The following is a 72,089-nucleotide window of genomic DNA, read 5'->3' as shown; positions in this document are numbered from 1 at the left end:
GACAAAAGAGCCTCTGTAAAATCACGGAAATGGTCTTGTTAGTACGGTGAACTGTTGATAAAGAGGACAAAGAACTATTGACGGAGAACCGCATGTGACATCCACATGCTCACCACGTGCTTATCGTGTGGAAAGGAAGGGGGGACTTTTGAACGTAAAAATGTTTGTCTTTCTTATAAAGCCTAAAAGGGCTTAGTTTTAATGAAATATGTTGTAATCCCTGTGTGCTATGTATTTTGGTGTAGATCAAAATTAGTAGAATTGTTTAGTAGTGTAGGAGAACTCATTATATTTAATAAGAGGCTTTATATTTAATAGCCTGAGTGTAAGAATGTTAAACCCACTTTTAAAGGTACCAAATATACCTTTCTTGGTATCAAATTAAACCTTACGATTTGTCCGAGCTGAATTCGAATATAAGATCTCTGTAGAATGATATTATGCGATGTTTTACTATCGTTTGAGTCATTCAGCCCAAAATCTCTTACTGTCATAAACATGCAAATGAGCTTTGACAAAGGAAGCATTCTCCTACCCAAAGGAATGTTAGAGAGTGCAGACTCTCACCACTAAATTCGTACTGGGAAGGAGAAATGAACACTTTTAATCCTATATATTCGATATATATATATATATATATATATATATATATATATATATATGTAATCCACGTGATAAAAATATTGACATGTATCTAATGTGCCATCTCACAATTTCCTTAAATGTTGCTTGATCTATGTTTCTTGCAAACTCTAATGGGTTAATGTTTCAGACGTTGCATACTATGGTTAACCGAAATCATATGTGTGGCATATTTGGTCTCTATAACTTGGTATTTTGAAGATTGAAATGACTGTGTACATGATATGTCGATAACAACAACATATTAGTATTACAAGAAGATTTTCTAGTTTCTTCATCAGCTACCACCCCTCTCAGAACAAAGGGCCATAAACCAAATTCCCGCCTGAAACTTCCACTCTTCTTATTGGTCGAGCCAATGAGAGGTGGGACACATTTGCTAAGGGCATAAATTGCACCAACAACGGACCTTCGACCTCTTCTCCTTTTTGCTCTTCTCTCTTCTTGCTCATCTCTTCTTCGAACTCTCTTGCCGCGCTCTTCAACCCAACTCCCAACTTCACTTCTTCTCCCGATCTTCTGCAACTCCTTGGAACACTCGTCAACTATTCAACTCCACGCTCTGGAAACACCGCACCGAAGTCCTCTGTCTCAAGAACGCCACGAGGACACGCAGTCTCGCTCAAGCAACACAAAAAGGTCTAGTGTGCAAGTATGATTTCACCTGAAATTCCAACGCGTTAAAGTGTGTAATTCCAGTTGCTGGCTCTTAAAGGGTTAATTGTTGTAATAAGTTTGCCATACCTCCAATAATTCTTCACTTTCCCTTACTGCATTTATTTCGTTTATTTTATGCTTATTCTGTGTTATATGTATGTTTGTCAATTGCACTGATATATCATAGTGCCTTGTATTAAACTCAATTATACGCGTAATTGTCTGTGTGTGTTGGTTACAAAACAAAGCCTCTTTAATGTGCGATTTTAAGCTACTGAGCTGATATTATCAAAGTAAGTTAACGTGCTTTTGATGAGTAGGCTTATAACTAGGAATAACCCCTCTGGAGAATTGATCAAAGTACCTAATAAAGTGGTTTGGCGGATCGAACTGACTGGTTACGTGTAGCCTACGGGTCAATTCCATTACGGGGTTATTAAAATTAATATAGCCTGTCTGCATAGAATATATATTCCTAATTAAATATAATTCGTTGTGTTTAATTATCTATATATTTTTGAAGCAGACTCTTGGACTATATAAGCCTTCCTTTTAAGGTTTAAGGCGTTTTAATATGTAGTGGTGTCCGGGTCACCCGTACGATTAATCATTGATTTCGATCAGTAATATTAATTGTACATTCCCCAAACCTGACCTGTGCACACGCTACATTATTATGGTGGAGATTAATGCGGGCACATTTTAAGCTTTGTTTTGTGAACGAATGCATTGTCAATTTTGTGTATTTTTGTTGTTAATTTTGTACTGTGGCCTTGAACTGAAAGGCACAAAGCCAATTCTCAGTTCAGCATTTAACAGCGGCTAAATATATGTCTTACATGTATTTTTGCCACTGTTGATTGCCACAGTAAACTGCAGTTCATAATATTAAAATTGCTTCTGTAAAGACGCGCTATATTTTAATGCGCAAGTACGCCATCGTGTGGACATTAGCAGACAGGTCATATATATTTAGTTAATTTAGTTCTCAAATTACTCCCACCCCATGACGTCATTGTGCGCGAGCACAAGTACGCCATCGTGTGGACATTCATGGTAGGTCATCTCTTTTCTCAAAACCCTTTCACCCTGTGAAGATTTACAGGGCAGTTTAACTGTCAATACATATTGCCATTTTCAAGCTTTGCATGTGCTAATATTATTGGATGTTAAACAATTCCTCTACCTCCGACTGTTACATTTAATTGGTTTCAAACAAAACTTGAATTAAAATTTAAAGTTAAGTCTCAGTCCAATTGGTTTATTTCAGATCCCATCACTGATATCTTACAGCAATCTGATTATCGTCGGACACAATTCTGATCTCTAACTTTTCTTACACTTATTCAAATTTGGTTTGAAACAAACACATTTCGAATGTAAATCTGAATTAAGTCTCTCATGTCAATAATTAATAATTAATATGATTAATTATTATTAATTATTATTGATATAAACAAAAAAAAAAAAATTCAAACATTTTTTTTTTTCTTTTCCCCTCCCTCTGATACTTTATTACGACTGTATCCTTACTATCTTAGATGCTACTTCACATCCTTTTACACGCTTATTTAAATTGAGTTTAACAAGTTAAACTTAATTTAAATCAAGGCTGTCTGTCCATCCTGTCTTGTTTACTTCTGTCTTGTGGTCAAATTGTTTGATAAATAACATCATTATCACCTTCTCGATTTATCATCAATTGGTAAAGCCTTGCCTGTTATTTCTACACACATAATTACTCAATTTGGTTTAAGCAAGAAGGCCTTGATTCACTTTAAGACTTCCACTTGCTGAATCCTGTTCTGTATTTGTATGTAGAATTCCCTAGTGTGCTGTGGTGATTCGACCGTCATCTCTGGTTGGTTCCCAGCAAGCTGGTTTGTCCGACCACCAGTATAGGCCACATAATAGTAGACATTCCCCCGGTCATTTAAGCATTTGACCCATTTCGCTTCTTTCTCTCCCCTAAGCCACTCCATCTTCCTAGGGTTTATACCTCGATAGCGCCCCACCCTGTTGGTCCTATCATAAACCCTAGCAGTGGTGGTAGACTTAGGCCCTTTTTCTCCTGCCTATCTATTCCTAAAATTAATTGTGTTCTATTTTATTCTGCTGTTCGGCTCTGTCGTAGTGTGTACTTCCAGTTCACAGTAAGACAGAGCCTACAAGAGCCATCAAGGAAAACTGAATAAAGAGACAAACAAGCAGCCCGCATCCTCAGATAACCCTTGTGGGCTGCCGCCTTGTCAAAGTCTTTATTTAGACCTGCACTGACCCGCGAATTCGGCCCACTAACTGTCTAACTGTCAACCCCAGTTAGTCAAAATTACGACTTATAATAGCCACCTCATTGTAGCTCGCTAACCCTACGGCGTACTTGCATTGGCCTCTTTGTGTGTGCTGTTCTGTTCTCTCGCCTACAGTAAGCCAGTATGTCCCGTTCGTCCAGTCCCGCAGCCCACTGGGATCACCTTGAGGCCTGGTTGAGCGCAATGACGGACACCGTCCTACCCAAGGACGCCAGGGACCTACAGCCCCTAGGTCGAGAGCAACTGGATGCTGAATTGGACAGCCTAATGGCCCACGACCCAACACAGAGCTACAACCACAAAGAATGGACCAAGATCATCGGAAGTCTTGCCCACAATCTCGTCGCCCAGGCACGGATAAATGAGAAAAGCAACCTCGACCTGGAGCAGGAGGCCGCAGCACTAAAACTCCAAGCTGAGGAGGCCCGTAGGAACCAAGCAAAAACTCAGAGTCATCTAGATCAGCTACGCCTCGAAACCAATGAACAGGAAAAGGAAGTAGAAAGACTTCAAAATGCCCTGGAAAAACTTCTCCGAGACACAGACCAAAGAGAACAATCGCAGAGAAAAGCCAGAGAGGAACTCGACGAAAAGTTGCAACAAGCCGAGTCTCTCCTTGCAAGAGCAGAGACTGCACTAAAGGACAGAGATGCTAAAGCCAAAGCCTGTGAAAAGCACCTGAACATGGCCCGAGCTGAAATCCATGAACTTATTCAGTACAGAGACCATCTCCGATATGAACTTGACACTGTTCATAGAGAACTAAAACATTCTTATAGACTGCAAAGTGAACAGAAAAGGGAAACGCACATCACGGAGGTTCCCCTGACCAGTGGGCCCAATGTTTTCAGCCAAGAACTCAGAGCTGACAAGGGGGGTGAAAGCCCACCGTTCAACATGTCACCAGCCAGCCTCCAAGAACCCCGTCAGCAACAAAACGGTGGGAGCCCGCACACCAAAGCCTGGTCACTGACCAGGGCATGGCTCCCAAAGAACTTGACAAGCTGGCCAGAAACATCCCCACTTTCACCCCAAATCCTGCAGGAGGCCACGACGTGCACGCCTACCTGCAAGACATAGACTTTCACTTGCACACTGTTCCCAACGTAACCATGCGGGACAGAGTGTACCTGCTAAGAATTACGTCTAGTCGCGGCGTCGCGCAGTTTCCTGGATCGACAACCAGAGACTGTTAAATCAGACTACCTACAGCTACGGCAGGCCTTCATCAGAGAATTCTCTGATCCAGAGTCAGAACAAGGACTCATCACCGCTATGGACCTCAAACAGGCCCGACTGGAAACTCCACAGGCCTACTACAGCCGCATCTGACGAGCCTACTTGAGCACGCTAAACGAACCTGGCATGGAAGAAGATTTCAACTTCAAAACTCTTTTCCTCCGAAACCTGCATCCCACAGTGAGCCATCACTTAGGGGTCCTGGCCTGCCCTCGTAGCATGACTACCCAACAGCTGCGAGACTTAGCCCATAAAGCTTTCACCAAGCAGAAGATTGCTTCTGAAAAGACTGTAAAAATCCAACCATTTGCCCTGTCACTGATCAGCTCAGAGCTGGCACTAGAGGGCGCTCAACAGCACCACAGTAACAGACCTTTTTACCACGAGTCAAGACCGTTACATGACAGAAGAGGGCAGCACAACCGTGATGGTGCCCGTCCTAAGCACCAAAGCGAGCTCTGAAAGATTCTCTGACGCCCACGGCCACCCCACAACCAAAAGGGTGGAGCCACGTGGGAAGCCAACCGACGGCCCAGACAGAACCGAACCCCGTCGACGAGAACATCAAGCCCAGACAGCCCATGGCGGAACACCTCGCGGCATGCCTCAGGCAAGTCCAAGTCCGAGCCTACCCCAAAGAAAAACAGTGAGGCCACGTCAGAGGCCGCAGAGCTCTTGAAAATCCTGAAAGAGCTTCTCCATAAGAAACCTCACAAGGAAGACAAAGTGGACAGGTCGGACTCCTCATGACTAAGTGTAATGCCTGAAACCAACACCCTTCCTGACTTCCCTCCTACTGAACCAAGCACCCAGAGCACCGTTCTTCAGACACAGACTACCGAACCAGCTATCACATCACCAAGTGACAGCGACACCCACTCACTGCAGTTGACAACCACACATCCTGCAGCGGACAACACAATTCTTCACACCAGTGACCAAGCCCCGAAGATACCAGAAAGTGCAGTTTTGGTTGTGTGTCTCTGCACCGAGTCACCCGAGACCGACCCTAACTGCTTATCGATCACCACACAAGCCCCAACACCAAAACTCCTGGGGAATCTGATCGAAAAGGGGGTAGCACGAAAACTCTATCTCAGCCATCACTGCGGAACATGAGGTGAGACTCGAAGCCCTGGTAGACACTGGAGCAGACCTCACTTTGATATCAGCTGAACTTTTTGAAAGACTCAAATTTGAAGCTAAGAGGCAAAATCGAACTCTAAAATCTCAAAATTGTGTGCTAAATGTACAGTCATACAGCCAAAATGACGTCCGGCTTGAACAGATAGCTCCCATTCACTTGACCATTGGCCCTATGAGTGTGGTACACCCTGTGTACATCTCACCAATGAACACATATCCCTCCTTATCGGAAAAGATCTACTAGACCGCCTGAGCCCCTGCTGGACTTCAGACAGCTGAAGATGTGGGCTCAAGTGCGAGAACCTCTCCCCCTTCAGCCACCCCGATCACCTGAACCAGACTGTCAGGTCACAAAGGTCACGGGAACTCTCACGGCCAGCCACAGTCACACAGCATCAGCACCCGAGCGACATTCAAGTTCGCTACTCTGCACATTTCAACTCACCCAGGACTTTGCCTCCTTCTGCCCCAAGGTTACAGCTGACCTGCACTTGAATGGTGTAACTGCCACTGACATCATACTAGCACTATGGGCAGACAACTCAGCCATCAGCCTCTCCCTATACAATGCTCTCATTGAAGACACACCGGACCTTCCATCTGCCAGCAAGCGCACCCGTTTTCCTTTGAACTCATGCCCATCAACAATGGTGACTGCCAAAAGGATCTGTGCCTTGAACTTGAAGTGGAACTACCGGTGTCTGACTCACAACTTCTTGGTCCTTCCAGACCTGCCCCATGATGTCTACATTGGAGCAGACATTCTGATTCGCCTCAACGCTCATGTAGACATTATTAATGAGGTCTTATGGGCCCCACTGACTTTACAGCCTCCTGTGACTCCAACCAACACTGCTAACCTCCGGTCAGGCCAGACCATTCCAGAGGTCTGCACCTTGGTCAACGAACAGGAAACTGTAGTACCAGCATACACCAAAGGGGTCACTGTTCGGCTCAACATGCGCTGTGGTCAAACCCTAAACCACACGCTGGGTTTCTTTCAACCTTCACCCGAATGCGTTGAACTTGGACTCATGCTGGAAGCCACGCCCCTCACTGAAGTGTCATCCCGTGCTGTTTACATCCTCTTCAACAACTGCATGGCAATGGACATCACAATTCCAAAAGCCTACCGGGCAGGATGGCTAGTGAACCACGACTTTCATGACTTTGAACTAACATTACCAATCATTGGACCCATCCCAGCTTCAATGATACCCGAAGGGCACACAGACAACACCGTCTTCACAACCACCTTCAAAATCATCTCCATAACTTCAGTCATGCCAGTGGACAAAGACCAGGTATGCAGAACAGAACTGACAGAGGACCAACACCTTGCAGTGTACACAGTCTCCAAACAGCCTACCTGCGACATTGACGACACTGCCGCACCTCTGCCTACCAACACGACAGATGGCACACCGACAGAGGAGCCATACCCAGGATTTGAGTCTCAAGTTCAGCAAATTCTAAAAGACGCTGACGCAATTAACAACGATGCAGATCGGCAAGAACTCAGACGAGTCCTTTACAAGTTCAAAGCATCATTTGCCAAAGACTCTTTAGATTGTGGTCTCACCGAGCTCCACACCGTGCGCATCCCAGCGCACCCTAATGCTCCTCCCACGTTTGTCAGGCAGTACAAGATCCCCATCGGCGTCACACGAACCGGTGCAAGAGATCATCGACTCCATGCTTGAAAAAGGTGTCATCCGTCCATGCAACAGCACCTATTCTGCCCCCATCTGGCCCGTCCTCAAACCAAACGGCAAGTGGCGACCCACCATTGACTACAGGAAACTGAATCAACAAGTGCCACTGTCACGATGGCCCATGACTCAGCTGGAGCAGGAAATACCCAGAATCAGAGGAGCCACCATCTTCTCTACACTCGATGTGGCCTCTGGATTCTGGACCATACCAGTGCATCCAGAAGATCAGCACAAGCTAGCTTTCACTTTCGGAAACAGACAATTCACTTTCACAAGGTGTCCGTTTGGCTATGCCAACTCACCTGCTGAGTTCAACATCTTCCTGAACAAAGCATGCCCAGATGCCAGAACAAGAGGCAATCTTATCTACGTAGATGATGTTCTCATGAAGAGCACAACAGTGGCTGACCACATGAAAGAAATAGACTATGTTTTGAACCAATTGTCCACTGCTGGCGCCAAGATCGCCCTCCACAAAGGACAGTGGTGCCAAACCAAGGTCAACTACGTGGGCCTACTCAGGATCACAGGGCATCGAACCACAGTCCAGCCGTATTCAAGCCATTCAAAACATCAAGCCACCCACCAACATCTCAGAGCTGCGAAGTTTCCTAGGGGTGTGCAATTACTGCATGGCAGTTCATCGAGAGCTACTCAGACATTGCAAAACCTCTAACTGCCCTTCTGAAAAAAGACTGCCCATTTGTATGGACAGAGGTCCAAAAACAGGCCATGGACGAGCTAAAACGACACCTCTGCACCGCTCCGTGCCTGGCTTACCCGGACCCACAAAAAGAGTTCTACTTAGAAGCTGGATTCTCCAGCCACTGTCTCAGTGCTGGCCTGTACCAACGGCATGACCAAGACAAGAGGGTAATCGCATATGCCAGCAAGACACTTCTCCCACCCGAGAGTAAATTCTCGGACTGTGAAAAAGCTCTGCTCTGCACTGTATGGGCCATCCAGAGATTCTCCAACTACATTGGAGCCCAAAAGGTTATCATAGAGACTTGCCACCAGCCTGTGATGTTGCTCAACAGCCAGCGTATCCGAGATGGCGTGGTCACCAATTCACGCATAGCCACGTGGTTAATGGCCCTCCAAGGGCGCAATGTTGAGGCACGATATGCTCAGAATCACAAGTCGGTGCTAGGCAATGGCCTGGCTGCCTGCCAGAACTGCTCTGATAACACACCAGCTGCAACGATGGATGTGAAAGAACCCCAACAACAACAACTAACCTGTCACAGGTTCTTCGAAGAAAATGCGTGCCAAGGTATGCCCACATCCTACGTCAATGGATGTTCCTACAACCAAGAGGGCATTCGTCAAGCAGGAGCAGGTGTATTATGGGTAAATGACCTGCCGTGCCCACCACAACACTTCAAGCTGGGCCCGCAGTCATCACAGTATGCGGAGGTCGCAGCCATTCTCATAACTCTGCAAATCGCATCGACCCATAACATCAAAGAACTCCTGATCTGCACAGACTCAAACTACGCCAGACTCAGTTTCACATGCCACCTTCCAAACTGGAAACAAAATGGCTTTAAAACTTTGAACAACAAGCCTATCAAACACCAACACCTGTTCCAAGAATGTGATGACATCACAAGAAATCACAACATGATTGTCTACTGGAAGAAGGTGAAAGGACACTCAAGGCAACCAGGCCTTGACAAAGACTTGAATGACCAAACCGATGCACTTGCCAAGACTGGCGCACTGCACGGTACTCTATGGTCACCTCCAACCCTCCCACCCACCGTGAACGTTGCAGTGATAACCCGAAGCAAACAAACTTTTCCTGCAACAGTGCCAACCTCACAGCCTCTAACGCTGACTCCGCAGATGTCAAACAACGACATAGCGGACATGCAAGCCTCTGACACAGCCATAAAGACTTTCCTGAACCACCTCTCTGACCCCACCAACCACCCTCTAGCGCCGTCTGACCTCACTGATGACATAAAGCACATGCTGCGTGTGATCAACAACATTTTGTGGTATGCACCTGATGACATCACAGCGCCAAGGCTCGTGGTGCCACAGTGCCTAAGGGGGGTCATGCTAAGTTATGCCCACAACGCACCATGTACCGGGCACCACGGCGCCAGAGCCACTTATGAGACACTGAAACAAGTGGCATACTGGCCCCGCATGCAGGAACATGTGACAGAATATGTCAGAGAATGCCTGGTTTGCTGCCAGTTTCAACCGGCAAACCCAAACCACAGAGCTCCACTGCAACGCAGGAGAGTCACATTCCCATGGTCAGACCTCCAAATCGACTGGGTAGGACCTCTACCCAGGTCGACGAGGGGCAACAAATACTTCCTCACAGTCGTGTGCCAGTTCACAAAGTGGGTAGAGTGTCTTCCAGCACCCAACGACACTGCCCAGACCACGGCATACCTCCTGATGAACCACATCTTCTCCAGGTTCAGACTGCCCCTGAGAGTCAACTCAGACAGAGGCACTCACTTTACGGCTGAGATTATGCAACAGATCTGGAGACTCCTGGGAGTCCAAGCTCAACTACACGTCAGTCATCATCCAATGTCATCTGGCCAAGTGGAACGATCGAACCGAACCGTGGTCAGTATGTTGAAGAAGTATGTGTCTGCCAATCAGAAGGACTGGGATGTAAAACTCCCGCTGGTGCTAATGGCTCTCAGAGCCACCCCACAGAACTCGACTCACGTGTCTCCCTTCGAACTAATGACTGGGCGGCAGATGACACTGCCACTGCATCTGCTGTATCAGCCAGGAGACTCCAGCCTCGTCACGGCCTGCACCACTCATCAGTACCTCGACGAGCTACACCGGCACCTGAAAGCAACATTTGCTTTTGCACAACAACAGCTTCAAAAGAGTGCCGAAGGACAGAAAGCATACTATGATCAGAAAGCGTCGCACCAAGAACTGGGCGTGGGCGACAGGGTCTGGTATTATAGCTTCATTCAGCCATCCCGCACAGCCTCCCATCGGCTGTCAAAGAAATTACTGCCCCACTGGACGGGACCCCATGAGATCATTGACAAACTCTCCCCAGTGGCGTGCCGAATCCAACTAAACCGGAGACAGAAAGAGCCGGTTCTCAAATGGGTCCACCGTAATCAAATAAAAGCGACATATGGCTGACAGGGAAAAGAGGGAGGGGCCAATGCAAACTAACCTGATACCCTTAAGCCTTGTACAAACCGTGCTGGCTTCCGCCATCACCACAACGACTGACCCGTTACAACTACACCTTGCCTACTCTCTGGGTAGCGCCATCCCACTCTACGTCGACCTCGAGCAGAGGGAAGTGGGTTTTCTCCTGAACCTACCCATCATAGAGTCAAGCCAAATCTACCGACTCAAGGACATTGTCAACATCGGGTTTTGGAAAAGTAACACACACATAAAGATCCACACCCCAGACGTGGTGGCCTACCACGACAGCGACCCACGGCTGTACCTGGCCCCAAATCTGCACATGTGCACGTTGACCAAAGACATTCACTACCTCTGCCCCAGCAAACCCTTCCTCAGAGACAACACTGACGGAATCTGCGGGCTGCAACACCTGGGCAGCGATACCCGCTGCCCGCCCGATGCCAAGCCTCGCACTCAAGTCAGCGAGACACAAGCCGAGATCGTAGGCGACAGGTGGCTCGTTAACACTCCTGTCTTGGCAGCTACACTCACCTACAACCAGCATGACACCGCCACCCGTCTCACCTTGCCCAACCAGAGCATGTGGATTCAAGTCCCGAAAGGTGCCATCCTCCACCTCGATGACCTGGCACTATACCATCTCCCAGGTGAAGAGTACGAAACAGAACTGGAAATCCCATCTTTCTTCCAGAATCAAAACCTCACCCTAGATCCAGAACTGGAACTATGGATCGAAAGAGAGGGCTACCAGTTAATTGACATTGCTCCTATCGACACAGCCCTCCAAGCCTTGTCTCGAATGCCCATCTTGACCACCTCACCTGTTGTCCGAGCCTGGACCGCAGCGGACACTGCTCTGTGTATCTCTATGGGAATCAGCCACCTCCTGACACTAGGCCTGGCCTTCATCCTGTACAGGAGGCTCAACGAGATGCAAACATCCACAGCCAAGCTCACGAAAGCCATGTCCGTAGGTTTCCGACGGAACCCCCGGAAAGAGGGGACCACAACAGAGACCACTCTGAACCTCATCGAATTGAGTCCTCCGTCCGAATAACCACCTACTACAACACCCTCATGATTCACCTGCCATCCGCCATTGTGATGATTGTCGTCCGATGATGTCTCCAACAGGGACGTCACCTGACGAAAAAGGTGGACTGTAGCGTCTGGAGGAATCAATGAATGGAGAATCATGGACTCGGCTATTTTGGAGACAAAAGAGCCTCTGTAAAATCACGGAAATGGTCTTGTTAGTACGGTGAACTGTTGATAAAGAGGACAAAGAACTATTGACGGAGAACCGCATGTGACATCCACATGCTCACCACGTGCTTATCGTGTGGAAAGGAAGGGGGGACTTTTGAACGTAAAAATGTGTGTCTTTCTTATAAAGCCTAAAAGGGCTTAGTTTTAATGAAATATGTTGTAATCCCTGTGTGCTATGTATTTTGGTGTAGATCAAAATTAGTAGAATTGTTTAGTAGTGTAGGAGAACTCATTATATCTAATAAGAGGCTTTATATTTAATAGCCTGAGTGTAAGAATGTTAAACCCACTTTTAAAGGTACCAAATATACCTTTCTTGGTATCAAATTAAACCTTACGATTTGTCCGAGCTGAATTCGAATATAAGATCTCTGTAGAATGATATTACGCGATGTTTTACTATCGTTTGAGTCATTCAGCCCAAAATCTCTTACTGTCATAAACATGCAAATGAGCTTTGACAAAGGAAGCATTCTCCTACCCAAAGGAATGTTAGAGAGTGCAGACTCTCACCACTAAATTCGTACTGGGAAGGAGAAATGAACACTTTTAATCCTATATATTCGATATATATATATATATATATATATATATATATATATATATATATATATATGTAATCCACGTGATAAAAATATTGACATGTATCTAATGTGCCATCTCACAATTTCCCTTAAATGTTGCTTGATCTATGTTTCTTGCAAACTCTAATGGGTTAATGTTTCAGACGTTGCATACTATGGTTAACCGAAATCATATGTGTGGCATATTTGGTCTCTATAACTTGGTATTTTGAAGATTGAAATGACTGTGTACATGATATGTCGATAACAACAACATATTAGTATTACAAGAAGATTTTCTAGTTTCTTCATCAGCTACCACCCCTCTCAGAACAAAGGGCCATAAACCAAATTCCCGCCTGAAACTTCCACTCTTCTTATTGGTCGAGCCAATGAGAGGTGGGACACATTTGCTAAGGGAATAAATTGCACCAACAACGGACCTTCGACCTCTTCTCCTTTTTGCTCTTCTCTCTTCTTGCTCATCTCTTCTTGAACTCTCTTGCAGCTCTTCAACCCAACTCCCAACTTCACTTCTTCTCCCGATCTTCTGCAACTCCTTGGAACACTCGTCAACTATTCAACTCCACGCTCTGGAAACACCGCACCGAAGTCCTCTGTCTCAAGAACGCCACGAGGACACGCAGTCTCGCTCAAGCAACACAAAAAGGTCTAGTGTGCAAGTATGATTTCACCTGAAATTCCAACGCGTTAAAGTGTGTAATTCCAGTTGCTGGCTCTTAAAGGGTTAATTGTTGTAATAAGTTTGCCATACCTCCAATAATTCTTCACTTTCCCTTACTGCATTTATTTCGTTTATTTTATGCTTATTCTGTGTTATATGTATGTTTGTCAATTGCACTGATATATCATAGTGCCTTGTATTAAACTCAATTATACGGCGTAATTGTCTGTGTGTGTTGGTTACAAAACAAAGCCTCTTTAATGTGCGATTTTAAGCTACGAGCTGATATTATCAAAGTAAGTTAACGTGCTTTTGATGAGTAGGCTTATAACTAGGAATAACCCCTCTGGAGAATTGATCAAAGTACCGAATAAAGTGGTTCGGTGGACGAACTGACTGGTTGCTTGGTAGCCTCACGGGTCAATTCCATTACGGGGTTATTAAAATTAATATAGCCTGTCTGCATAGAATATATATTCCTAATTAAATATAATTCGTTGTGTTTAATTATCTATATATTTTTGAAGCAGACTCTTGGACTATATAAGCCTTCCTTTTAAGGTTTAAGGCGTTTTAATATGTAGTGGTGTCCGGGTCACCCGTACGATTAATCATTGATTTCGATCAGTAATATTAATTGTACATTCCCCAAACCTGACCTGTGCACACGCTACATTGGTGATGCTGTAGTTACAGAGTAAAAGAAAATGAAGACCACCAACCTGTGAAAAAATAAAATGAGAAATGTAAATTTTCAGAAATTGCTTAATCCAGTTAATTTTTAAAAGTATGGTTAAGAGTGGTAAAATCCAGAAAGTTCAGACCTCCATTTTCAATTGTGTTCATCACCACAGACTTCCTTATGTAATGGGTCTTATTTTTCCATTTGTAATTGAAAAGCATTTTATCAATAGTTTTACAGATATTATTACTGACCGCCAGGGAGACCGTGCGTTCACACCAGAGCCATATAAAGAGAGAGTTGCGACAACTCCATTGACTCCACTGGAACATTTTTTTTACAGCAATGGCGGCTCGTGGAGCCTCTCAATAGTTCCCGGAAGTAGCAGCAAACACCATAGAGATGCATCAGAACAAACCGTTTGCGACGCACTTTTAAAAGGTGAGAGGTTTAAAGAATAATATTATCTTGTTCTGTATATTATCAGTACATCTAAATAAAAATAACTTGTAAATTAAAACCTTACAGTTGAGTATTACTCATTAAATTAGGAGATAAGGGATGTTATCGGATAACTAACAGATTAGGCAAGGATTGGAGCTGGATAAAGTTAGTAACGAACACCCTATTAATTGTAAAATCTTTGCAAATACCTCACACATTTTTTTGTTGTTGTAATTTTTATTTATATTTAGATGGCTCCTGCTGACTTGAGCCAACCATTTTTTTCTCCTCTCCATGTCATTGGGGAAGCCATACATTCAGCACACCTTTCTCTGAGCGATTGGAGCATCCCCATGCAGCACAACAAACCATGGTGAAGACTATGCAACGACAACATGAAAGAAAGGACACATACAAAATGCTTGGCATGCTATTTAATTTATTAGAAATGTATTCATGAATTGCTGTAAATAGTTATTGCATTTATTTGAATAAAAATACAAAAAAAGTAATATCAGTAATATATTATTACAATTAAAATAACTGTTTTCTATTTTAATGTATTTTAAAATGTAATTTACTCCTGTGATGCCAAGCTGAATTTTCAGCCTCATTACTTTTGAACGGCAGTTTATATCACGAGTATGCTTAAGTTGTTTTAAAGCTGAATATATTGTGTATATGAATAAGTATTGTAAGAATTATACATTAGATATGTAATATTTATAATACATAAATAATGATATTACTATATATAGAATTGTAAGAATTGTAAACAATAAGCTTCATTTCACTAAATTTTACATTTACGTAACTGCTGCTAATAGTTCATTGACCCATTGTGCGGTCGCGAGCTGGAAATCACCTGTCACCAGCCTGTCTCTGTACTATCTGAAAAGTCATAAATATGACATTAGTTACCATGAGATTAGTGAAAACAATGAACATGAGGTAACATAAAAAGGCAACAGAAACCCTAGCCTGAAATAAGTTGAGGCAAATAACGGTAGCTGAACACTAATCCTCAAATATTAGCTGATTTGATCTTTAAAAAACAACATCGCTGTAACAACATACTCATGCTACATACATATGTAGGTGTGTTACATAAATATATAAAATAAATGCATTTATTGACTACTAATTACCAGATATCGCAGTTCTGTCACTCTACTCTAACAGTTTGGAATGACCGCAAAAGCACTTCCTGGAACTATCTGAAGTCTACGTGAATCACGTGACGATCAAGCATTTAGAACTTCCGTTGTCGCAACTCTCTCTTTATATGGCTCTGGTTCACACCAGAGGCGGCGAGAGCATCAAATCGACCGGAAGTCATTCATTTTCAAAGACAGCCAGCGTCTCTCGGCGGCAAGAAGCAGCGCAGCAAGTCTTGGGCAGTGTGGGCGTCAGATGAGAGTTCAAGTGCAGTCAACATTATGGAATGAGCTGTGACGCGGTTCGGCGGCAACCTATTGGAATATAGAAGTGCTCCGCTCTAGCGAAATCTAGAGAACACAACAGTGTAAACTTTGGTTCCCACCAAACATTAGTTCTGAAGATAAACTGGCTACTTGTGATAGGTCTGCAAAAAGTAAATGGTCGACATGTCTGGATGTTTAAATTGCAGCCCCTTTAAATATAGTTCACAAAACAAAGTATTCTGAACAAACGTTGCAGCCTATTTCAACTACGTCAGAGCGTCCACGAGCGTCCTCAAGCGTTGAAGGCAGGGCAGCCAGAGCGAATTTGGACGCTCTCGCCGCTTCTGGTGTGAACGTACGAGAGAGTTGCATATAAGTCTTGAGATACCTTCTGCCTTTGTAATCAATACTCTCCCCTTCAGAAATATGTCTCTCATTAACCATTGATTCAGCCTTTTCTTTGTTTTATCAATAATTGGGGAAAAGTTTAGCTCATTTTTATCAAAAATTGGGGAAAAGTTGAGATCATTTTTCACAATCGTTATGCCTAAATAAGTGATTAAATTAATATTCAGGAAAAGTCCTGAAGCTTTGGAAAATGCATGGATAATTTTAAGAGCTATAGATATTTGTTTTTAAAGAGAGCGGTATCGTCTGCTAATTGGCTAATGATAATTTCACTAACTGCAACTGCAATACCCTTCAATGGACTTTGTTTAATAGAATCTGCAAGTTGTTGTGAACAAATTAAAAATAGATATGGAGAAATGGGACATCCCTGTCTAATACCACGATTAAGATTAAATCTGGGTGAGGTGCCGGAATACAACTTGATCAAACAATTGCCATTAGAATATAGAGTTTTAATAGTATTAACAAAAAAATTACCAAAGCCAAATTTTTTAAGGGCCAAATATATAAATTGATGTTCGATTGTTTCAAAGGCCTTATGAAAGTCTAGAAATAGGATGAAGCTCTCATCTGAATACAGGTGAGAGTAAACAATAAGATCTAGTACCAAATGAATATTATTTGAAATATGTCTATTACTTATAAAACTTGACTGTGTATCATCGATAATGGAGTCCAATGTTTTTTTAATTCTGGCAGAAAAAATAGAGGCTAAAATTTTATAATCATTGTTAAGCAGACAAATTGGGCACCAATTGTCTAAAAACAATGTGTCCTTTTTTGGTTTGGGTATTAAGGTAATTAAACCTTGTGAAAGGGAGGGTGGAAGTTTACCATATTCTATACTTTGAGAAAAAAGATTCAAAAGAAAAGGAGCAAGTTCTTCTGAAAAGCATTTCCCCAAGGGATTTGTTTAATTTAAGCTCCCCAACTGCACGTAGGACTTCCTCTAAATATAGGATTATCACAGTTCTTTTTTGTCTTCACTTACAACTTTGATATTAGTGAGACTATTCAAGAAATCTAATGTTTCAACAAATTTTGACTCATAGAGAAAGCTATAAAAAGACGAACAGTAATCTGCGACAGTCTTTGTGTCATGCGTTATTGTACCATTAATGTTTAAATGTGAGATTGTGTTCTACGCATGAAATCTTTCTAAATGAAAAAAATATGCAGTTTTGTTCGCCCTTCTCTAGCCACCTTTGTCTAGATCGGATGAAAGCCCCCTCTACTTTCCTTTTATAGATTTCATCTAGTTGGTTTTGAAGGGTAATAAGCTCCATTTTTTCATTGTCTGAAAAACTGGGGGATGATATCTGAGTGAGAGCTAAAATTTTAGAAACCAAGCTATTTTCTTCAAATTTTCTAGCATTAGACAATAAACGTCCATATTTTCTTAAGAATTTGCTAACTTAAAATGTAAGTAGTTATTAAAATAATCATTACTTATCTGAGTTATATTCCAATATTGTGTAATGAAACAACGAATCCTTGTTGAACCTTTACAGATTCATGTTCCAGAACTGAGCTATTAAGCTTCCAATAAGAGTTATATTGGTTGGTGGAAAAGGAAGATTGCAAAGCAATATTAACAGAGCTTTATGATTGGTTAATGGTGTGGGAAGAATACTGACAAAAACATTTTCCTTCTGTAAGCTACAAGAGGTTAACCAGTAATCAATATGAGACATGAGAGTACATGCCTTATTATTCCAAGTGAAGGCTTTCAAACCAGGGAATTCGTCTCTCCAAATGTCTAATAATCCAAATTTCTGCATAAAGGCCTTCAGTTTGTTATTGGAAGAAGATAAAGCACGAGGGGGCCATCTGTCAAGAGCATTATCTAAAGTGATATTAAAATCTCCTCCAATTAATAAGAGTGAATTTGGGAATTTGGATAAACAGTGTGTTAATCGACTCCCTAACCTCTGAAACAGAATATCATTTTCACTTTTAGAGTTGTACCCATAAAAGTTAATATATAAGTATAGTCAAAAAAGTCTAATTTTACAACCAAAAAAATACAGTGACCATTGGGGTCCCCCTCAGAATACAAAAAACCCCCCAGAAAATATATATTTTTTAAATTGCTACCCCGGCCTTACACTCAGAACCATGGGCAAACCAAATATCGTTACATTGTGTTTTCCAGAAGTTGACGTCATTGGGAGTTGAATGAACTTCTTGAAAAAAACAGAAGTCACATTTCTGCTGCATAGCAAACAAAAACAAAGCTTTACGTTTAACATTTAACCTTAAACCTCTGGCATTAAAAGAAAAACTAAAGAAAGCAACATAAATAGATTGTTTTTAGATAAAAAAAGAACAATTAGGAAAAAACAATCCCTTCACAATAAAGTAAATAATATACATATTGTCTCAGTCATAAAACTATAAAAATAATTTTAAACATTACACAGTTATTTCTACATCAGTCAAAAGGGCTACAAACTTACAGGAGCGGCACATTCGGTAGGTCAAAAACAAATGTTCATAGTTTGCAACCCCTCATCTTCACTGTGGTGAATGCACTGTCTGCCCATCGACAAATGCCCGCACACCGACAAAGAAAGCCCTATTATCTTCCTTTCTGGCAGCACAGTTTCATCCTCAGCTATTTATCCACTTGTGTCAGATCTTCAGAGAATCTCAGTTTATGACGTCTGAGGTATTCGGACTGTTTCGCCTGCTGCCATATCATGTCTCGCGTAGATCTATGTCGTCTTGGACTGCCACGTTGAAATCAGGGGTAACAGCAGCACAAACGCCTATGACTTTCTGCCTAATGTTTTCCTCTGAATGTTCGGGGATTCCGTACAGACGGAGATTCCATCTACACTGATAACGCTCTGCTTCATTCAGCCTTTGCTCAAATGAATTTTGGTGCTGTGTAGGTTCACTGTGGTTTTGCAACTTTTCATGTCTGTTTTCAATGCGTTAACCTCTTCACACACAAAATCAATAGATTTCTTAAGGCACTCAATGCTCACGTGTTACTGGTTATCAGTTTGCCGAGGTCATCTGCACTTTCCTTTATTTTAGATGTTAAAGACACGATGATATTATCTTGCAAGTCCATCAGTGAAATTTCTCCTCGCGGTTTCTTTGGTTGAGGTTTCACAGGCGTATCTACGTCTGGGTCACACATGGGCTCGAGGACTGGACTCTCACTCCGGGAGTGAACAGGGCTTTGTTGGCCATAGCAATGGGAACTCCACATTCCATCTCTTCCATAAGCACCTTCGGTGTAGACCTCTTAGTTTTACCTTTTCGTTTCATCTTGCTATCTGAAGCGTCCATGGGGGATGTCCAAAAGTTAAATCAACTAACCAAAACAACGAACTTTTTGCTGAGACAAAATAAAAAGTAGTCTAACGCATAAATACCTGTTATATGTCGACCGAGTTCAGGTTTAAAGAGAAATTAGGAAATGGAAAACATCAGTGCTTCAGCTACGTAGAATTGCGACCGTACCGGCTGCCATCTTGGAATATTTTATTACTAAATATTAAGCCTAATATTTTGATATATTAACAGTCCTGCCAACTCCATTGATAAAAGTGCCATTCATTTGTTTAGTCTACTTAATTCATTATAATGTAATGCTGGGCTAAATAGAAATTTTCTAATAGAAAAGTAAAAAAAAAAAAAAAAAAAATTACATTTATGAAAGGCAATTATAAAAGTTACAAAAAAGTTTACTTTCTTGTGCTTCAGTTCTTGCACCTTCCTTGGTGTTGTTTCTACCTTGTTTCTGGCTTTCCAATTATCTAAATATATCAATACACATTATTAAGCTTTCCTTATTCTCTGTGAAAAATGCGAGAAAGATACATTTAAGTTGCACTTAGGATTTACAAAGTTTTATGTTACTATTGCAATGCTTTTTGGGAAACAAGCCATAGAGATTAAGTACTACTTTGGTGATAATAATGTTTTATAGTGCCTCAGGAAACCCAGCCATGGACAAATAAATTAAATGAGACAAAAAAAACTTCCAATTTAGGGACTGGTCAACTTACTAAATTAGAATGCCTACCAACAATCACCGCTTTAAACATCTGATTTATGCATCCACTCCGCATGGTCCAGTGGATCGTGCTGTGTGCAGCTTCGCCACGCCTTTTGATCGAGATTTTTTATAGCTGAAAGCTGAATAAAACAGACTGTGTGTCTAAGAAGAAGGCCAAGTAATTTTGAGTGCAGATGCGAGGGACATCAAAAGGCTATTTCTAAAACAGACAACTAATATTTCTCTGGCACACGTAGGTTGCAGAACCCATGCATTCTAGAAGAATGTTGGCACGAATCCCTGTCTAAAGACAGGGCTTTGTGTCTATAGACCCTTCCCTGACTAGTACGGTTTGTCACAGGCTGTGACACCCCTGGTTGTTTGATGGTTGTTTGATGACACAGGTTGACCAATCAGTGGAGAGTTGTGTTTCATGCTCACCCACATGTGCAAATCAAATATTTATCTATTTTCTACCCACAAATAATTTTGAAAAACAAACTTTCAAAACGCACACAGCTGTTCTATGTACCTGTAGCTTTGGTCTTCAGCAGTCAACACCGAATGCATTTTACCACCTACTGGTGAGAATTAAAAGCACCAGGTTGAGATTGTGCATTTATAATCTGCTGCTTTTCCTGCTGTTCCTGGATGTGGAAGATTTAATTTCTAACCTAATTTGAACCTCTGAATTTAAGGAAGCAAATTTTCTTAAGCGAAATATAACGGCCTGAATTTTACCAGTTTAAAAATCTGGATGGTATTTTCAAATGAACTGAATATTTTGGAAATTAACTTTAGTAGGTGAATAATAATAAAGAATTTTAATAAAGAAATTAGTTGTGAAATGTTTCTAAATGAAATATTCAATGCTTAAAATACAACTTTGTTAAAATTCAGTCTCTCAAAATTCAAGCAATGTAAATACAATAGATTTAAATCCAAGCACTGTAAATTCAACACATTCAAATGCAAGTACCTGATAATACAATGCATTTAATATTTTGATTAGAGCAATTCAACATGCTTTTATGCTTCAAAGCCTTTAGATATGAATATCCTTCCATATGCAAATACCTGTAATATTTGAACCTTTAGTGCATGTTTTTGTCCTTTGTCAAATGTATTAAAATGTTATAAAAATTCTGCAGCTTGTACATTCACATTTCTCAGCAAAATTGTTTTTAAAGTTCAGCTATTTCCCAATGTAGATAAGGAAGGTTGTTGTCCGAGTATTTCCTATGAGCTCAGTCTATCCTCGCAGCCTCCTGTGTGGAGCAAGATATCCTGCGGTGAAGCTGCAAACTATCCTGCAACTCTGGCCTGGACAGACGGCGCTGGAACTCATCAGTGGTGAAGTAGTACATGACTGGATCTAGACAACAGTTCAAGCTTGCCAAACACAGTGTGATGGGATGTATATGAAGCACGGCACTCTTAAACGTACAACTAACATTAAATTTGGATTTGGCTATAAAGTCTAAAGGGAAAGTGATGTGATAGGGCACGAAACAGACCAGGAACACAGTGGCACAGCTCAAAACCATCTTCAGAGCCTTGTGTTTTTCCCCAGCATCTTGCAGAACACAGGTTTTCTCACGCAGACTTGCTGCGGTAAATAACGTGCAAATGACCACTACAGCCAATGGCAGAAGAAAACCCATGATTTCTGCAACCGTCACGAGGGACACTCCTAATACCTTGCTCAGTTGCATCATTGGTAGTTCAGAGAAGCAGTGTTCAGGAATGGATGGGTTTTTTCTCAGAAGAGGGAACGGTAAGCATCCTAAACACACAAAAAACCACCCTGCAATGCACAAGCTACGATCCTGACGTCTCTTTGTTGCACTGCAGTGCAACGGGTGGATAATGAGTCGACAGCGTCTCACGCTGATGCACACCAGGAAGAAGATGCTGGCATACATATTGACGTACTTAAAATAGAAACAGACCATACAAGCGACCTGACCGAAAGGCCATGACTCATTGAGATAGTAGTAAATGCGCAGAGGTAACGACAACACCTGCAGCAGGTCAGCGATGGCCAGATTGATCATGAATATTACAGCTTTCTTTGTTTCCTTCATGTAGGCATAGAAAATCCAGAGTGCAAGAACATTGCAGATCAACCCAGGTACGAGAATGACCGTGTAGAAGATTGAATAAATCTGATGCTGGTATGTTGATATTCTTTGGTGCTCGATGGTCTCATTGCAAAAGATGTCATTGGCACTCATTTTCTTATTTGATTGGAATTTGAGAATCCTAAAACTCTACAAATGTCCTATATAATTCCTCTTGTGTGTTGAGTTCATCTTGCATTGTGCTGTAGATCCGAGATAACTAATTTTCGTACAATTTCTCAGAGTCCAAAATCCGAAACATCCATGATCTACAGTGACTGTCAATCAACACTAGATTGTTTAAAATATCATATAGAAAATCCCCAAATTTGTCTTCTGACATAGTTGCATCCATGCACACAAGCATATGTTGTTTCTCAGCTGGAGGGTTGGAGTTTGTGTGTCCAGCTCTGGAAAACAGCATGAACAGTTCTAGTTAGATACAGCATTTGTACATTCTCAACACAGAATTTGCATTTCTGACATGCTTACAGTGCCTCTATAGAGGTTTATGTGTGTTTTCAATGAGGAGTGACATACTACTTCTGTTTTACATGTTGTTTTCATATTTATCTAACATCCACTCAAGATGTGCAGCTCACATTTCACCCAAAAATAAAAATATAGAAAACAAAACACTGTATATATATTATATTTTGTTTATAAAGGAAAGGAAGCATATTTTAGGGCATTTGCTGTATTTTTTAAATATTTTTAATGTTTTGCTTTGTGATATTATTTACATGACAAATACAGCACACCCCACTCCCAATTTTTTAATGTCTATAATGATATACAGTATATACAGCAGTGTTTCCCAACCTTTTTTCTGCCATGGCACACTTTTTACAACTAATAAATTCTAGGGCACACCAATATCCCATATAGTCTAAACATCATCAATATTTTTCCTTTTCAAGAACTTGTGCATGTTTTCTGTTCATCTTAGTAGCGTGTTTACTTGTAATGTTTGAAAAATGCACTGAAAAAAAAAAATTGCAATGCCCAAAAAAATTTAATAATAACAATATAAAAAAGTCAAATATAGTGCTTGCGTTAGACTTTCTCATCGTCCGTCATTTTGATGGACAGGGTCGTAATAATCTATTATTACCCGTCATTTTAATTTTCATATTTTAATGATAATAAGAAATTTAATACCTTTTATTTTCATTTACATTTTCCTTTTAATCATGAATTTATAGGACGAGCATATAGCAGATTATGCATTTCTTTATCTATGAAGAGAACAGATGAACAACAGAGACACCACATGAAGCGGATTATTGACCCCCCCCCCCCCGCAGTGACAGCAGAAGCCACTAAAACACAACATATGAACAACGCAATATTACAAAAAACAAATACGTTTAAAATATTAACAAAACACTTAAACAATTTACTGAACAGAACTCAATCGACAACTCAAATCTTCATCCTTCTTAAACTCGCCTGTGCGTAATCAAACGCATCAAGGGAGACTGATGCTGAGGTAACATGTATTTGGAAGAGAGAAAAAAGCTTGCAGTTGCTTTGATAGCAGAAAATAATAAAAGGACTCATTTATGTTTAGGTCTAAGCGATTTCTTGGTTAATTTAAATTAGTTCATTAACTGGGCAGGGGCGTGTCTAGAGCATTTTCAGTGGGGGGGCCATGCTGGGGCACTGCCTCCAAACGGGGTGGCCGCCAGTGACCAAAAAAAAAGCTACATTTTACAGTATATTACGTAAATCCTATTGATTTTATTATTTTTTTTAACTTGAATAAAGTTACTTGTAAACAAATGTAGTAATAAAGCACATTTTTGATTAATTTAGTTTTTTGTCATCCCTGTATATATCCATTAAGTTAAATTTGAGAGCCAGTGTTTATTATTTTTAGTGTTTTCATAAAACTAACAAGTTTATAAAATAAAAGCAATTTTAATAATGAGCAATTTTAAAAACCCAGAAGCAGAAACGATGTCAACTATTTTCTTTTCATTTGTTTGGCCATTACAATATACAGTAGTTTTATTCACAATCTCTTTCAAATAATAATAATTAAAAAAAAATAAAAAAAATTCCCCCCACTGTTATAATTCAAATGGTTTGGCCAAAACATCACAGTGTTTCATTCAACATTTCTTTCAGATTAATTTACACAAAAGCTGAGTAACACAGAGTTAAAGTTTTAGCACTGTAACAGTTCAAATGAAAACACCACAGTTTAAAAATAAAATATGGAACCTTTACATTGTGCTCTGCTAATATATTAAAAAACAGTGTAACCCTGGTTAAATAAAGGAAGTTAAGTTTCATTTATTCGCAATTTATTAACATCTAATTTCCCTAATAAAGGTAAAATAGTGATGTGTAAAAGCGATTTAAGAAAAATAGTGGGCGATTTAAGAAAAGCAGTTATTATTAGTTGAATTTTGATTGACCAATGAGAACGCTCCGACATCATGCGCTGTGCGTGTGTGTGTATGGACGCGCCTGCGTAACGAGAAAAAAAAGAGAGTTGAGCATAGAGGAGAGGAGACGTGAGTCGATCTTCGTGATAAAAGTTAAAAGTATATATTTGATAGAAAAGTAGAAAAAAACGTTAATCTAGTTCATTTCATCAGTGTATGGAGAAGCTGAGTGAGTGTTGCGTTGCATTTTACTCCGGTGAGTCAGCATAACTTTCTAAATGGGAAAAGTTAATGTATTAACTTCCTAACACGATGAAAGATGGTTAATTCGTTTGACTAAAACAGTGTTATTTCCAATTTCATGTCGTATTTCAGTGTTAGAGATTATAGTGAATCGTGTGGATATTCCTCGTTCACCGACGCCATTGCTGGCCATGCGGGCCTGTGAGACGCACCTGGGTGAAAGCAAAACACGATTACTATAGAGGTAAATGAGTAATATATAAGTTATTGTAGGAAACAATGCTATGTTCTACTGTTCAATTGTATTATCTCATTCTAAATGATTATACGTGTGGTCATAGTGAACCGCGTGTTTATTCCTCCATTTCAGTTAACTGGCGCCATTACTGGTCACATGCGCCTGTGTGATAAAGACAAATAGGATTGTTCTAGATGTACATAGTGTAATATCTTTTCTTGAAAAATGATATTTGTATGTTTAATTGTTATTTTGGTTGTTTTGATCTGTGATGTGAAATTATTTCTGAAATCACTAAATCAATGTTCTGGTCTGTGATCAGGCCAGGTTTTTTGTTTTCTTTTTCTTTTCCTTCTTTGTATTTCTATTTTGTCTTTGGTGCTGCGGATTGTGATGTTCCCTTATCGAGAGGTCTCTCCTATTGCGTAAGTAGCTTACGCTATGGGAAAACTCCGTTTCTCGAGAAATATTGAAGTCTTTATGTAAAACGCATTGCAGCTGCACAGCAGACAGTGATGAGCGAAGCAGCTCGGTCATTGGCTGTGCTGCGGCAACTGCTCGAACCAATGACGGGGCGATTTAGATTGGTGGCGCGCCCTGCTTTCGCGCGCTCATAGCCTGCTGAAATTAGCATATGAGGGCTATATAATGAGCATCCCGTCATTCCGGTTCTTTAGATTTAATCTCCTTCAGCGAAGACCTTCTCTTCGCTGGATCCTCCGGATTATTGGAGTCTTTCGCCGCCGTTGACACGCATACAGCGGGACTGCTGAGAGGACGCCGGCACCTTCAGCCGCCTTCAAAGCCTTCTGCTACGGCATCCGGCGCGCATCGCATATCCTTTTTCTTCTGCAAGCGTTAAGCCCCGCGGCGCTTTTAGAATTAAAGAGTGATTTTCCAAGGCGTTGTTGCAAATGCCTTCAGCCTGCGCCTCGTGCAGAGGCCCTCTTCACAGCGGAGATCGGCGCGTCCTCTGCACTCGCTGCCTGGGTCTGGACCATGCAGAAGCTGCACTCATTCAGGGCGGATGTCCTGAATGCGACTCCTTGGGCCTCGCAGGGCTGGCGCTTCGCTTTGCCGTTTTCACCGCAAGCGAGCCAGCTGCCCGATGCTGCCACCTCTGTTCGAGCAGCGCAAGAAAAGCGCCGCTCAGAGGCTGCCAGAGCACCCGACCCGGTGATGTCACGCCGGCTCAGTCCCGCGTGCATCGCCGCTACTAAATGTCTCCCCGCAGCCGGTCCATTTCACGAGGCGGGCCTGCACCCCTCCAACAGCGGTGGGTCTCGTCTCGTTCGGCGCATCGGGGGCGGCGATCGAAAGGATGACAGCCTCTCTTGGCGCTGCATCTGGCGACTGGCGGGCTTGTTCGACCCAGCGCCATCTACAACAGCGGACACGGCGCGGGCACCGTATGGACTTCGGAGATCGTCCGTATCCTGTCCAAGGCCGTGGAAGACCTCGGGCTCGACTGGTCTTCTCGGAAGAACCCACCCGCAGCCGGCTGGACGAGTGGTTCCTGCAGGAGCGCCGGCAGGCCACCCGACAGAGACCCTCTCCTTTCTTCCGAGGTGCACGACGAGCTCACAAAGTCGTGGAAAGCCCGCTCTTCGGCTCGCCTAAAGCCTTCTTTCTCTTCCTCGCTCTCCTCAGTGGGCCGGGCGAGAGAAAGAGGCTACGAGGCAACTCCGCCCCTAGAGGAGACTGTGGCCAACCATCTATGCCCACCCTCCACCGCTGGATGGAAGACCAGAGCTTCTCACCCATCGAAGCCGTGCAGAACCACATCAGCTCTCACCGGTCGGCGCATACGCCGCCGCCCGGTCAAGCTGCGTCAGCGCTGCATTCGATGGCGGTTCTACAAGTGTTTCAAGCCAAACTTCTCCGTTCTATGGGCGAGTCTGGACCTGAACCTGATGCTTTTAAGGACCTGCGCACCGCTACGGACGTAGCTTTGCGAGCCACAAAGGCCACCGCCCAATCCATTGGCGGGCCATGGCTAACTAGTCGATCCTGGCGCCACCTGTGGCTAGCGCTACCGGAGATGAAGGGCGCGGATAAAGCACCCTTCCTTGAAGCGCCTGTCACTCCGGCGGCCTGTTCAGATCTACGGTGAGAGATTTCACGGGCGCTTCACTGCGGCACGAAAAGATTCGCAAGCTATGCATCACTTCCTGCCTAAGCGCTCCAGCTCATCTCAAAAACCGCAGCAGCAGCGAGCCAGGGCAGAGCCACCCGTCTCCCAGCCTAAGAGCAGACCGGAGAAGGGCGCTCGGCGCCGCTCGCGTTCCGCTGGCGAAGAAAGCCGCAGGAGCAACGAGGCCCTCGACCCAGAATCACCCTGAATTCGGAGCCTCGTAAGTCTTCCTAGCAGCAGGAAGGAAAAGAGGAAGTACGTGTCTCGCAGATGCCGGACTGCTTCCTCTCAAACATTCAAAACATTACCCAGTCCCCTTACAGGCAGCTGGAAATGTCTATACAGCAGTCAATGGGCCAATCATAAAACTTGCTCACCTGCAATCAAACGCCGTTTTTACGGCGACACACAGAAATCACCAAAAGAGTCATTTTCTGCCTGTGTCACTAGGGGTTCACATGTCCACACTAAAGTGCGCATTCCCACATATCAATACTGTCCAAACAGTGCCAAACACCTCCCCAGCTCAGGCTGGATGTCCCAAACATGTAGATCGTGTGCCTATTGTCATGTATGCACCGCTACACACAAGCACTGTTCCCACAGTTATAAACACTTCCCCAGTAAAAACGGGAAGTGCTATAAGTGTAGCGCGTGTGCCTGCTGCATTGCACGCACCCCTACACACAGCTACTCACACAGTTTCAAACAGCTATGCGCAAACATCACAGATGTAATGTGCGAGCTAAGAAACTCCCAGCTAAATCGCGGAAAGCTTTATGAGCGTGGTGCGCGTGCCCATAATGATGAATGCACCCCCACTTCAAAACACTGTTCATACAGTTTCAAGCACTCATGCTGTCGGCATTTCGGAAATAGCGCATGTGCCTGTACTCTCACACGCACCTCTGCACTCGGCACTCAATACAGCTGCTCAGCGCACCTGCGCCTCTGAGAGCTGTAGATTCTGTGTTAGCACAAAGCGATTTGCCGGCGGGGCCCATACGTCACTACGACACACCCCCAGCCGGCATTCAGCCCATATCTGTGCGAGCAGAAGCCTGGGAAAAAATCCCGACATGCGAAATGGGTTTTGAACATAATAAAACACGGATACTCACTTCATTTCGCTCGCAGACCACCCGGCTTTTCAGCGGTGGTCGAGACGAAAGTGAGGAAAGATGTGTCACATGTTCTACGCACCGAGGTGCTCAAACTGATAGAGAAGAGCTATAGAAACTGTTCCTCCCTCTTTGAGCGAGGCGGGTTTCTACAGCCGCTATTTTCTCATCCCGAAAAAGGACGGTGGCCTTCGCCCCATCCTGGATCTCAGACATCTGAACAAAGCGTTAATGATTCGCTCATTCAGAATGTTAACAACCAAACATATCCTCGCGCAAGTTCGCCCCGGGGATTGGTTTCTATCAGTGGATCTGAAAGATGCTTACTTTCACATCCCGATAGCGCCTCATCACAGGCCTTTTCTGAGATTCGCTTTTGAGGGACAGTCATATCAGTACACAGTACTACCATTCGGCCTATCATTGTCCCCCGTACATTCACGAAATGTATGGATGCAGCACTTTCCCCCCTGAGACAGCGGGGAGTGCAGATACTGAATTACCTCGACGATTGGCTAATCATAGCACAATCAGAGGTTCAGTTAATGACACACAGATCTTGGACTATCAGCCATTTACAATGCCTGGGTCTGAGAATAAATTTTGCAAAGAGCGTGCTATCCCCCAGCCAGAATATTTCTTTTCTGGGAATAGTGCTAGACTCAGTGCAGATGACAGCGCCCTCTCATCAGAAGCTAGCTCTCTGTCGACGCCTTGCAACATCGTTCAAAAGCGGCGCGACGCCCCGTCAAGCGATTTCAAAAATGCTTCGGCCTCATGGCCTCGGCATCAGCTGTACTCCAGCTAGGATTGTTGCACATGCGTCCTCTCCAGCGCTGGCTCAAGAGCAGCGTCCCCACTCCGCAGCGTGGCGCTCAGGCCACTTTTTGATCAGAGCGAATCACGGCTGTATAAAAGCCCTGACGCCCTGGAAAGCCATAAAATGGTATCAAACCGGCGTGAGTCTGGGCGTGAATACTGCGGAGAAAAATGATCACGACAGATGCCTCCAAAATAGGATGGGGGGCCCTTTACGAGGGCAGGCCTGTTTCCGGTTTTTGGTCAAACCCGGAAAAGTGCCTACATATAAACTGTCTGGAAATGAAAGCGGTCGCCTGGGCTCTCAGAGCCCTGCTTCCGTACCTGCAAAACGAACACGTCTTGGTCCGAACGGACAACATGACGGTAGTTTCGTATATAAATCGCCAAGGTGGACTCAGGTCGAGCTCCCTGCACTCTATGGCCAGGGAGCTCATCCTATCGTCACAACACCAGGCGTCCTGAACCAAGGAGGGACATGCTATCCAGAGACAAAGTTCTCCCAGGAGAATGGTCTCTCCACCCTCAGACGGTTCAGTGGTTATGGCGAACCTTTGGCGAGGCAGAGGTCGACCTCTTCGCCTCCAAGGAAAACGCGCACTGCCCTCTCTTCTCAAAAAGCACGGACGCGGTCGCCCAAATCTGGCCGAGCCGCCCCTTGTATGCTTTTCCCCCGATCACGATGCTGCCTCAGGTCATCAGTCGGATCAGGGAGGTGAAATGTGCAGTGCTCCTGGTAGCCCCACTCTGGAAAAACCAGACGTGGTTTCCAGAGCTGGTACAGATGATGCAATCTGCCCCATGGCCGATTCGCTGAGGCAAGACCTCCTCGGACAGGCCAGCGGGATGATTCTTCATCCCGCCCGATCTGTGGGCCCTCCATGCATGGCCCCTCAACGGGTTCCCGAGAACCTCCCCAGTGGAGTTCTGAAAACCATTGCTGAGGCACGAGCCCCCTCTACGGCTTGTATGCCCAAAAGTGGAAAGTGTTCAGTGACTGGTGTGATACCAAGAGCTTGAACCCCAAAACGTGCAAGATACCGAGTGTACTTGCCTTTTGCAGGAGCTGCTGGAGGCGGGCCGCACACCCTCCACGCTCAAAGTCTATGTGGCTGCCATAGCAGCGTCACACAATCCTGATAAAGGACATTCATTGGGAAAGAACGATCTGATTGTTCGTTTCCTAAGAAGCGCTAGGAGGATGAACCCTCCTCGCCCACCTTCGGTGCCGATCTGGGACCTGGCCACGGTCCTGGAAGCACTCAAAGGTGCCCGTTCGAACCTCTCCGAGCCGTGCATCTCAAGCAGCTCTCGCTCAAAACCACGCTCTTGCTGGCACTTCGCTTCAGTTAAAAGAGTAGGCGACCTGCACGCGCTGTCATCAAGCTGCTTGCCTGGAATTTGGACCTAACGACTGCAGAGTTGTCCTTAGGCCAAAGCACGGGTACATTCCTAAGGTGCTCTCTACACCCTTCAGAGCACAGGTGATATCTCTGGCAGCCTATCGTCTTCAGCAGGCGAGGGCGACGCAAACTTACTCTGCCCGGTCAGGGCGCTCAGAGTATATTTGGAGCGTTCTGCCCTGTTCAGACAGGCGGAACAATTATTCGTATGCTTTGGCGGCCGAACTAAGGGTCTCGCTGTCTCAAAGCAACGAATATCAGCTGGATAGTGGATGCTATAGCGCTAGCTTATGAGGCCAAGGGCCTTCAATGCCCCTTAGGCGTCAGAGCTCACTCTATGAGGAGCATGGCCTCCTCGTGGGCATGGTCGAGTGGGATACCCATTCAAGATATTTGTCGTGGCGGCAGGCTGGGCCTCGCCTCGACATTTATCAGGTTTTATAACCTACAGGTCCCCTCACTACATTCCAACATTCTATCAGTCTGACTGTGGAATGAACTGGAGTATGTACATGCTGGGCATTATCTCCTCCCTTATAAGATCCGTCTCTGACCGGCTTAGAGGTTTATTATGCGTACCAGTACATAAAAACTCAGTACATAAGATATGTGTTTGTGTTTGTACAAGGAGCACCCCACCTTGTAGGTAAGGAGCCCTGTCATACCCCACTAAATAGCTTCGCCTCTGGCCGGCTCGTGGAACATCACTTTGCTTTAAGGCTCAGGCACCGCCTCTGGCTTTATACAGCGAAGTCAGCACGCCTGGCGTTTTACATGGGGTTCCCATAGCGTAAGCTACTTATGCAATAGGAGAGACCTCTCGATAAGGGAGCGACTCGGTTACTAACGTAACCTCGGTTCCCTGAGAGAGGAACGACTATTGCGTAAGCTGCCGTGCCTGTGCTTGGTCAGTCGCTTCAGTCGATTGAACCTAAAGAACCGGAATGACGGGATGCTCATTATATAGCCCTCATATGCTAATTTCAGCAGGCTATGAGCACGCGAAGCGGGCGCGCCCCATTGGTGGCGCGTTCTAAATCGCCCGTCATTGGTTCGAGCAGTTGCCGCAGCACAGCCAATGACCGAGCTGCTTCGCTCATCACTGTCTGCTGTGCAGCTGCAATGCGTTTTACATAAAGACTTCAATATTTCTCGAGAAACGGAGTTTTCCCATAGCATAAGCTACTTACGCAATAGTCGTTCCCTCTCTCAGGGAACCGAGGTTATGTTAGTAACCGAGTCGTTCTGTGATATCCTGTGAGAAATTTCAAGTCTGATGGCGAGCCACCCGAATCTACTACAGTGAAAGAATCTACTACGGTGAAAGGGCAACAACTCGTGGCGAAGAGGACAATATCCTTTCCTTCCTTCTCCAGTCTTGCTGTAGCGAGACAATTCAAATTTAGAGACTATTGAGTTTTTTCTTTTCATCAAGATTGACAGACGAATACAGAGACTGATAAGAAACTGATATGTGCTTTGAAAAGCATTGAACACTCGTGATGGTGTATGGTTATACATAGCCAAAATGTATTGGTAAATTTTTTGATTAATATTGAGGTTCTTGTTCAATCAAACGATTGACAGTCGTGATATTTTGAGAAAAGAGTGTTTAAGAAAACACACCACTCTATTATTTATTATTTTATTTATATATTTTATTTTGTCATTGCAATTATCTGTGTATGTTCTGGGGTAAAAGAAGAGTGCACTCTAGGGGAAATTTTCATGGTTGAACTGTGTATAATTGACTGACATAATTTTTTTTTTTTTATTCTATTTATTTTCATTGGAAACCAAATTACATACCAGTTCATATCTAACTTGTGTTGTCTGTTTCTCACCACAACCCGCTACCTCCTTTACGAACTTAAAAATCTTCTGCTAAATCTATCTACACCCACAGCAATTCATTTAATTAATTAATTATTAAATTCTTAGACACCCGTTACAACAGTCTTTAGTTTAGAAACAATAAAAACAGTAGCAGAAAGAGAGGAAAACAGTCGAAAAAGAAAGAAGGCAGACCTCAACTAAAATAGCTGGATTCTTCTGTTTCGGTGGTGACTGGCAAGCTCACCATTATTATTTATGATGGTTGCAGAGTTATTATCTATATTGATTAAAAATAATGGTATTGAAGGTCTTCCAGTGTTGGATAGACATATACTTATAAGCCAGTTTGCTGACAATACAACATTGTTTCTAAAGAATGAATATCAAATTCCATTAGCTTTACATTCGATTAACCAGTTTTCTAAAGCTTCGGGGCTACATTTAAACCTAAACAAATGTGTAATGTTAACTCACTGCATGAGTTTCCTTTGCAGTCATTATCTAATATTCAAATTAAAAGGGAAGTTAAATATTTGGGGATTATTATTTCTAAAGATAAAGATGTTATGGAGAATAAAAATGTGTTGAATAACATAGATAAATGTAAGTCCATATTGAATAGATGGCTGCAGAGGGATCTTACGATTTTTGGAAGGGTTCTTTTATCTCAAATGGATAGTTTGTCCAGACTCATCTATCCAGCCTTCTCCTTGCCCATATCGACACGAATGATTAAATTAATAACTAAGGTGAATTTTAAATTTATTTGGAGAAATAAGTGTCAGTACATTAGAAAGGAGGACATGATTAAAAAATATGAAGACTGTGGGGTGAATGCTATCGACATTATGAATGGTGTTTTGTAATTGAAATGGTTAAAATCCTTCATTCAAAATAGCCACTCCTTTTGGTTTATTGTCCCCAATACTATCTTTAACAAACTGGGGGGAATACACTTTCTGTTATGTTGTGACTTTGAGTGCACCTCGTTACCAGTTAAACTTTCAGCCTTCCATCAGCAAGTGCTGCTCTATTGGAAACTATTGTTCAAACATAACTTCACTCCTCACAACACTCCAGTTTGGAATAGTAGATATATAAAGTTTGGCAGAAGATCTGTATATCTTGAGGAATGGATATCTAAAGGGATTTGGGCTATTGCCCATTTCTTGGATGATAATGGAAATTTGTTACTGTATAGAGAGTTTTGTGAGAAATTCCAAATACAGTGTACCGTTAATATTTGTAATAGAATGATTAGAGCTATACCAATTCTGTTAAGATTCATGTTTAAAGAAGACATGTTGTACTCCAAAATCTCCCCAGTACTGAGACAGCTCTCCTTAGAAGGTTATGATTTTTGTGATAAAAAATTTAGAAATAGAGTCATTAGAATTTTTTTTTTACAGGCTTATTACCCAAACCCAATTAGACGGGAATACGTGCATAAAAATTTTGATAAGGTTGAAATAAAAAAAAAATTGTCTTTTCCTCTCCCTCCTAAAGCTAAGGAGGTGAACTTCACAATTTTAAATGAGATTTATCATACTAAAGAATTTTTAAGATTGAAATTTAATTTTGATGTGAATAATTGTGTTTTTTGTGAAACAAATATTGAAAATCTAGAGCATGTCTTCTTTGATTGTGATACGGTGCAACCCTTTTGGAGTGAGGTGCAGAACTGGTTAAGGTCTAGGAGGGTTGAACTCCCACCTCTCACGTGGAAGTTAATTAGGTTTGGTGTTTGTCTGGAAAACAAAGATTGTGATTTTGTTATTAATTTCTTGTTATGTTTTGGAAAGTTTTTCATTCATAAATGCAGATGGTTTAAATCTAAACCCAACTTTAATCACTGGATGAATGAGGTTAAACTCTTGTGCAAATCTTTACAATTTGTTAAAAATCAGAAAGCCCTTAAACTGATTTCTCTTTTGGATACGTTTAAATTAATTTAAAAAGTCCCTTTTTATTTTTATTTATTTTTTTTTTTTCATTTTTTTATTTTTTTTTTTCTATTTAATTATTGGTTTGTTCATAGTGTGTTTTCTGTTCTTTGTACTAGCTATGCTCAACCTATGGCTGAACAACTGAGGTTATATTCAGAGATTTGCTGATGTACCTTGTTTGTTTGTGTTGTTGAAGGATAACAGTAGTTATTTGAGAAAATTGTTATGTATATTTAATAAAAATTAAAAATTAAAAAAACTTATTTGAATCACGAACTTCAGTAGAGTCTATAAACTGATTGGCCGTAAAATGAACCAATCACAAGACATCTTAAAGGGGGGGCACCTGGGGTGGCCAATCGAATTTCAGGGGGGGCCGGTGCCCCCTCCCCCGGCCACCACGTAGACCCGCCCCTGTAACTGGGGTCTCTGATATTCATAAACTATAAGGTCATATTTAATTAAAAGAAATGATGAGACATTCAATGTCTCTTCACAAATATTGACAGTTTTTAAATATTTCTTGTTGGTTAGTACTCTCAAAGACATAATTAGTGAAGCAAAAATGTGTGTGAGAAAAACACTTTGGTGTAAAGCAGTGGTTCCCAAACTTTATACAGTGTCGTACCTCTTCAAACATTCAACATCCTTTTGCGTACCCCCTCTCTAACGCATAGATAAAATTCACACAAGTTCATTTGAAAATATGTCTGTTTAACACAATTATCTTTGTAAAACAACTCCTTTATATTAAACATGTTATATTTATACATGTTCTTGCCGATTGAGATGGGAATGCTAGATATTATAACAGAATAAGTTGAAAACTCCCCCCTCATTGCGAATGCAATAGCGTTCGGTTCTGTGCATGGAATTGCGCATCATTGCAGGTACGGCATTGCCGGACGAATTCGAGCATTAAGTATCTGTTGCATGGTCAGCTCAAGGGGCTTTTTATGTCACCTTTGACACTCGCAAGGTTGAGCTCATTTGTTGAAAAAACATCACGCAACAATGTAAAAACAGGTCTCTACCTTGCGAGCAAATGTGATTGAAAATTACTGTGTGTGAATATGGAAATTATTTGGTGCTGCTGAATATCTGACACCTGTCATCAAAGCTTTTGGACTTATACCATCAGAATCAAAACTCCCTATGCATCTAACCTTAAATACAAATTACATTTTAAACTGCGAAAAAACAAAAAAAAAAAACAAAAAAAACTAAAATCGTGGACGAATGACATGTCTGGTAAAACAGTTAATTGCACGGAAAAGTGGTAAGCACATATACAAACTGTTGTAATTCCTACACCGTTCACCTGATTTGGATGTAAATACCCTCAAATTAAAGCTGAAAGTCTGCAGTTAAAGCACATCTTGTTCGTTTCATTTCAAATCCATTGTGGTGGTGTATAGAGCCAAAAAGATTAGAATTGTGTCGATGTCCCAATATTTATGGACCTGACTGTATATTTAACTTGACACAGTGAACTAAACATTTTATGTTTATGATGCAACGCACCCAAGACGCGACACAAGCTTGTCTGACGCAGGTCGTATGGTCTTTACCTCACAAATATTTAATTACAAACAAGGTTAAGGAGGTGTCCTTTAAACTGTTACACCGTTTTTACCCAGTCAATCTTTAAGAAACATGCTCCCTGAAATAGATCCACTTTGCTCCTTCAGTAATGCTGTAGATTAATCTGCCCCTCACATTTTAGTAGTATTTTGGAGAAAATTTTGTTTGTTTGTGCGTACCTATATTTTAACAAGTTTTTCTTTGCTTTATAAATATGTTTTATTTGGTTTTCACAGATTTGATAACTTAAGTTAATATTTTCTGATTAATCTGTTTATTTTTCTTGCCAAGTGTTTTATACATAAGTGTAAATTTATGTCTATAAAGCCCCTATTTGCACTTTTTTGTAAAGACTTGAAATATTATTTAAATACTCTTTGTACCTCCAACAACTCCAAAGCATTGAAAACCATTGCACTATGTAATGAATATAATGTCTTGGCATTATTGTAAAATATATCTGTAGTATTGTGTACTATGTATACCCCTGACTTGTTTAAAATAAAAATATTAAAATGTCTGACGCAGGTGTACATTGACGGGTCCTTAAACAAACCCTCATAATAAATCTCCAACTGATTGACAAATTCACTTGTGAAATGGATTGCTGTGAACTGTAGGCCAATGATTGACTTATGATCAATAATATGGTAGTAAACAATACATTGTATTATAATATATATATATTTTTTTTAACAGTTAAAGATAACTGTATAATTATTTCATCATTATATATTTAATTATTGTTATATGAGGGGCTTCCTCAGCAAATATTTGTATGTGTGATTAATCGCAATTAATTAATCGGGACACCATGTAATTAATTCGATTACATTTTTTTATCTAATATAGCGAATGCCGGGTGAACTGAATCGCATAGTCGAGGCGGATGGTCCTGGCCAACCAGCACGACGGGCAGTGAAAGCTAACTGTTGGGCGCGAGGGGCACTAACGGGACGATCGCTTTTGAAGTACCAGGCGGGGCTTCGCGGCGGGGGGAGCAGGTAATACCGCGTCGGGAGGCAGAAGAGCATTCCGAGGCTTGGGTGCTGAGAAAAGACTCAAAACACTTACCTTGCTCCATGCACCCAGCAGGTGGTGGGTTAGAGACTGAGGAAGAGGTCCTGGAAAGGCGTCTTCGGAACTCGTCAGCGCTGGCCTGCCAGGGCTGAACAGTCGCGGGTCCGGAATTGATGAAGCTGCGTCTGGGGAGCCGGGACTGTCGAGTTTTGGAGCCGGGGTGCCGTGAGAAAGGCGCTGGATGGCCCAGGGAGTGATAAAATTGCTATTTTATTGAGAATGTGGGTACTGCAGCCTGAAGGTGGTGCGGAAAATGAAACAAGGATTCTCCTTCCGGCCCTCCACCAGGGGACGGAGTGGTATTGGTACCAGCTCTGGAGTGAACGTCTGACTGCCTGGGTCGCCCGTCTCAGGAGCACTTCGGAGCTTTCCGGGTCCTGGAAGGGGTCCTGGAGACGGGGTCGTACACTGCCTGCGAGATGCTCAATGCTGGGGCTGAGAGATGGGCCCATGTTGAGGCAGAGCTACCTGTTGTTTAGCCGCAGGGGGACGCTGTCAGCAAGCAGGTGGGGCGCGCTGGTTTGGTGGCACCTCGGCACGATGTGGGTTATCACCGCCATCTGCTTCTTCGCTGCCCAAAACTGCTGGACGAAGTAGTTGACGGTGTCGCCGAAGAGGCCAAGCTGGGAGATGGGGGCTTCTCAACGTCACGCATCTCGACCATGTTCAGCCAGAGGTGATGCTCCTGGACCAAGTGGCTGGCCATCGCCTGCCCGAGTGCCTGCACTGTGACCTTTGTGGCTCTGAGAGCGAGGTCAGTGGCAGAGCACAGTTCCTGCAGCATGTCGGGGCCTACCCAGGGACTGCCCAGGTGCAGATCTTTGAGTGCCTTGGCGGACCTGCAGGAGAAGCATGGCATGCAGGGCGGAGGCGGCCTGTCCGAAGCCGCTGTAGGCTTTAGAGGTCAGTGATGATGGAAGTTTCCACTCCATCCTTGCGCTCATAGCGGCCTGGGAAAGCATAGCGGACAACCGCGCATCAGCCTCAGACTGGCTGAGGAAACCCGAAGGTGGCAGCCCAGACAAGTCATCAGCATCAGACGCTCTCCGATGCAGCGGCAATGTCGTCATCCAATTCTGGGGGCTCAAGGGAGAATGCTGACTGGCCGTGAGGCGAGCTGCACTAATCCCGAGCTGGGACGGAAGCAAGCAAACGTGCCTGGGGGCAGGTGGTTCGTGGGGATTTACCCGGCGAAACAGAGCCTGTCGTCAACCCCAAATCGCCTTCATCGCCAACCACATAATCCTATAGGAAGAATGAAAGATGCGGGGGGGCGGCTGAAGTGGCTTTCTTTCGTGAAGAAAGAAAGCCGCGACCACAATGTTGCCATGGCTATGTTCTCGCACTGAGAGCATGAACCATTCATAAAACGCTGCCTGCTGTGTATTGCTCTTTTATGAGTGAAAACTCAAACTCTTTTAGAGAAACAAACTCTTTTAGGAGGGGAGAACACTCTTTTACTGTAAAGCGTGCAGAGAGAGAGAATGCCAGCTGGAAACGCGCCATAGATCCAACAGCAGTGCTTCTCGCCAGTAGAGGTGAGTGGAACAGTGGTGAACTCAGCTTTGCTGTTGCACAACCGCTCGGCTCCGAAGAAAGATTCTGACTGACAGACGCACGCCCGCTTCCCTTTATAACCGTATGTCCGGGGGCGGGGTACACAAATTCTGTCTGCCAGATTTCACATTGGCCTTTTCTCAAGTTCAGAGGTACGAGAGGTTCCCAAGGAAGATCCCTTGTGTCACTTCATTCGACACAACGTTGAGTGACAGAAGGGGAACACCTCATTTACATTTTCACTTGTCATGATAAGAAATGAAATCAGCTTCTTTCAGCTCATTGTGGAAATGCATTTTTATTTGGGCATTTCTAACTTGCGCTGACTGACAGAACAATAAAGAGTGTGAGCACTAAGCATCTGACGTCTTCGCCATGGTAGATACTTCTCTGCATTTGTTGAAAGACTAGAATGAAAGTATCGTCAAATCAACGTGCGATGCAATGAAATTGATTCTCTTCTCTGAAAACGATACCAGAGACAATAGTGAGAAGGAAAATGAGGATATTTAATTAAAGGTGAAAGTGAGCCTACCAGTTGAAACTGGGCCATAATGACATTTTTTTGAGAATTGTCAGGACACACCTCTTAAAACCGGGACAGTCCCGGGTAAACTGCGTCCTGTATTGATTTAATATTAAACGCAAATATGTTCCCTTTATTACTGAATGATTCCGTATTATACATGGCAGTTTATATTTTGAAGAAAAGACGAAAGGAAAGCCGTCGATGGGCATGTCTGACAGCAGTTGAGCTTTTCTCTCTGAATTCACATGTGAAGAACTTCACTCTCTGTGTCAGGCATTGCCAGCCCTGTCTATTAAGCAACATATGCAGCTAAATAGGACCCCCATGGCCACCAGGGGCCCCCCTACCATGGGTTTGAGTGTAGCCAAATAATTATTTGCAATAAGTGTAAATATTACTGGGCACACAGCCCGGCTATATATATAATGCTGATTTTGTTTTCACAAATGGGAAGAAACTAGGGCTGTCAATTGATAAAAAAAATTTATCAAATTAATTACATGATATGAGTAATTAACTGCAATTGATCGCATATATAAATATTTGCTGAGAAAGCCCCTCAAATAACAATTCAGATAATTAAAATGCATTGCCTTATTGTGGTATATTGATAAGACAAAAAAAGTGGCTTTAGAAGGTATATATATTTCCCCTTCTGTCGCTCTCTCCACGTTGTTTCAGAGAAGCGACACTAGGGGTCTCTCTTGAGCGCCGATATTCACCTCTGAACTATGAAAAAAGGCCAATGAGAGTTGGCAACCAGTATTTGCATGTCCCGCCCCCGGACATACGGGTATTTAAGCGGCGCAAATACGGGAGTTCATTCAGAAAATTTCTTCGGGAGCCGATGGTCGTGTCTGCAACTGCTGCATACTACACACCGAGTTCCTGTCATCCCTCTGCTGCATAACTGTTGGATTCCAAGGCGCACAACAGCGGCTTTCTCCTGTTTGCACGGCTGTGCATTCCTGCCCCTGGGCACATTGACAGTGCAGATTTAAAAACTCTCACGAGTTTTTTCCCTAAAAGAGTGATTTTATTTAAGAGTAATTTCCTCTCAAAGAGCAAAACACAGCGGCGTTGAACGTCCTTTTAAGGACGCGTCTTTATAAAGATGCATTTCCGCCCCTGTGTTGTTTCTGGATGCGGTAGAGTGCTCTCCGCTTCCGACGGCCACAGGCGCTGTCTCGTGTGTCTGGGTAGCGATCACACCGAGGCTGCGTTTGTGGATGGTTCATGTTCTCACTGCGAGAACATGACTATGACAACGTTGCGGTCGCGGCTTGCTTACAACCGTGAGCAAGCCACTCCAGCCGCCCCTGTATTGCTCCTTCTTCCCACGGGATTGAGGACGATGCGGCTGGCGATGGAGGCGATTTGGGGATGGCTGCAGGTGCAGCTCCGCCGGGTACGCCCCCTCGGACCACCCGTGCCCCAGCACGCTCGTTGATTCCCGTCCGTGCTTGAGGCGGCGGCGACTCGCCTCACAGCCAGTCAGCCGACCCTCTTGCGATGGAAGCCGATGAGCTCGCCCGCGACATCGGAGGGCGCGGCATCTGATGCAGAGGACTCCCCTGGGCTGCCGCCTTCGGGCTTGCACGCCCAGGCTGAGGCGGACGGACAGATGTCCGACATGCTTTCCCGGGCAGCCAACAGCGTGGGCTTGGATTGGAACCCTCCATCCTCCCCACAGCCATCACGGCTGGATGACTGGTTCCTGGGGTCTGCGCGCAGCTCACAGCCTCGCCCCCCCCCCGGTTCCGTTTTTCCCGGAAGTGCATGACGAGCTGACGTCTTCGTGGAGAGCACCCCTCTCCACTTGTCACACCGCCACAGGCTCGTCCGTCCTTGCCACCATCGACGGCGGAGCGCGCCACGGGTACGCGGCAATTCCCCAGGTGGATAGGGCGGTTGCGATCCATCTATGCCCCGTTACCCCTACCACCTGGCGAGGTCGCCCCGTACTCCCTTCCCGGACCTGTAGAGCAACCTCCTCGCTGACAGCGAAGGCCTACAGCGCCACTGGACGCGCCGCTTCCGCCCTGCATGCCATGGCTCTCCTGCAGGTCCACCAAGCCAAGGCACTTCGCAACATGCACGGGGGTGGCCCTGATCCCAACACGCTGCAGGAAATGGGCTCAGCGGCCGACCTCGCCCTGAGAGCGACGAAGGTCAGAGCGCAAGTGCTCGGGCAGGCGATGGCCACGCTAGTGGTCCAGGAACGTCAATTGTGGCTGAACATGGTCGAGATGCGTGAAGCCGACAAGACTCGCTTCCTCAACGCCCCTGTCTCCCAGTTCGGCCTCTTCGGCGACACCGTCGAGGACTTTGCCCAGCAGTTCTCCAAGGTAAAGAAGCAGACGGAGGCCATCTCTCACATCATGCCTCGCCGCAAGCCTGCCGCCACGGCCCATGCCCCGTCTGCTCGCCGAGGGCGTCCTCCCGCGGCCAGAAGACAAGCTCCTGCTCCGCCTCAACCCGGGCCAAGCTCTCAGCCCCAGCGTCGAGCAAACCACGGGAAGTGCACGCCCCCTGTCTCACGGACCCCCTCGAGGACCCGGAAGGCTCCCAGGCGCTCCTGAGACATCGCACCCAGAGTCCAAGAAGTTAGCTCCGGAGGTGGTAAGACCGCTCCGTCCCCCGGTGGAGGGCCGGGAGGAGAATCCTGTGTTTTTCATTAGCCGCACCCCTTAACGGGGCTGCGGTACCCAAATTCTCAATAAAAGAGCTATTTCCTTTGTCTCTAGGGCATATGGCCCGCAAATGCCGTTCTCACGGCACTCTGCTTTCAGGCCTCAACAGTCCCAGCTCCATGGACGCGGTCTCCCGCCTTCAGCCCCACGACTGTTCCCGGCCGGCCGGTTCAGAGGAGTCCAGAGGGCGCCAGCATCAGACCTCCTCCTCAGTCACGAACCCGCCCCTGCCAGGTCGCGTGAGCAAGGTAAGTGCTTTGAGTTTATTCTCAGCACCAGAGCCTCGGGACGCCAAGTTGCCTCCCGACGCCACGTTACCTGTTCCGCACCGCTCGCGAAGCCCGCCGAGTACGTCCAAAAAACCCGTCCCTTTGGTGCCCCTAGTACGGAGTTTAGAGGCGTGGCTTTCACTGCCCAACCCGTCACGCTGGCTGCACCGGACCATTCGACTCGGTTATGCAATTCAGTTTGCCAGGTCTCCGCCCCCCTTCGTGGGCGTACATTTTTCCGCAGTACACGGCCAACATGCCCATTCCCTGCGCGAAGAAATCGCCTCCCTTCTATTAAAGGACGCGATAGAGCCTGTCCCTCCAACCGAAACGAAGAAGGGTTTCTACAGCCCTTACTTTGTTGTACCCAAGAAAGGCAGCGGCTTACGACCGATCTTGGACCTGCGAGTTTTCAATCGGACCTTGTCCAAACTCCCTTTCAAAATGCTCACCCAGAAACAAATTCTATCTGGCGTCCGACATCTAGATTGGGTCGCAGCGGTAGACCTGAAGGACGCGTACTTCCACGTCTCAATTTGCCCTCGACATCGACCCTTCTTACGGTTCGTGTTCGACGGTCAGGCGTATCAGTACAAAGTCCTCCCCTTCGGCCTGTCTCTGTCCCCTGGCGTCTTCACGAAAGTCGCAGAGGCAGCTCTTGCCCCGCTCTGAGTAGCCGGCATACGCATACTCAATTACCTCGACGACTGGCTCATACTGGCTCACTCTCGAGAGTTACTATGCGCACACAGAGACCAGGTGCTCAGGCACCTCAGCCGTTTGGGGCTTCAGGTCAACTGGGAAAAGAGCAAGCTCTCCCCGGTCCAGAGCATCTCTTTTCGCGGCACGCACAACGTAAAAGTTACCCCTGCCTGCCGCCAGACCTTCAAACCCTGGACAGACCTTTGCTTTCTAAGGGCTGGAGTACCCTTGCAGCAGGTGTCCCGACGCGTTCTGGTCACGACCGACGCCTCCAAATTGGGTTGGGGCGCCGTGTGCAACGGGCGCGCAGCCGCAGGCCGGTGGAACCGAGGCCCGCTGCGCTGGCACATCAACTGCCTAGAGCTGCTGGCTGTTTTTCTGGCCCTGCAGAAGTTTCTTCCATTAATTCGGCACAAACACGTCTTAGTCAGGACAGACAGCACCACGGTTGTAGCCTACATGTACCGCCAAGGTGGAGTACACTCCCTCCACATGTCACAGCTTGCCCGTCGTCTCCTCCTATGGAGTCAGCAGCGACTGGAGTCACTGCGCGCCACTCACATCCCCGGCAACCTCAATGTGATGGCGGACACGCTGTCAAGACAAAGCTTGCCCGGTGGAGAGTGGAGACTCCACCCCCAGTCGGTCCAGCTGATTTGGGACCGGTTCGGCAAGGCCCAGGTAGACCTGTTTGCCTCCCAAGAAACCTCCCACTGCCCGCTCTGGTATGCCCGGACAGAGGCTCCCCTCAGGGCAGATGCGCTGCCACAGAGCTGGCCCACGGGGCTGCGCAAGTACGCATTTCCCCCAGTGAGCCTTCTTGCACAGGTGCTATGCAAGGTCAGGGAGGACGAGGAGCAAGTCACTCTGGTAGCCCCCTACTGGCCTACCCGGACTTGGTTTTCGGACCTCACACTCCTCACGACAGCCCCTCCCTGGCGGATTCCCCTGAGGAAGGACCTTCTTTCTCAGGGACGGGGCTTGCTCTGGAACCTCCACGTCTGGCCCTTGGACGGGATGCGGAAGATCTAGCCGGCCTACCACCGACCGTCATAGATACAATCAATCAAGCCAGAGCCCCCTCTACCAGGCATCTCTACGCTCTAAAGTGGCGTCTGTTCGCGGACTGGTGTTCTTCCCGAGCTGAAGACACGCAGAAGTGCGCAGTTAGGTCAGTGCTCGAGTTTCTTCAGGAGAGGCTGGAGAGGAGGCTGTCCCCTTCCACCCTCAAGGTGTATGTCGCCGCTATCGCGGCCCACCATGACACGGTAGACAGCAAGTCTCTTGGTAAGCACGACTTAATCGTCAGGTTCCTAAAAGGTGCCCGGAGGATAACTCCCTCCCGGCCTAACCTCTTCCCCTCCTGGGATCTCTCGGTCGTCCTTACGGGCCTCCAGAGACCCCCCCTTCGAGCCGCTTCTCTCTCAAGACTGCCCTGCTGATCGTGCTCGCTTCCATCAAGAGGGTCGGGGACCTGCATGCGTTCTCTGTTAGCGACGCTTGCCTGGAGTTCGGTCCGGCAGATACTTTCGTGATCCTAAGACCGCGACCGGGCTATGTGCCCAAGGTTCCTACCACGCCCTTCAGGGATCAGTTAGTGAACCTGCAAGCGCTGCCCCTGGAGGAGGCAGACCCAGCCCTTTCACTGCTGTGTCCAGTACTTGCTTTACGTATTTATCTGGACCGCACACAGAGCACTAGACGCTCTGAGCAGCTCTTCGTCTGCTTTGGGGGACAGCAGAAAGGGAATGCTGTCTCCAAGCAGAGACTCGCCCACTGGGTTGTCGACGCCATTTCCCTGGCTTATCACACCCAGGCCGTGCCCCCCCCCCCCTTGCGGGTCTGAGCTCACTCCACCAGGAGTGTTGCGTCCTCATGGGCACTAGCTAGGGGCACTGCCCTAGCAGACATTTTTAGAGCAGCGGGCTGGGCAACACCTAACACTTTTGCGAGATTCTACAATCTCCGAGTTGAGTCAGTATCGTCTGGTGTTCTCTCAGGTACTGAGCCCGTAGAACTCGGTGGCACGCCCACGATCTGACCAGGTGAATTGCTTGCACCTAGCGCCCTTCCCCCTAACCAGGGGAAACAGTGCGCCTTCATTCCCAGGAGATCTCAGGTTTGGGACACTGGTCGATTCCTCCCTAGCCCTCATGGGTCGCAGTTCAGCGGAGGAACTCGCTGACCCAAGCCACTGCGGGTACCGTAAGCTACCCTGTACTGGTATAGGTGCTCCACAGGTAAGGCCTCCTTCAGACTCCCCCTGTGTGTAACGCCACGGTTCTGTCCCCTCTGGCGAGCTGACTCCCGTGTTTCCCTTAGGCAGTCATGGCTGCCTCGGCTGCCGTGCTGTATGTTCACCCCCTCTATAGGCTGGATCCACCACCGCACCGACTTTTCCACATAGGCCCTAAGTCACGCCTCTGATGGTTTTGCCACTTAAACTTGCCTCCCCTCTCGGGTAGGCGTGGCCTCCGCAGGGTCTTCTCCGCCCTGAATAAGGGCTAAGACCCCCTTCCCTCAATGCGTGTAAGGGCCCCGGCCTAAGTTGCTCTATGCGAGAAATATAGAGAGAATAGAGGCCCGGCCAGGCTTGGCCCGTTCCCAGGTTGGCGGCCAGCACCTTGTTCCCCCCTCCAGGGTAACGATAAGGAATCCTGATGGCTTAAATGGGGCATTGGGGAAGGGTACGTGCAGCCTGATACAGTTGGTCGTCCTGCACGTAAGAATACCTGCTCGCTCCTGTATCAGCAGTTCACGTACACGGCTCAGCGCATGGCGCTTTTATAAGTGGACCCCTAGTGTCGCTTCTCTGACACAACGTGGAGAGAGCGACAGAAGGGGAACGTCTAGGTTACGTATGTAACCTCCTTTCCCTGATGGAGGGAACAAGACGACGTGTCTCCCCTGCCACGTCGCTGAGCCGAGCCACTGTTGTGGCCGGACCATTTCCGGCTCCTCAGAAAAATCCTGAATGAACTCCCGTATTTGCGCCGCTTAATTACCCGTATGTCCGGGGGCGGGACATGCAAATACTGGTTGCCAACTCTCATTGGCCTTTTTTCATAGTTCAGAGGTGAATATCGGCGCTCAAGAGAGACCCCTAGTGTCACTTCTCTGACACAACGTCTCGTTCCTTCCATCAGGGAACGGAGGTTACATGCGTAACCTAGACGATTTCCATATTATTGAACATAATCCTAAAACTGGCCTACTACATTTCCCAGCAATCCATTTAGCAAATTAATTAGACAATCTATCAGAGATGTATTTATTATAAGGGCTTTTTGTAAGGATGCGTCAATGTAAATGTGTATCAGATGAAGCGATTTGGTTGCATCGCGCCATAAACGGCATTTTTAGGTCGCTGTGTAAATTTAAATGTAGTTTGAAACTTAGAAAAACATGTCTTGAGATCTGTGAATTGCCCTTCATTTGAGCAGAATAAACAATGATAGCCTGGTGTTCACATTGTTTTTGTAACCTTAATATTCATTACTATCAATATAGCTTATATTTTAAGACCAATTTTAAATTGATAAAATTTAAGTTTCATCCCAGAATTTGTTTATTTGGGAACTACTGCTTTAAATACTGTTGAGCTATACCCTCCCAATTTGAGTGGAATGATTAAGATAAGTGAAAGATAGTGTTCACCTGTGACTATGAATATGACAAAGTACACCCCAGATGTGAGTTAGAATTCAAGGGTTCTTATCTGATATTAATGCAATATCAATAAATAAAAAGTAATACAAAAATTGATACTATATATTTATGATGTTTGGTTACCCTACTTCAAGTTGCTTCTCTCTTTATGTTGAACGCTCTTAACTTTCATTACAACCCAGCAATTGCATTAGATTTCAAATGGGAAATGAACATGCTTCAAAAGTGTCATCAATTTAAACATGTTAAATGTAAAATTACCTTTAAAGAAACGTGAGTTTGACTACCTTTATCCCTCGGAGAACATCGTGAACATTGTGCAGCTCCTAATTCTTCCTCATGGATGGTAAATCTTTATCTGAGAATTGCCTAGCTATTTTCTACAATAGCGTTTTGGTGCCATGTAAAAAAATAAATACAAAAATATTGAGAATTCGAGAAGATTTCGAGAATAAAGTAAACGTTTCTAGATTAAAGTAGTAGCATTACAAGATTAAAGTCATAATATTTCGAGAATGAATTCACAATTATTTGAATAAAGTCATAGCATTACAAGATTAAGGCAAAATATTTCGATAATAAAGTAAAAAACATTTCAAGAATAAAGTCGTAGCATTACAAGAATAAAGTAAACATTTAGAGAATAATGTCATAGCGTTACGAGATTAGTAATATTTCGAGAATGAAGTCAAAATCAGATTAAAGTCAGAATATTCTGAGAATTAAATTAAAATGACCAGAAATGGCGTGTCATTTTCACACGAATAGCCACAGTATCACACTGAGCCAGCAGCTTTATCATTGCAAGAAATGGATGTGGATGATTTAGTTAAATCATAATTTAGTTTAGGATTTAGCAACAAAGAAATCATTTTTCATCTTTTGGCACATCAGCACAAAATTATTATTGGGATCTAGACACTGCAGTGGTTATGAATTGAATTTATTCAGGAGAAAGAACCAGACAGTCCAGCTCGGCGTGGGTGATGCTTGGGCTGGGTTTCACGAAGCTCTAAGTTGAACATTAGTAGCACTTAAATTGTACTTACTACAGCATGATTCCTAAAAGCATTGTTATCTAATTAGCACATAAAAACACTCGAAAATGAACTAGCGCTATTAAGGCTTCTTTGATAAGCACAATTGTAATGGCAACAGAAAGATATGTTCTTATTGAACAGATTTGTTTAGAAGATATATGTGAGTTATGTGACTCTGCAGTTTAAAACGTAAATAGTCCAAAATAAACAATTAAAATATGGTTAACAAAGGAGGGTGAGAGTGTGCAGTGAGTGATTCATTCTCCCTCTTCCTCCTCTTTTTCTCCCTCCAATGGATGATTTAAATAGTCCTAGTCTGTTTAAATAGTCTGTCACAAATTGCACGCTGCATAATGGCAGTAAGGCTACATGTGCACAGTTGGGCTAGGCGATATAAAAGAAATGTATTCATGATATTTTTAGAAAAAACAATATTGCCATACCCCTTTTTATTGGTTTTGCTATAAAAAATGTATTTATGTTTTGAAACACAAAAAAACTTAAACCAAAGATATTTCTTAATTTAAATTACCCTCAAATTACAATGTGTCACAATTCCCTTGTCTGCCCCGTGTTTCACTTGTCTTTGTCTAAAAACTACACTTCCCACAATTCCCGGATCTCATCACTGCCATCATTGTGTCATTGTTTGCACCTGTTTGTAGTTTGTGATCCTCCTGTGTCTGTGTATATAAACCGTGTTTGTTCTTCACTCCTTGTCGTTCGTTGAATGTTGATGGTTCCATGTTTGCTCCATGCCTGTTCTGCCGTGTTTCCCTAGTTCCGTGTTTCTCCGTTGTGTTCGTGTTTTGGTTTCAGTGTTGTCCCCCTGTGGATGTTTTTCTTTTGTTCCTATTTATCCTGTCTTCACTTTGATTTCAATAAAGAACCCGCTTATAGATCCCACTCCTTGTCTGCCCTCATCTACATTCTCATAACACAATGAAATTAAAAAGCTATAAGAATAATGAAGTGGAATCGAATACAACCACCCCTTCTTTTTGCCATCATGCAAGTATCTGTCTGGAAAATTACTAATACAAATTAAGATCTGATGACAATTGAAAATGTAAACATAAGGATAATTAAAATACAAATACATTTTAGGTTCAAGGTGAACTTGTTTAGGTTGTATACACATCTGCAATATAAAATGAATCTGCCGCTTTACGTGTGTTCCAGGAGACACACTCCCGCTACCCTCCTCAGAACAAACAGAACATCAGAGACAGAAAAGCATTGATGGCTTTTCTGTCATCTGTTCTTCAAAATATACTTAAGTGTGTTTCTTTAAGACACGTGTCTGAAGTTCAGCCAACAGATGTCCATCATTTTAATCCTGTTCTTTGTGCATCTGTTCAGGTCACAGCCAAAGAAACAAAACTTTAGGCTATGTGAGAGCCCTTTATGATGCACATCGCATACATTCATGTCACATGCATTTTTTGGTCACTTCTATTAATCTCTATGAAGTTGAGAATTAATACATTTGAAACTCTGTCTTACTAAAGCCTTCATTAATTCTGTAATTAAATTATTTAATAGGCACCTTGAGAAGGTTACAAACAACTTTATTGGTCAGTATATTCATGTTATATTCATTTTGAGAATACAAAGTTTCAGCCCCTTTGGAAAGGACAGCTCCCTTAAAGAAGCACTTACGTTCTACTATATAACGAGCGGAAACATGAAGATTAATCGTTCGTAAAAAAAAAAAAATCTCACTAAGAATGAATTGTGCTTGGTAAATGCCCTATTTACTGTGCTAACACATGCTCTCTGCACTGGTTTAACACCCCATTCACTAAAGGAATTATGCAAATCAGCCAACCGTGCAAACGTGCTTGCAAAAAGTATGCAGAACATATGCAGTTGCGATTTTACGGGCCAATTCTGAGAGCTATGGAGGATGCCGGAGACCGCTTTTGACGCACCCTGCTGAGACTGTACATATTTACTGTGATCCAGACTCCTAAATCTTCTCTAAAACATGCAGAAAAAGTGTGCTCGACTACACATGGCATCTGGATATAATGCTCTTCTCCATTATTTTATCAGTTTTTGATGAATTACTGCTGAAATGATGGGTTGAAAATGTTCACAGCATCTCTTTTAAATATAATCCATTTTTACTACTTTTTACTTTTATTTGTGGCAATAGCACGATCTAAACTGTGCCACAGTGCCAGGCAATTTTTGTGAATGAAGCACAATCTACAATGAGCATAATTTACAAAGAAAAGAGGTGTCTTTGCGCAGAAAGGAATGACAGACGAAGCACCTGTCTTTGTGGAAACAGATGACAGAATGATGTAATCAGATATGGCTATTTGGCTATATATATATATATTTAAATATCATGAATATATTTCTTTCATATCACCCAGCCCTACTGTGCACTTGTAGCCTTACTGCCATTATGCAGCATGCAATTTGTGACAGACTATTTAACAGACAAGAACTATTTAAATCATACATTGGATGGAGGAAGAAGAGGAGGGGGAAGAGGGAGAATGAATCACTCATTGCACACTCTAACCCTGTCTAATAATTAATTCTCAAAATATTCCAACTTTATTCTCAAAAACTTTTGTTTTAATTTTTTTTAGGTGGCACTAAAACACCATCGTAATTTTCCACATCACATACTTGTGAACTTTAAAATAAAACGAATCGGTTACTAACGTAACCTCGGTTCTCTCTAGATGAGGGAACGAGTATTGCGCAAGCTAGCTTATGCTACGGGAAAGATTCATCTTTTCTGAGATATTGAAGCCAAAAAATTATCCTTAATTTTGTATCCATTGTCAACGCAGTGCGGCAGCTGCAGACCTTGAGCGGGCTAGCTAGCGAGCTCATTGGTTGCTCTGCGGCAACTGCTGCAGCCTATAGACGAGCTTGGGCGAACTCGCATCCAATGAGAGGCGTCCGCGCGCCCACTGCATCAAAGCCCGCCAAAAAGGGCGTGACTAGAGTGCATATAAGCGTAGTTCGTGAGGCTGGAACCCTGGTTTTCATTGAATGAAGCGAAAAATCGCTCGTGGCGCGAAGCACGGCCGGTTACGCAATACTCGTTCCCTCATCTAGAGAGAACCGAGGTTACGTTAGTAACCGATTCGTTCTCTTACGAGAGGTTCTCTCGTATTGCGTAAGCTAGCTTACGCTACGGGAACCCTTTGTCAACGCCGTGCGCGCCAAGCATCCACTGCATGAGCCCCAGGGAATTAAGGGGGACCCGGGGGAGCCCTCGTGAGTGGGGAATTAATATTTGGCCGGCAAGAGTGTGGGCCAGTGTGTGTGTAGTACATAAGCACATAGACAGAGCGGCGGTGCCGGTCTGTGTGGACTGTATCCCATTAATGCAGCTCACCAGGGGAGCTGTAGCGTATTAAACCGCTAGCAGTTTAGATTGTAAAATCTGACAAAGGTGGAGGGGGAAGCCCAGCCCGCTGCCACACATATGTTGTGAATGGAAATCCCGCTGGACCATGCCCACGAGGAGGCCATGCCTCTAGTGGAGTGAGCCTTAATGCCTAGCGGGCATGGTAGGTCTTTTGACGCGTACACGGCAGCAATAGCGTCCACTATCCATCTGGACAGTGTCTGTTTCGAGGCGGCGAGACCTTTGGTGCGCCCTCCGAACGAAACGAAAAGCTGCTCGGAGCTTCTGAAAGATGCGGAGCGCGCAGTATACAATCTCAGTGCTCTGACTGGGCAAAGGAGATTGGCGTCGCGTTCGCTATCAGATGCTGGTAGCGCCGACAAGGAAATGATCTGTGCTCTGAAAGGAGTACCGACCACCTTGGGGACGTAGCCGTGTCTAGGCTTTAAAATGATCTTGGAGTCACTTGGTCCAAACTCAAGACACGCAGCGCTGACAGATAGCGCGTGAAGGTCTCCCACCCGTTTAACTGATGATAGGGCAGTTAGAAAAACGGTTTTAAGTGAGAGGTGTTTCACATCCACGGATTGAAGCGGTTCGAAAGGGGGGGCTTTCATAGCTTCGAGAACTATAGAAAGGTCCCAGATAGGAACCGATGTGGGGCGCGGAGGGTTCATCCTTCTAGCTCCCCTGAGGAAGCGGATGACCAGCTCGTTTTTACCCTGTGACTGGCCGTGCAGGGGTTCAGCGAACGCCGCGACGGCCGCCACGTACACTTTGAGCATGGATGGGGATCTGCCATTATCCAGCAGCTCTTGTAAAAACACGAGCAGCGGCGACACCCCACATGTCCGTGGGTCCAGGTCTCTGTCAGTGCACCATTTTGAAAACACAGACCAACTTGACGCATAGTCTTCTCGTGGAGGGGGCTCTAGCGTGTATGATGGTGTTTATTACTCCTGGCAAAGCGACGGGTAGTCGTTGATCACCCACGCGTGTAGCGCCCAGCGCTCTGGGTGGGGATGCCAGATCGTTCCGCAAGCTTGCGAGAGGAGATCTGCTCTCACTGGGATTGGCCACAGCGCTGTCAGTGACAGCTGCGTAAGCTCCGGGAACCATGTTTGATTCTCCCAGCGCGGGGCTATGAGGAGCACCGAGTGGTGCGTTTCTCTGATCCTCTGCGTTACCTGTGGCAATAGCGAGACGGGAGGGAAGGCGTAAAGCGGGCGGTTGGGCCAGTCCTGGGCCAGCGTGTCCTCGCTTTTCGAGAAAAATATTGGGCAGTGAGATTTCTCTTCTGACGCAAAGAGGTCTATCTCTGCTCTGCCGAATATGCGCCATAACGTCTGGACTGTTTGAGCGTGCAGGGACCATTCCCCTGGGGGAATATTGTCTCTGGACAGTCTGTCTGGGCCGTCGTTCAGGTGGCCTGGCACGTGCGTCGCCCTCAGCGAGCGCAGGTGGCACTGGGACCAACTCAGTATGCGTTTCGCCAGATGGAAGAGGTTCCTGGATCTGACACCGCCCTGACGGTTTAGATAGGATACCACAGACCTGTTGTCCGAGCGGACCAGGACGTGGTGACCCTGAATGATCGGGAGGAATCGCACGAGCACGTACTCGACCGCTATCATTTCCAGACAATTTATGTGAAGGAGCTTTTCCTGAACTGACCATCGGCCAAAAACTGGAGAGCCCTCGCAGACCGCGCCCCAACCCGTGTTGGACGCGTCTGTCGAGATGACTTTTCGGCGAGATACAGCTCCCATCATCACTCCCCGCTGATACCACTCGGCCACTGTCCAGGGCTGCAGAGCTGAAATACAGGTCTGAGTCACTCTGATTGGCTGGCGGCCTGTGGCCCAAGCCCGGCGAGACGTGCAAGTGTTTAGCCAATGCTGAAGCGGGCGCATGCGCAGTAAACCCAGTTGAAGTACTGCTGCGGCTGAGGCCATGTAGCCTAGCACTCTCTGAAACTTCTTCAGAGGTGTGAGGCTGTTCATCTGAAATGACGCGGCTAGTCGCTGCACGCGGCGCGCGTGCTGTGTAGATAAGCGAGCCGTCATTGCCACTGAGTCTAGTTCTATTCCAAGGAAGGAAATTGTCTGACTGGGCTGTAGTGAGCTCTTGGTCCAATTGACTGCAAGGCCCAAACTGTTCAGATGACTGAGGAGAGCTGTCCTGTGAGACAGAAGCTCCGTATGTGATTGTGCCAAAATCAGCCAATCGTCCAAATAGTTCAGAATTCGCAAACCCTGACTCACGAGGGGTGCGAGCGCCAGCGTCCATGCACTTCGTGAAAGTATGGGGTGCTAAGGACAGGCCGAACGGAAGGACGGTGTATTGATAAACCTGGCCGCCGGCTGAATCTCAAGAATGGCCTGTGACGGGATTTATCTGAATCTGAAAATATGCATCTTTCAGATCGAGAGAAATAAACCAGTCCCCTGGCGCACATGCGCGAGGAGTTTGCTGGTTGTAAGCATTTTGAACGGTCTTTTGCAAGCGCTTTGTTCAAAACCCTGAGATCTAATATTGGTCTGAGGCTGCCGTCTTTCTTGGGGACAAGAAAATAACGGCTGTAAAAACCCCGACTCGCTCAGGGGAGGCGGCACTCTCTCTATGGCCCTTTTGCACAGAAGGTTTGCTATTTCTGAACGAAGCATGCACGCTGCTTCCGTGTTCACAGTAGTTTCGAGCCGCCCTCTGAAGCGAGGAGGACGGCGATCGAACTGTAGCAAATAGCCCTGTTTTATTGTGCTTAACACCCATTCGGATATCCCTGGAATATCTTCCCACGCTTTGAAGCTTAATGTTAGAGGGTGAGTGGCCAAATCGCTCTGATTGCCGCACACAGCGCGCTGAACAGAATGTGTGAGCGCGCTTACTGTGCTTATGCTGGACTGTTCGCAGACAGCATGGACAGGCTGTTCTGTGAGTGACTTCCCGATTGAGGTGAATGGGTAAAGAGTCACGTCTGTTAAGTGATACGCAAGCATAGTCACGGGACTTACATACAGAGAAGTGTTTGCTGGCCGTGTGACAGAGCGGGCAGAGAATGGCCGCGCGCACGTATTCGTGAGCGCATTTATTGACTAACACTCGAGTGGTTCGTAACCGCTTTTGAGTGTGCTCTGGTGGGGACACGGAACTTGTAATGCTTGTGTGTAGAGGTGAACACTGGATTGTGGGCACATTTTCTACACATAAGGCTGGTCGTGTGACAGAGCGGCCAGAGAATGGGCGGGCGCGCACACGGATTCGTGGATGCGTTTATTAACCCTAACACTCGAGTGGTTCGTAACCGCTTTATGTGAGTGTGCCGTGATAGGGCCACGGGATGTGTAATGCTTGTGTGTAGGGGTGAACACTGGATTGTGGGCACATTTTCTACACATAAGACATGTTTGCTCTCTGGTATGGACATGGGATGTGTAATGCTTGTGTGTAGAGGTGAACACTGGGTTGTGGGCATATTTTCTACACATATGGCATGCTTGCTCTTTACCAGATTTATTTGAGCGCAAGCAAGCGGGCGTTAACACCGGCCTGTTGGCTGCTGAATCTACCACTGTAGTAGCCTGAAGGAAGGGGACTGACAGGGGGCGAAGCTTTGACGGTGGTCCGGCTGCAGCGGGACTGATCCGTCGTTTTGTCAACAAAGCTAGGAGGACTTCGGTTGTTCAGGTTTCAGCGCAATTCTAGTCCGAGGCCCGCGGGGGGGGCGGCGGTCTGAGCGCGATCGAGGGCGGCCGCCCTGTCGACGCTGAGAAGTCTGGCTTTGTTGAGCTGGGTGCTGTGAAGAGGCTCGTGCAGGAGGCTCACGTGGGCGGCCTGCAGAGGAGCTAGCGCGACGAGGCAGAAAGAGATTCATGACTTGTGTGGCTTTTTGGACCTCTGAAAACCGGTCAATGATACCACTCACCGCGGAGCCGAAGAGACCGGATGGAGAGAGCGGTGCGTTGAGGAACGTAGAGCGCTCTGCTTCTCCCATGTCGGCTAGCGTTAGCCACAGATGTCTCTCGGTCACAGTCAGCGCGGCCATGCACTTCCCTATAGCTTGGGCTGCAGCTTTGGTAGCGCGGAGGGCGAGGTCCGTAGCACTCCGTATGTCTGCAACCGCCTCTGGATGCCTGCTTTCCTCATCCCACTCCCGCAGAAGGTCCGCTTGGAGGATCTCTAGGATGGCCATAGAGTGCAGAGCAGATGCAGCTTGGCCGGCGGCGGAATAGGTGCGGCCAACACAGGCGGAAGTTGTTCTGCAGGCGGGCAAAGGTGTGCTGTGTGCAACAAGTCTGTTGGGTGCCTGCTCAAGGGGTGGTGACCACTCGAGCCCGAGGCGGTCGACGGCCTGTGTGAGGAGGCGTGTTAGTTCCCCTTCGACTCTGAGCCTGACCACTCCTCGCTGTCCGAAGCCATGATGGAACAGCCCTTATCCTCCGCTTCTTCATCCGAGATGGCAGCAGAGCAGCCGCTCGCCGGCAAATGCGCGTCCCGGGTGGGCGGGGAGGGTGAAGGCGATGCTCGAGGGATGGGCTCCGGCGAGGCAATCGCTTCTACCACTGTTTCCGGCAGCCTTTGAGAGCGGCGCTTTTTTCTGCGCGGCTGAACGGAAGGCGGCGCGGCGGCTTCGATCCTGAGCGCTTCGAGTCGAGCCCGCAGGGTCGACATCGGCAGCTCCTCGCAGAGATCGCATCCGCCTTCGGCGAGGACGAGCTCTGCATGCCCTAGTCCCAGGCAGAGAGTGCAGAAGATGTGGCGGTCTCCGGTGCTGAGAGGAGCGCGGCATGAGGCGCAAGTGGAGCGAGGCATCTTAAAAAAGACGCTTGTACTCTTTTGTGAAGTTCTTTAAGAACTAGCTTGCTTTTAAAAAGGATACGTCGCCGGATGGCGTAGCTCGCAGGATGGCTGAAGGTGGCGAAGACGACCGGCTTCTTCGAGCGCTGTCCACGCTTGCTTGATGCCCCTCGAACGGTGACGCGGCTTCCGGTTCAGTGATGCGAAGAGCTTCGCTGAAGAGATGAAAATCAGGGTTCCAGACTACGAACTACGCTTATATGCACTCTAGTCACGCCCTTTTTGGCGGGCTTTGATGCAGTGAGCGCGCGGACGCCTCTCATTGGATGCGAGTTCGCCCAAGCTCGTCTATAGGCTGCAGCAGTTGCCGCAGAGCAACCAATGAGCTCGCTAGCTAGCCCGCTCAAGGTCTGCAGCTGCCGCACTGCGTTGACAATGGATACAAAATTAAGGATAATTTTTTGGCTTCAATATCTCAGAGAGGATTAATCTTTCCCGTAGCGTAAGCTAGCTTACGCAATACGAGAGAACCTCTCGTAAGAGAACATGGCATACGCAGTGCTGTGTCAAGCCAAAATAAACTGTTTAAAATGTTGAGGTCTATAGTCAGGTTCAATCAAGGTAGTTTAAAAACTGACAACAATCCATTGACAGAATGTGGGAAAAAGTTGATACCCAGCAATCAGAGTTGAATGTGACAACACAGGGACACATGAAAATAGTACATGTTGTTTAATTAATATTTACAATAGGCCCAAAACAGACTGTAGCATGTCTATTAGGCTGCAATTACACATCACACAGATTTGATATACGATTGTTGTCCTGTCTGCATACACTCACGTAATACATTAACTGCTGTGTTTTCAATAATGAGGACATTTTGATCAAGAAGCTAATTTGACTGTTCACACGCAGCTCTCACCATGAGACATGAGAACTTTATAGACCACGTGCAGACATACGCATGTGAACGTTTGAAAGCAGCCGGCTGTAGTCAAATAGTGCATGGGTACCGAATTGAGTCAGTTCTTGGTACTGCCAGTACTTTTAACATTTGTGGCTATTAAAATGAACACGTCGTGGCACCCAGTTTAGAAACCACTGACATAGTCAAAACTTCAAAGATCTCCTGTGATTAATGTAAGACACAAGCATAAAGAAAGCAGGTGTCATCAAGATATTTTCCACAGTAGAGTTGTTTGCACAACTTCTTGTTGTGTTGGGCCATGATTACAATGATAAAATTTTGCTCAACACCCTTTGTATGTATAGAGTAAACAATAGTGGTTACCATGTTAAATTATGTGGCAAATAAATTTTTACTAGAAGAACATTACAAAACAGTCATTATGTTTGGTCATCCTGCTTCAGATGTATAATTTGGTATAAAATATACCATTCAAGCAATAATCAAACCAATCTGAATATTATAAAATGAATAGATCTTTAGAAACTCCATATCGAAAGGCTCGCTGATTAACTATTAAATAAATTAGTTCTAGGCCTTAAAAATTTTCTCGGAACAGACTCCTGGTCCCTGACCCTGTCTTTTTATTGACAGTTTCACTGTGGATTTGCATTTTTTCTATATAACTTTTAGCCTGATTAAGCTAAAAGTCATATAGAAAAAATGCAAATCCACAGTGAAACTGTCAATAAAAAGACAGGGTCAGGGACCAGGAGTCTGTTCCCGAGAAAACATTTAAGGCCTAGAAGAAGAGCTCATATCACCTCATTTGAAGCGTAATTGTGTGGATGTTTTATTTGTATTTATTTATTTTTTGGTCACAGATTTGAGTAACCAGTCCTATTTTCCACCATAATTATGTGACAGAAGTAGGAATAGAAATGTGTTTTAGTTTTGCTCACTGTACAGCTGATTGATTTTGATAAGTTTCAGTCTGTTTTTGTATTCAAAAAGGACTCCAGAGCCCTGAATGTACCATTACTTTTCTGGCTCAGAATCCGGATGTTATGTAATTCATCTAAATATCAGAATGTAGATGGAGAACGTTTCTAACAGCATGTTAAAAAGATAGCAGCCTTTGAATCTCTCTCATCCAACCATCATCACAGTACATCAGAAAAACATGTTTACATTTCAGTTAAGGTTAAGGCTAGTTAAGGTTAAAGATTTGGTTTACCACAGTTGAAGCTTAACAGATAGCTATGAATATAATTGTCTGGCCTGCTCACAAAAAAAGAGAATATTACCGTGTGAAATCTGTCATGTGTCTCCTGTAAATGAATGGCTGACAGAAATATCAGCCCATGAACATGTGATCTGAAACCACAGCATCAGTGCTGAATAAGTTCAGTAGACAAACAGTAGTTTAGTAGTCCGTTTCTCACCATCCAAGTCAATCCAGTCTCTCTTGAACACAACATATCGCCTGTCGAACAGTTTTGCAATTTTGTGTGTAGGCTCAAACTCATTGGTTTATCATTTCCTCTGGGGGTGTGAACAGAGTTTTTTTAATTCCTACTTCTGCTATTTTTCACAGTGTCATCTGAGCTTTGCTTGTGTTCTCCTGAGAGAAGTTGCTTTTGCTTTGGTGGTGTTTCAAGGTATCTTTGAAAAACAATTTTAAATTTGTTAACCTCATTGTGAAGCTACAGAAAATGATTTATGTATAACTTTAGAATTTTCCACAGGATGGAATATTCATGAAGTGATTATTCACTTCGCCCACACACACACACACACACACACACACACACACAAATCTTTAAAGGTGCATTCAGTATTTTTTTCTTTATGAAAACATTTTAACTCTCAAATGAATGATTCCCTTTGTTAGGTTGTTTTGATGCAGCGTCAGTAGCTGACACCATGGTAACACCCTCCAGGTGTGGTAATGGCCCTATAGAATCAGGCCATTAAGGAGCCGGCTCCTTATAAGTGTTCACTTTTAGACATCTACCTAATATTTTCTTCTTTTCAGTGCACAATCTGTTAGCCCGTGTTGTTTCTAATGACTGGAAGATTGGCTCGCTTTTCAGTGGCAACATTTAAGGATGTTGTTAGGAAACAGTGTGATCTAAAAGCGCAAATGTCCTATGTGGATTTCGCATTGCAACAGAATGAGGATTACGGCACTTCATCAAGCCTTACCCTTTTTTGCCAGATGGGCCACATATCCCCAGTCACTCTGTGGCCTCATGAAAAAAAGCCAAAAGAGCTTAGACCCTTGTTCTTCTCTTCAATATGTTATTTACAGTTCAGGTGTGTGATGTTATATGAATATGAACGTAATATGGATATTAATATCATCATTGTGTAATTAGTTAAAAAAACGATTGTTAATCGTGTTTAAAAATAAGTAATTCAATAATAATTGTATTAATAACCCCAGTGAGCAAGCTGAAGGCGACTGTGGCAAGGAACAATATTAATGGAGAAAAATAACCTAACCTTGGGAGAAACCAGACTCACTGTGGGAGCTAGTATAGGGCTTTAGACCATCCTCATACCCTCCAGCTGCTTACACAGCATCATATTTCCAACTCAGGGAACCAGGGTTACATATGTACTGTAACTGAGATAATATCATGACCACTCACATGAGATGAAGTAGTAACACTTGTCATATCAGTAAACTAATTGGGGTAAACTAATAACAATGTTAGGATCACATGACCAGCCAAATACTACTCAATTAATCTCAGTAACCACACAGTTACTGGACACTATAACTCAGAGTAAATTGATCATGGCTAAATGTTAACAGATAATTTTTACAATGGCATCAGTAACTGAAAACTATTGCATTTTAATTATGCTGTCCATGCCCCTAGTGGTGTAATTGCAACAACATGAGGGAGATGTCTCTAGTGTGTCTCTAATCAGTTGTATTTGTCATAATATACTGTCAATCCTTTTCAGACACTCAGAAATCTATTTTTGACCAGTCTTGTTATAAATAATTTAAATTTAGTGAAAAATGAACTGTATACATTAGTAGAAGAATGCTATTAAAATTTCAGCTGAACAGTCACATAACAGACTACTCTAAAATAGGTGTAAATTGGATTTGTAAACTGAATAGCTGACAGGTTTGGCCTTTTCAGCAGCTTAAATGCCTAATGCCTAAATGCTGCTCTTGCTGTGTTTGTAGCTGTTACAATGAAGTGTGAACACAGCACATACACTTCCTGTTTCCTGTTCACAGCACACACAAACTGTCAACATGAGAAATAAAAACGTCATGGTTACGGTCGTAACCTCCGTTCCCTGAGGGAGGGAATGAGACGTTGTGTCGAATGAAGTGACACAAGGGGTCTTCCTTGGACGCCGAATCGTACCTCTGAACCTGAGAAAAGGCCAATGTCAAGTTGGCAGACAGAATTTGCATGCCCCGCCCCGGACATACGGGTATAAAGGGAAGCAGGGTACCAAATGCCAGTCAGGATTTTGCACTGAGGAGCCGAATATGAAGCACAGCCATTTACAGTGCTAGGTCTAGTGCTGTGGCAGGAGGGACACAATGTCTCGTTCCCTCCCTCAGGGAATGGAGGTTACGACAGTAACCATGACATTCTCCTTCTGTCACTCACTCGACGTTGTGTCGAATGAAGTGACACAAGGTGTCCATAGAAAAGCGCCACGCACTGACTGTGCTGTCGAAACAGGTGCACAGCAGGCTATTGCGTGCTAGAGGCACCTGTGCCGGCTGCACGTAGCCCTCCCCAACGCCCCCCAACTTCGTTGGTGAGCCGCGCAGTCATTGAGACTGAGTCTAACTCCATGCTGAGAAAAGAGATGCTCTGAACCTGAGAAAGCTTGCTCTTTTCCCAGTTGACCTGAAGCCCTAGACGTCTGAGGTGCCTGAGCACCTGGTCCCTGTGGGCACATAGTAACTCTCGAAAGTGGGCCAGGATGAGCCAATCGTCGAGGTAGTTGAGTATGCAGATGCCCACTTTCCTTAGGGGGGCAAGAGCGGCCTCTGCGACCTTCGTGAAGACGCGAGGGGACAGGGAAAGTCTGAAGGGGAGGACCTGGTACTGATACGCCTGGCCGTCGAACATGAACCATAGGAAGGGTCGGTGTCGAGGCAAGATGGAGGCGTGGAAGTACACATCCTTCAGGTCTACCACCGCAAACCAATCTAGTTGTCCAACGCAGGTAAGAATCGGTTTCTGCGTGAGCATTTTGAACAGGAGTCTGTGCAATACCCGGTTGAGAACTCACAGGTCCAAGATTGGTCGCAACCCGCCACCTTTTTCGGTACGATGAAGTAAGGGCTGTAGAGACCCTTCTTCATCTCGGCTGGAGGGACGGGCTCTATCGCGTCCTTGAGAATCAGAGTTGTGATCTCTGCCCATAAAGCGAAGGCTTTTTTGCCGTGTACGGAGTTGGAGCGAATACCGCTGAAACGAGGCAGGAGCCGGGTGAACTGAATTGTGTAGCCGAGTCAGATGGTTCTGGCCAACCAGTGCGATGGGTTGGGCAGCGAAAGCCACACGTCCAAACTCCGCTCGAGGGTCACTAATGGGACGATCGCTTTTGACGTACCGGGTGGGGCTTTTCGGCGGTGGAGAAGAGTGTCCTGAGGCTTGGGTGCTGAGAAAAGACTCGAAGCACTTCCTACTTCCAAAGCACACCTACTTCCACGCACCCGGCAGGGGGCAGGTTAGAGACTGAGGAACAGGTCCTAGAGAGGTGTCTTCGGAACTCGTGAGCGCTGACCTGTCGGAGTGGTCTTGGTACCAGCTCTAGAGCAAAGTCTGACTTCCTGGGTCGCCCGTCTCAGGAGCGCTTCAGAGCTTTCCTGGTCCTGGAAGGGGTCCTGGATACGGGGGGCGTACATCACCTGCGAGGTGCTCGACGCTGGGGCTGAGAGCTGGGCCTGAGTTGGGGCAGAGCTACCTGTTGTTTAGCCGCAGAGGGACGACCTTGGCAAGTAGGCGGGGCGCAGGGCGTGCTGGTTTGGCAGCGGCGCAGCAAGATATGGGTATTGCCTCCATCATCTTTACCGCTGAAAACTGCTGGGCAAAGTCATCTACAGGGTCGCCGAAGAGGCCAAGCTAGGAGACGGGGGCGTTGAGAAAGCAAGCCTTTTCAACGTCACGCATCTCAACCATGTTCAGCCAGAGGTGACGCTCCTGGACCACAAGGATGGCCATTGCCCGCACGAGTGCCTGCGCTGTGAACTTCGTGGCTCTGAGAGTGAGGTTGGTGGCAGAGCGCAGTTCCTGCAGCACGTCGGGGTCGGGACTACCTAGGTGCAGATCTTTGAGTGCCTTGGCTTGGTAGACCTACAGGAGATCCATGGCATGCAGGGTGGAGACGGACGAGCGAAGGGGTCGGTTCTGGGCAGTAAAAGGTGCCCTCCATGACCGCGTCAGCTCGGCATGCACTTCTGGGAAGAAAGGAACAGGGGGGGCGTGGCTATGAGCGGCGCCCTGACCCAAGGAACGGGGCGTGGCTATGAGCGGCACCCTGACCCAAGGAACCAATCAAGTAGCCGTTAGGGGGGACGGAGGATTCCAGTCCGCATTCCAGGAACTACACAGAGGCGGAAAGACATCTTTAAAAATATGCGTCCTGAAAAGGACGTTCGACACCTGCTGTGTATTGCTCTTTTATGAGTGGGAACTCAAACTCTTTTAGAGGAAATAAACTATTTTTAGCAGGAGAAACACTCTTTCAGGCAATGAAAGCGCTGTCGAAGCGCCCAGGGGCGTGGACTGCACAGTGTGCAGAGAGAGAGAGAGAGAGAGAATGCCAGCTGGAAACGTGCCATAGATCCAACAGCAGTGCTTCCTGCCAACAGAGGTGAGACAGTGGTGAACTCAGCTTTGCTGTTCCACAACCATTCAGCTCCAAAGAAATATTCTGACTGACAGACACAGCCCCGTTTCACTTTATAACCTTATGTCCTGAGTGGGGCATGCAAATTCTGTCTGCCAACTTGACATTGGCCTTTTCTCAAGTTCAGAGGTACATTTGCACGTCCCAGGAAGACCCCTTGTGTCACTTCATTTGACACAACATCGAGTGAGTGACAGAAGGGGAACAGATCTCCTTCACATTCTTCTTCTTGTGTTTATGGTGGTTCACAATCTTCTCTGCATATTGCCACCTTCTGTCTAAAAAAAGACAAATATTGATCTGTTTCTCACCCACACCTATCATATCACTTCTGAAGATATGGATTTAACTACTGGAGTCTTATGGATTATTTTTATGATTCCTTTAAGTGCTTTTTAGAGCATAAAAATGTTAGCACCCATTCACTTGCATTGTACTGACCTACAGAGCTAAAATATTCTTTTAAAAATCATAATTTGTGTTCTGCAGAAGAAATGAAGTCATACACATCTGGGATGGCATGAGGGTGAGTAAATTGTCATTTGTGAAAGTAACGGGTTACTCACCACTTGAGTACTCTTAATTTGATACTTTCTTACTCAAGTAATTATTTATTTGAGCACTTTTAAAATATAATTACTCAAGTATAAGTAAAGTAATTGTACTTTTACTTGAGTACAGGTTTTGGCTACTCTACCCAACTTTGATTGTGACCACTCACAGGCGAAGCAAATAATGTAAGGGAACAATCAGTTATCATAGTGTGTTGAATGCAGGAGAAATGGGCAGAAGATATGAAGGTTGAGGGAATGTGATTCTCTGGGCAAAGTTGTGCTGGAAAACTGCCTGGGTCTGGCCATTCATGTGGACATCAATTTGACATGTGCAACCTACCAAAAAAACATTGTTGCAGACCAGGTACACCCTGATGGTAGTGACCTCTTTCAGCAGGATAGTGTGCCCTGCTACACTGCACACATTGTTCGGGTAATGAAGAGTTTCCCTGGCCTCCAAATTCAAGTCACTTTATTGTCTCTCAACCATATACACAAGTGCAACAGTGGGTTAAGATGCAGTTCCAAGTAACATAGCAGTCAAGACAGTGATGAAACATACCATTCTACAATAAACAGCAGATTTACACAACACAATTTACAAAACAAATATACACATTTACTCACAACACAATATACAAATAATAATATACAATGTACAGTATATAATACAGTAAAAATCATATATATAAATGTGCAGTAAGGTTGTATAGTTCCCCAGATCTCAATGCAACTGAGCATCTGTGGGATGTGCTGGACCAACAAGTCCGATCCACGACATCTTCACCTCACAACTTACTGGACTTGAAGGATCTGCTGCAAATGTCTTGGTGCCAGATACCACAGGACATCATCAGGGGTCTTGTAGAGTCCATGCCTAGGCGGGTCGGCACACTTTTGGCAGCACGTAGAGGACCAACTGCATATTAAGCAAGTGGTCATAATGTTTTGGCTTTGAGGTGTGTAATATATATATATATATATATATATATATTTTGTGGTGCGGTGAGCAAGAGAAAGACACAGTGGGTGTGTCATCTGGCCTCAGAGCCGTTTATTGGAAATAATAAACATAAAATGTCCAAAATTAAGTAAAATAGTGTCCAGGGGGAATATTGTTCAAAATCACAGGGGGATCTGGCATCTTTGTGGTGAAATGAGGTGTTGTGTAGGATAGGGAGTGTCCAAAGGGATGGTCCAGCAGAAACAGGCTTCCGAAGCAGCACTATGTCACATCGTTACTAGGGTTCCAGCAATCAGTCCAATCTAACCACAACAGACTATTAATCTATAACAAAATCAAGAGTTTTGTCGATAATTAAGCATATATTTAATAACGAAAATAATACTCACTAGAAATGGAATCAAAAGTTAGAAAAAAAAAAAAAATTACATTAATAATCAAACTGGCTTTCAACTGTCTCTTCGTCCACCATTTTCTTTCTTCAGCTCAACCGCTGTGGCGGTATACATTAGGGCTGTCGATTTAACGCGTTAATTCAGTGCGATTAATTTTACAAATAATGACGCGCTAAAAAAAATTAACCACATGCCCACAGACCGTAAGGAAGATTCCTGAGAAGTGCAAGCTTGCAGTACCACCTGTATACTCCAGAGGGCAGTAAGTGACTTTTCAGCTGTATGAGCAACGCACAGTTTATACAGTGAATAAAAAACTTCAGTAAGCAGTGTCACTACTTGACCCACAAACATGCGTTATGTTCTTGCGTTCAAAACACTGGAGCACAAATGCGATCTAAGGGATCTCAAGATGTGTTTAAAGATTGAGTATTAAACTATATTTAACTTGACACAGTGACCTAAAAAATTTATGTTTATGACGCAACACACCCGAGATGTCTAACGTAGGTGTAAATTGACGGGCCCTTAAACAAGCCCTCATAATAAATCTCCAAATGATTGGCAAATTCACTTGTGAAATGGATTGCTGTGAACTGTATGCCAATGATTGACTTATGATCAATAATATGGTAGTAAACAATACATTGTATTCTATAATTATATATATATATATATATATATTATAAAATATTTAAAGATAACTATGTATAATTATATATTGATAGAAGTATGTATAATCATTATATATTGAGTTATAGCAATATAGCAAATATTTGTATATGCGATTAATCACAATTAATTAATCGGGACACCATGTAATTAATTCTATTAAAAATTGAAATCGATTGACAGCCCTAATATATATAATATATATATATATATTAGTTGAAGTCAGAAGTTTACATACAGCTTATATTTCTTTCTTCACATTCCCAGTCGGTCAGAAGTGTACATACACTGTTAGTATTTGGTAGCATTGCATTTAAATTGTTTAACTTGGGTCAAATATTTTGATTAGCCTTCTACAAGCTCCTCACAATAAGTTGCTGGAATTTTGGCCCATTCCTCCAGACAGAACTGGTGTAACGGAGTCATGATTGTTGGCTTCCTTGTTTGCACACGCTTTATCAGTTCTACCCACAACTTTTCTGTTGGATTGAGGTCAGGGCTTTGTGATGACCAATGCAATATCTTGATATGCCACAAATTTGGAGGTCATGCTTGGGGTCATTGTCCATTTGGAAGACCGATTTTCGACCTAGTTTTAATTTAATAGCTGATGTCTCGAGATGTTTCAATATATCGACATAATTTTCCTTCCTTATGATGCCATCTATTTTGTGAAGTGCACCATCCCTCCTGCAGCAAAGCACCCCAACAACATGATGCTGCCACCCCCATGCTTCACGGTTGGGGTGGTGCTCTTCAGCTTGCAGGCCTCACCCTTTTTCCTCCAAACATAACGATGGACATTATGAACCAAAAGTAACATTTTTCAACGGAATACATCCCTTCCTGAGTGGTATGATGGCTGTGTGTGTCACGTGGTTATCAGGAGAGATGAGAAGGGAAGCAGTGGATCTATCAGCAGACTTTTAATGAAGACGATGAAAACACTGACAAATATCAAACAAATGAAACACTAAATAACCAACTAGTACAACTAAGAACTGACCAGGATGGATGACAACTAGAGGGTATTTATACAAACAGGAGTTGATGAGGGAATGGAGAACGTCTCGGGTTACTTAAATGTAACCCTTGTTCCCTGATAAGAGGAAAAAGATGCTGCGCTGGAAGCGCCTTGGGAACACCTTCATGTGTGTGACCAGCTGTGAATGTGTGTAACACGTCAATGAACATTGACTGGAAATTATAGTCTCTGCCGGTGTTATAATTGGATGCACCTGGGGTTGGGCTATAAATAGATGCATCACCGGAGCATCATCAGGTATTTTTTCTGAAGAGCAGTCCCGGGGCATCCCAGTGCGGCAGGGAAGCGCAGCATCTCGTTCCGCTTTTATCAGGGAACAAGGGTTACATTTAAGTAACCCGAGACATTCCCTTTACAAAAAGCTACACTTCTGATGCTGCGCTGGAAGCTCTTTGGGAACGAGAATACCCACGCCGCCGCACTGAGGCTGTCCGGACCCCCTACGGTTCTGTAGTGTGCTCACAAGAACGTGAGAGGTCTCAGACACGAGCTTGAGATGTCGACTAGAGGCCATAAGAGCCCAGAGTGGCATGAACATCGAAACTATAGAATCGAATGAATGTGTGTGGAGAGGACCAACCTGCCGCATCACAGACCTCTAGCCAAGGCTTCAGAGCAGGCGAGCCCTCTGGTAGAGTGAGCCCTGATACTTACTGGTGAAGCTTGACCGCGTGCGTCGTAGGCCAGGGCAGTAGCGTCCCTCACCCAATGCGACATAGTCAGCTTGGAGGTGGCCACCCCCCCGGTTGCGGCTCCCATGGCAAATGAATAGTTGCCCTGACTTACGCCACTGGCTAGTGCGGTGGACACAGTCTGTGAAGTCACTATTTGTTGATACTGACGAGCAGTGCGACCTTGACCTAGCCTGACCTTGCTCAGGGTGTTCTGAATGGAAATTATTCATGCGGGAGACAATTGTGCCTGCATCGTGATCGAATTACACGTTATAACCCCCAGATAAGTGATTCCCTGGGTGGGAGAGAGAACGCTCTTTTGACGTGGAGTCTCAAACCCAGACAGACCAGATGAGCCAAGACAATATCCCTGTGCTGAACTGCCAGTTCTTGGAACTGCGCTAGGATCAGCCAGTCGTTTATGTAATTCAGAATGCAGATGCCCCGGAGTCGTAAAGGAGCCAGTACTGCATCCATGCATTTCATGAATGTGGGGGTTAATAGGGCTAGGCCGAATGGAAGAACCCGATACTGGAAGGCTTCGCCCCCGAAAGCGAACCTCAGGAACTTCCTGTGATGTGGCGGAATTTCTATATGAAGATATGCATCCATGAGATCGATGGTGACCAGCGAAACATGATGTTGGGCTTGTGACACGATCGTCTTGATAGATCTTCAAGGCTTGAACTGCCCAGTCAGGGTGTTCAAGTCCAAGATGCTAACTAAGGTCGGACACAACCCCCCACCCTTCTTGGGAACCAGTAAGTATTCGCTGTAATAACCTGACTCATTCTCTGGAAGGGGAACATGTTCTATATGTTCTATGTTCTTGATTAGCCCTCCCCACTAAGATGGAGGTTATTGTGCAAGACTTTGTGGGGAGAGAGGTTTTTTTTTTTTAAGTGACGAGGCCGAACCCGGCGAGAGATAACCCGCAAGCGTCTCTTCTACCAGCGGCATCACCGAATCCCCCCGAGCTTCAGCACCACGATAGTCGAATATGTCAACGTCGAGGGCACAAAGACACGGGAAGTATAAGGATTCCTCTATGAATGAGAATACTTGTTATGGAGGTCATGGATATAAAGGAAGGGACTGATATAGCATTCCCTTCCCTCTTTTATTTATTCATTTTGGCCAACAGACAGAAATTTGTCATGCCAAGGTGCGCTTCAGGCTTACGAGAAGGATCAGCTGGATCTGGGGAGAGAGCAAGGGAAAGGGACGAGCCCGTCTCTCGCTCCTCAGCCAGATCCATGAGAGAGCACCACGAATGAAGTGTGAGCGCTGACTCCCGGAAGTAAGCGAGGAGAGTGCGAAGCATTTTGCCCGAAAGCAGATCGCAATGCTTGCACCCGCCCCAACACGAGAGCAGCATGCTCTTCCCCCAAACAAACAAAGCAAAACTGATGCGTGTTCCCTCATTTACGCTCTATGGCTGAGGGGAACACGCTCTGACTTTCAGTCATTCTCTCGCTTTTTCTTTTTTTAAGAAAGAAGTGAAAGGAGAAAAGGGTCGCTGCGCACTGCCTAACCCATTCTAACTCCTAACAGAGGAAAGAAAGTTTGACAGGCTCACACACACACACACACACACACACACACACACACACACACACACACCTCTGAAGACAAAGAATCTGATGATGCTCCGGTGACGCATCTATTTATAGCCCAGCCCCAGGTGCATCCAATGACTACACTGGCAGAAGCTATAAATTCTGGTCAATGTTCATTGACGTGTTACACACATATTCACAGCTGGTCACACACATGAAGGTGTTCCCAAAGCGCTTCCAGCGCAGCATCAGAAATGTGTAAAAGGAACAGGTGAAGATGAGGAACAGATGGCAGTGATGAGGACAGTGAATTATGGGGAATGTAGTTCAGGGAGAATTGAAGACAGAGGACAAAAAACATATCAAAATAAGAGTCCTTGGAACAGAACGGTGAATAACACTGACAAAATGGTTAAGAACTGTGACAGTTTGGTCCCATGGTGTTTATACTTGCATACTATTGTTTGTCCAGATGAATGTGGTGCCTTCAGGCATTTGGAAATTGCTTCCAAGGATGAACCAGACTTGTGGTGGTCCACAATTTTCTTTGAGGTCTTGGCTGATTTCTTTTTATTTTCCCACGATGTCAAGCCAAGAGACACCGTGTTTGAATGTAGGCCTTAAAATACATCCAATTCAGTACACCTCCTATCAGAAGCTAATTGGCTAATTGTCCAAAGGCTTGACATAATTTTCTGGAATTTCGAAGCTGCATAAAGGCACAGTTATCTTTGTATATGTAAACTTCTGACCTACCGGAATTGCGATAGACAATAAAAAAAGTTAAACAATCGGTCTGTAAACAATTGTTGGAAACATTAAAATTACTTGTGTCATGCACAAACTTTAGTTTGCCAAAACGAAAGTTTGCTAATATTATTATTGGTTAAAAATGAGTTCCCTATCTGTCACTCACTCAACGTTGTGTCGATGTAGCCATTGAGAATCGGCGAGTGGAATTTGCATGCCACTCCCCCTGACATACGGGTATAAAAGGAGCCGGCTTGCAACTATTCATTCAGATTTGTTCTTTGTAGCCGAGTGGTTTCGATGAATTCCCTGTTCCATTCACCTCTACAAAGTGTTGTAAACTGTTGCATATTGGATGGTGCATTGCAAGGGGTCCCCCCTCACACAGATAAGTGCAGAGAACACCCCTGGGCGCTTCAGCAGCTATGCTAAGAGTATATACTTAAGAGTATTTCCTCTAAAAGAGTGAAAGGGAAAGCCACCCCAGCTGCTCCCCGCCCCGGTCCTTCTTCTGACTGGCACAAGGCCCTGACAGTTAACGCTGGGTGAACCCCCATGGACCTTCCATTCCTCAGTATGCTTGTTTGCCCTGGTTGAGTTCTGGGATGAGACAGGCAGCTCTGCCCAGGGCGAGTTTAATGTCTCATTCAGGACTCAGAAGCAGGATGAGCTCTCGATCTCGATAGAGCCCCCCGCAGGAAGCTGACGCCCCCGTCCCACATTCCGGCGCCAAAAACCCCAGGAAGGCTTCGAAGCGCTGCTGAGAAGGGCAACCCAGGGGCGAGGTGACCTGCTGTAAATCTGGAGGTGGTGCACAGACCACTCCATCCCCTGGTGGAGGGGCTGGAGGAGAATCTTTTGTTTCCTTTTGTGTTGATTTCGCAATATGCCCAAGGGGCTGCGGCACTCATACTTAAAAAAGTCACTCCCTGGGTCACACACACTCGCTGTTGTCACAGTTGTGATCAGCCACGAGGACGCTCAGCCTCCTCCCCTGTTGCTGACCAGTCCTATGGTGGGTAAGCGGAGGGAGGGAGTGGCATTCAAATTCCACTCGCCAATTCTCATTGGCATTTTCTCAAATATCAGAAGTGTTTGAGCTCCCAAGTATGACCACTAGTGTCACTACATCGACACAACATCTCATTCCCTCCATCAAGGAACAGGTTACAATAGTAGCAAAGTCATTTTAATGACTTCAGCCTAAGTGTATGTAAACCTCTGACTTCAACTGTAACAGCTTACACCGTGCATTCACAAGTGATATGATGTAGTGCTGTGCGATAAATCAAATACCCATGATATTATTGCGATGATTGTGCTGACTATGTAAAATACAACAATATTGAACAATATTGTGACTGGGGAGTGGAGAGAACTCGACTACATCCAGGAACTAAACAGGGGTGGAAGGGCATCTTTATAAAGATGCGTCCTGAAAAGGAAGTTCAGTGCCACTGTGTATTGCTCTTTTATAGAAAATAAACTCTTTTAGGGAAAATATTCTCTTTTAGAAGCGCTGTCGAATCGCCCAGGGGCAAAGCTGCAATGTTGTGCAGAGAAGGTGAAAGCCGCTGATATGCGCAGTAGATCCAACATCATACGCTCTGTAGAGATGAATGGATCAGTGAATACAGGTAGCTGATCACACAACCGCTCAGCTCCGAAGGAAAAATCTGAATGGACAGACGCATATTTCCCTCCCTTTATACCCATATGTCAGGGGGAGGGACATGCAAATTCAGGTCAGACAATTTCTCATTGGCCTTCTCAAGTTCAGAGATGCTCTCAAGAGAGACCCCTAGTGTCGCTTCGACACAAATGTCAAATTGAGTGACAGACGGGGAACATAATTATCGAGATATATATTGAATACAGTAAATTTACTGAAAAATATAGAGAAATCAATTCTGAAGCCATATCGCCCAGCCATAATAGGATGTGACATACGACTTCCAAAATGTTCAAGGGAGCACCAAAGTTAATATTTCATTAGTTGTAAATGGTAGTAGCCAGGTACATATATCAATCAGAGAATGTGAGTGGAGCGGGAGCAAGAAGTGAGGAGTGTCTTTGATTTCTCTCGTTCCAAGAGCGCTCAACTAATGCTACATCATGGGCAAAACACCTGTTAATGGACCTTAATGCAATAATTCACCACATGTTAATGTAGTACCCTAACCGCCTGGTAAGGGGAGATAGAACAGTCAAAGACACAGAGTCTCTGTATTGTCTGCTCTTAATGCAAATATTTCTGCATTCTCATTTATCAATAAACGTATAACAGATTATCTCTTTAGACAAAGTCACAATATACAAAAAAAAATAATACAGATTTACTCGCATACAGCTTCTCATCAGGTACCGTTTCCACAAATTAAACAAATAATTTCAATAGACACTAGGATTACAATGCACATTAATAATACTATACTGTATATTCTGATGAACCAACACATTCCTTCTTTAAAGCACTAACTTCTATCTCTTAACTGTTGCATTAGTTATCAAAAGTACAAATACTACTGTATAAATTTACTCAATTTTCACAATTTCTGTAACCGCATGGTCTCTGCCATCAGTTTAGCATTCACCAGTTGCACACGTGATACACTCATGGTTAACTTGAACCAAACTTTTAGACATCTTTAATGAACAATTAATACACTTCACAGAATGACATTTGCCATTTTTCACAGCCTTGACTTATACAAAGTGTATTTACATGACAA

General features: G+C 44.8%; 1 protein-coding gene across 3 annotated transcripts; it reads right to left on the bottom strand.

Moving 5' to 3' along the window:
• Positions 1-21,276: 21,276 nt before the first annotated feature.
• gpr174 (G protein-coupled receptor 174) lies at positions 21,277-58,349 on the bottom strand. Of its 3 annotated transcripts, none has more exons than XM_052150252.1 (2): positions 58,283-58,349; positions 21,277-22,899 (listed from the first exon to the last, which is right to left on the bottom strand). In XM_052150252.1, the coding sequence occupies exon 2, from the start codon at positions 22,601-22,603 to the stop codon at positions 21,614-21,616; it is 990 nt and encodes a 329-aa protein (XP_052006212.1). In that variant the 5' UTR covers positions 22,604-22,899; positions 58,283-58,349; the 3' UTR covers positions 21,277-21,613. The 3 variants fall into 3 exon arrangements, with proteins under 3 accessions (XP_052006212.1, XP_052006209.1, XP_052006210.1); XM_052150249.1 differs by having other exon boundaries at positions 58,145-58,305; XM_052150250.1 differs by lacking the exon at positions 58,283-58,349 and adding an exon at positions 37,284-37,311.
• Positions 58,350-72,089: the final 13,740 nt, after the last annotated feature.

The sequence above is a fragment of the Xyrauchen texanus genome, chromosome 19 (genome assembly GCF_025860055.1).
Source record: "Xyrauchen texanus isolate HMW12.3.18 chromosome 19, RBS_HiC_50CHRs, whole genome shotgun sequence".
Taxonomy (NCBI): Eukaryota; Metazoa; Chordata; class Actinopteri; order Cypriniformes; family Catostomidae; genus Xyrauchen; species Xyrauchen texanus.
The sequence above is the reverse complement of the archived record's forward strand: the minus strand, read 5'-3'. Positions and strand labels throughout refer to the sequence as shown.

Coding starts and splice junctions, on each gene's coding strand:
- gpr174 (XM_052150252.1), bottom strand. CDS start 22,603: ATGAGTGCCAATGACATCTTTTGCAATGAGACCATCGAGCACCAAAGA.